Source organism: Colletotrichum chrysophilum (assembly GCF_026319265.1).
Source record: "Colletotrichum chrysophilum strain AFK26 chromosome Unknown scaffold_136, whole genome shotgun sequence".
Classification (NCBI taxonomy): Eukaryota; Fungi; Ascomycota; class Sordariomycetes; order Glomerellales; family Glomerellaceae; genus Colletotrichum; species Colletotrichum chrysophilum.
The window spans coordinates 6849-76838 of record NW_026517423.1 but is presented as its reverse complement, the minus strand read 5'-3'; the positions used below and the strand labels follow the sequence as shown (position 1 = coordinate 76838).

The window sequence follows — 69990 nt, the reverse complement described above, 5'->3', positions numbered from 1 at the left end:
CTGTGGCTGCTCGTGACAATCTAGACACCAACATACGATTCAACGAGATCTACCTATCCTATCGAGTTCAGCACCACGTTAACTTGGAAGACAAAAAACAGTTCCTCGGCCTGGCGCATCTTCAGACTTCGAGGGAGTTCGCCCCACTCTACCAGCAACTGTTGGACAGAACGGACATTAGGAGCAAGAGGGTCAATGCTATCAACCCTGAAGACGTGGTTGATTTGAAGTACGAAACTCGTTATCGAGACTTCTGAGGGGTGTCGATGGGCGGTTTGTATGCGGAAACTCATTCACTTGAGTTAGAAGCTCGTTCACTGGCTTTCTGTTTGATTATCTAGGGGTGGAACGTCGTGTTGCGCTAGTTACCTGATGGGTAAACTTGACATTAAGGTGTATCTACAAACAGGGGCTGTTTGGTGGTACCTCTGGATGGTTGTGTAGACGTCCATGAGTAGACATCTAACAAGCTAGAAAGTTGGCAATTTTCGTGTCGCGCGTGTATTTCAAGAACGATACTTCCTGGGCTTCCGCAAAGACTTCGATCTGCGATTTCTATCCAAATTTGAGACCAACTTTGAAATGGAATATGATGTCGACTGAAAACGAATGCGATAGAAGACAGCGGAAGAATACAACGAACTCAAGACAGTGGAGGGAGACAACGGACCATTTCGTCCAGAACCTGCGGGGTTGATCACTGACCCCTGCTCCTCACTCAGAGGCAGTTGAGCGCGGATGTGGGGGTTGAGATTGAGAAGAGCTCCGTGTCATGTGGAACCTAGAGCGACAAAACCTGCATCTGTTCGTTTGAAAGACAGCTGAGGCGCACATGCTGAGGATCGGAGTATTATGAGTAATCGCCAGAAAACCGCCAAAAGAAACATCACAGTCTGCGAGGGCAAAACTCCACGGCTTCCACGGCCACGCGGCATTGGTTTGCCAAGCAAAGGAGACGGTTCAGCCCACTGACGTGGCGGGGAATAGGCGGCCGGTTTAGGGCTGACCTACAGGGATCTTGCATGCAGATAACACGTTGGACCGAGCTAGAATCCTCCATGGGCCGATACTACATTGCCTCGATATTGACGGGAACATCGAATCATTCTGTTTCTACAGCTTTAACATGAACAGGAAACAGAATGATTCGATGTTGCCGTCAATATCGAGGAATCAATGTAGCCAAGGTTGCTGCTGAATGCAGTTGCTGTTGGCCTGTTGCAGTCTTTCCCCGATTCGACAGCTCGCTGGCATGATGCTATGTCGAGCTTTTGCGCGTCCCATTGTCTGCTCACTTTGATAAAGAGGCTTGTCGATAAACATCGACTTTGATGCGAATCTTTCAGACATTTGAAGTCCGTCTAAGGTTGCGTTCAACGTCGATATCCCCAACTCAAGTTGCCAAATCTTCCGAACGGCTCCCTGTGCGACCATTCCGGCGACCATCTCATCTGCCTCATCCCTTGAACGAGATGAGATGAAGGCCCGTGCCCTCAAGGCATGAATCGGCCAAGTCGGTGGTGGTTGATTGACTCGCCAGCTATTTTAGTTCCTAATAATCTCCATCCGGTCTTAACGAAAACGAGTAAAAAGTCCACAAAACGTCGCGCTAGCGCAAACTCTGTCGGCAATGTCTTGCCAGTAGAAGGGCGGCGATATCCGCTAATTACATCATCAGGTAAGACAAAACAACACCGGGCCTCGGGCCTGAAAAACTCAACCTCATCTCATCAAGATGCCCGGCATGCGACGACGCTCGACTCTCCGATCCGTCGGAGAAGAGGTGAACTCGAGTTCATCCCAATCTGTGGCGACCGATGCTCCCGAAAATATGAGTACCGATGAACAGCAGCCCGATGCCGACCGGGAAACCCCCTCGCCGGAGCCTCGTCCTGCGGCTCCGGCGCGGGCGCCGACTAACGCGACGAGCGCCAGTGCGGCAAGGAAGCCGCCTCCGAAGCCCAATCTGATGACCAGACTCGGTCTCGATGTGCCAACAGTCATGATGATGTTCAAGGGCTCATTACCACCGATCATTGGTATCAGCATCTACCAATCGACACCAGTTGCGCAATACTTCACCACCCTGGGCTACCTCGTGCCCATTATCTCAGTCCTCGCTCTCGCTATTCTCCCGCGAGGCAAGTATCTTCAGAATCTGGTCCTGAATGTGTCGGGAATCTGCATCGGTGCCGCAATTTCCATGCTGGCTCTGTGGACTGGTGTCCGAGCGCGACACAACACCGCAACAGCCGAAGAGTTGGCCACCGGCTTGCCCATCTACAACTCGAGTCAATCAGCTGTTTGTGGCATCTGGCTCTTTTTTAACATTTGGATCTCCAACACGCTGCGTGCAAAGTACCCGGCTATGAACCTACCTGTCATGATTTACTCCATCTTCATGAACGTGGCGTGCACCTTTGGGCCGCTTATGGTGACAGACGCGTCCGCAGAGTCATTTGTGAGACGGCTTCTGGTGGCTATGCTCTCTGCCATGGGCATCGCTACCGGCGTCGCTCTCGTCATCTTCCCGGTATCCAGCCGAAAGGTTGTCAGTGCTGAATTCAAGGGCGCGATCGGGTTGGTCAGGAAGTCAATTAGACTTCAATTGAACTACCTGCAGGTTCTGTCCAGCGATGACATGTTGGAACGCGAGCCAACGAGAGCAAGCAGCGCTTTCAGGAAGAAGCCGAAGGGCCCCGAGATGACGAAGGAGGCCAGGGCTGCGGGAGAATTGAAGGGTACTGCTTTAGCTATCTCGGCTCTGTTCGGAAAGATGCATGGAGACATGGTCTTTGCCAAGAGAGATATTGCGTACGGAAAGTTGGATGCCAAGGACATGAGCGAGATCTTCAACCGCCTGCGGAGCATTATGATCCCACTGAATGGAATCAGCACTATTGTCGACATTTTCAGGCGGGCGGCTGAGAAGCATGGATGGGGTACGAGCGACGAGGGCGGCGACACTGACATCGAAAAGTCCTTGGAGCAAAAGGTGTGGAACGATATCATGCTGCAACTCTACGAGCCATTCGAAATTCTCACCGAGGCTATGGACCAAGGGTTGGAACACGTGGGCATCGTGCTCGAACTTACACCGAAACCCAAGAAGTCAAAGACCGCCGATGTCGAAATGGAGGCTGGGGCGAAGGCCTTGCCCAAGCCGGGAGAGTCTGGGTTTGCACAGGTTCTCGCGGACAAGGTCCAGGACTTTAACGACAAGAAGGGAGAGATGCTTAAGGCTTGGTTGAAAGAGAGACGCGAGGCCACTGAGCTGGAGCGACAGGAATTGCACCTCAAGCGATTGGAGACGAGGATGAAGGAGCGCGACCAGACACAGCTCTATGTCATGCTTTACATGGAGAAACTCATGCTTGCGCTTGGTGAGGCGGTTCAGGACTTGGTCATGTTTGCTGACTCCAAGGTGGCCGACGGAACCATGGGCAAGAAGCGCTTGATCATCCCCTCGCAAAGGCGCATCATGAAGTGGCTGAGAGGAGCATGCAGCACCCAGGACGGAACACCAGAGCAGAACCCGGACATGGCGGACATGGGCGCCAATGTTGTCTACGCTGGTGATGGATACAACAAGAAAAAGGACCCTGAGCATCTCCCCGCACATGGCGCATGGCAACATTTCGGCAACAGGCTTCGAAAGATCTCAGCATTCGTCGGTTCAGGAGAATCAATGTTTGGCTTCCGTGTGGCAGTGGCGACGATGACTGTCGGCATTCTGGCTTTCCTCAAGGATACCCAGACCTTCTTCAACGAGCAGCGTCTCGTCTGGGCCATGATTATGATTGCCATCGGAATGACGATCACTGCAGGCCAGTCCATCTTTGGCTTCGTGTGCCGTGTTGGCGGAACACTCGTCGCCATGATCTTCTCGTACATCATCTGGTACATTGTCGTTGAGAGAACTGCTGGAGTCATTGTCTTTCTCTGGTTGTTCACATTCATCGAACAATACTTTGTCCTCAAATACCCCAGGTTCATGCCCGTATGGCTCATCATGATCATCACCCAAGTTCTTATCATCGGTTATGAGCTTCAAGTTCAGAAGATTGGCGAAGTCGCCGCTGCAGCCACGGGACAGCCGTACTACCCGACCTATCTGCTCGCTCCTTATCGTCTTGCCTGCGTCGCTGCTGGATGTGCCATCGCGTTCATCTGGACCGTCTTTCCGTCTCCGATTACGGATCGCAGATGGCTTCGCATGGACCTCAGCGCTTCGCTCTACCTACTCGCCAACTACTTCAGCGTCATCACGGAGACCATCAAGGCCACCATGAACGACACCCACGGCGACATCAAGATGCCGGGAACGCCCGCTCAGAAAATGGAGAAGGAGAGACGTCGCATCTTGGGCAAGCTGTTGCTGCTGCTCCCTAGCCTGGACAGCCATGCGCAGTGGCAGAAGTGGGAGCCCGATATTGGCGGCAAGTTCCCCAGGGCCACCTACGAAGACATCATCAGACGGTCTACGAGCATTATGCGCTATCTGACATTGATCGCGTACACAATTACCTGGAAGCCTCGCGATAGACCATCTACCGCCTCATCGGCGAGCGACCGCCAGTGGCTCCGTGCCTTAAACCAAGTCCTCGCTGGCATCGAACCGACACAGCACACAATCCTCTCCACGCTCACCCTCCTCTCGAATTCTTTGCTCTCGGGCCAGTCGCTGCCTCCGTTCATGCAACTCCCACGACCCAATGAACTCACTCGAAAGCTTCTTCACCTCCGAGCTCCTGAGCCCGAGCCGCAGCCAGGCATCCAGAGAAGGGGAAGCGAGTTGGAGCACAGGCTGGTCACTGTCCACACGCACACAGGCGAGGAAGTCCGGTCGACGACTCGCAAGCCCAGTGTCACAAGTGACAATTCAACACTGGCAGGCATGGCCGAGCTCGCAGAGACCATAAGCCCGCCAGGCAGCGGAAGCATTCTCGACGTCAAGAATGTGGAGCAGCATGGGTACACAGAGTTTGCGGTGCTGCAGGTGTGCAGCTCGCTTGTATGCGACGACCTGGAGGGACTGGTGCGTGCGGTCAGCAGTCTGGTCGGCGTAGTGGACTTCAGCTTCAGGGTTAACGGCAGTGAGGCGACCTTGAGTAGCAGTGAGGAGGACGATGTGACTGGAAAGGCGAAGAGGCATTAATGAAGAAGTAGACTGTCACGAGCGCGCAGCTTGATACTCCTTGATACCTAATTGAATCATTCTCATGAGACGCCTGCTGCCCACTCAAATCATCAGCACTTTTGGTTTCCCGTACCTCCTGCGAACCCTCATGTCTTTTGGCCAGGCGACATTTGGGCACCTTTTAGAGGTTGTTGCCTAACCTTTCCAGTTGTCCGATGGCTACCTACATAAGTACGACGGCTTTTTGCTCGTTCCGAGAACATCTCGATTCTTTTGAACTTATGATTCCTAAACATATTCATCTAACCTGCACATAACCCTGCGAACGACAACGACAGGGACGAGGACGACGACAGGGACGAGGACACGTAATCCTCGTTCGAATTATTTCAGTCCTACCAACAACGCTACGTCACAAATTCGGTAGCAGGCAATCTCACTTGACTTCCATTGAGGTTCCGCGACACCATCATGAATACTTCTATGTTTCCACTGTTCTACAAGCTTCCCAGAGAGCTCCGGGACATGATCTGGGACACTGCTGTCCGTCCCTTGGAACACGGTGTGCATTACTTCTCTTTACAAGAATCAAGTTATATGGGACCGCCAAACGAGAATGCGCAGGCGGCAGTCGAGCTCTGTAGCACCAAAAGCGACCAGAACCTCTCAACCGACATGCTCACACGCGGTCTTCTAACATCTTGCTAAGAGTCACGAGCTGCAGTTGAACGATCTCGACGCTACGCACAAAACAAGCCGAGAATCATCACCTCCAAACTTGACGGAAGAGTACAAGAGCTATTCTACTGTGACTCGTCGGACATAATCATCCTCCGCATCGGTTGGGGTAGAACAGGACACATTGTGTCAGGTTGCCTGGCGATACCAGAATCCGACAAGGGGCATTTTGGAGCACCTCCCCGTTTCCCCAAGCACATCGGTCTTGAAATCGAGCTGGAAGACTACTTATGGCTGGTGCAATGGGGGCACTCACCATCAAATCGCAGCCAGCAATATCAACAGGTCAGATACTTTGTGGCTTCTATTATGGATTGGGTGAAACACGGAGCCACGTTGTACTTTTTCTTCCCAGGATACGAACGCGATTGGATGAAGCGTGGGAGTCTCGAATCATCTCAAATTGAAGGGCTGGTATTCAACGACGGCAAGTATAGATATCTGCCGGTCTTGCCATCAAGTTGCCTAGAAACAGAGCTAGTTTGGACATTCATTACGGAACTAAAAACACTATTCCGCGATAGTTATCAGCCAGATCCTTGCGCGGAATTGGATTCCTCTCTAGGGTAGGAGCTGGCAGTTATCTTTCGCTTGGAGAGAGTTTGAGACACCTTCAATAGAGCATAAATACGAAAGAGACATCATTTGACATCACATATTGGGTGATTTGAGGCTACCTATACTATATCTGTAAGCCCGGCTACAGTGACCATCCGGATACACTCTGGTTAAGCAGTTATCGGACGGATACTCTGCGGGTTGTGGAAAACATCCTTTGGATCCCAAACCGTCTTGATCTGCTCCAACGCCGGGACATTGCCCTGCCAGTACGACTCCTGCGCATCCCTCAGTGACGTGTCGACAAATCCAGGGTAAGTTCCAGTAGCCTCCGTTGGTACGGTGTTGAGGATCTTCCGGTGGAAGTTTTCGAGGAAGTTCTTAGTAGTCTTGCAGTCTCCAGCGGCGTAGGATTGGTAGAACATGAACTTGTCGCGGTGGGCGAAAGCCGTTGCGCCTGTGGGGACCTCTGAGATGGCACCGCCCACAGCCTGGAACCGAATCGACCAGGAGTTTTCCTCTGCTTGAGACTCTAATAATTCAAAGAGTTCGGCGATTGCAGGCCGAGAAAGTATGTCGTCCGGAGTGAAGCCGAGACCCTTAGAGAAGAACTTGCCAGGGCTAGCAGACAAGTGACGTGACTCCTCAGCTGCGTTCTTCGCAATGGAGCTGTCCCAAGTCTCCTGGCTAAGGGAAGCAGCACCGCCAGCCGGGAGTCTGCCCATAATGTTGGACTGATGAAGCTCCTCCCATGAACCGTACCACGTAGCCGAGATGCGTACGCCTGAAGGGGTCAAGGTAAAGTCGGTGCCGAGTCGGTTGTCCAGGGTTGGGTCGGCGACCAGCGTCTGCCAGCTATGGAATGCTTCAACCTTGTCATCCAGATTACTGAACTTTAAGTCGTTGGTGTAGAAGAAAACCTCCTCTGGGGCGGGATGCGTCTTCATCACGAACTCGGTGACGATGCCGAAGCCAGCGCCAGCACCTCGCAGAGCCTGGAGGAGGGGTCAGCATCATGGTCTCGGAATTTCCGCGAGGGAGATCTTACGAAGAAAAGGTCGGAGTTCTGATGGTTGCTAGCCCTCGTGACTGTGCCGTTGGCAGTGACAACCTCAACTTCCTCTACATGGTCCAGTGTGGTTCCCCACATACGAGACATAGGCCCAATGCCTCCCTTCACAATGTCAGAACACTGGCACACCACAGAATGCAAATGCAGAGACTTACGACGGTGGCGTGACCACCAATCCCGATGCCTCCACAAAGGCCATGGGGGATGACTCGCTGATGAGCATGGAGGTGCTCGTCAATCTGCCCGAGCCGCGTACCACCGCCAACTCGAACGTTCCGAGAAGGAGTCATCATGTCGACGGAGGTGTATTGGAAATGATGCATGTCAACTGAGATAGCACCATCCTCGCCGCCAAGGCCTGGGAGATTACAGTCAGCACATTTCGTACCTTTGGCGAAGGTTTGCTTTAGGCTCACCATGGTTTCTGTCGAAGGTTAGTAAATGTCAATAAGCAAGGGTAGCTTGGTACTTGCCCAAATCCGTGTCCGCCAGCCTTAGCCTGGACCTTGGTGTCGTGCTTGAGAGCACACTTGACGACGCCCGCAATCTCCTGGGCAGTTTTTGGTCTGATGATAGCGGCCGGGACGGAGCTCTGGCCGAGATTGAACGGCTGAGCCCATTCGGCCGTGTTACCGAATCGAACGCAGTCGTCTCGGCCGGAGCACACATCATTGAGGCACGCCTCAAGGCTTGAGGAAGCTGGTGCAACGATAGGGCCAGAACCGAAAAGGTACTGGGCAATGACAGCTCCGCCAGCGAAGGTCAGGGCAGCACGCCACGTCTTCTGCTCGGTGGAAGCCATGTTGAGTTGTAGGAAAATTCAAGGAAGGAGTCTAATAACAGAGTGCAGTCGACTGGGTCCATAATCCCTGGGACAAGCGAATGTCGAGCTCTTATACTGACGAAGATTCGGCCTGCCGTCCCTCCTGCCGGTCGTCGCACGGGTATGCGGCGGCCCGCATCGGCGATCGGCCTTGGCCCGGAACGGCCAAGTCTGTCTGACTTCCGACGGTGTAGCCGGGTTCGTTATGAGACATCCCATTGCACAAATGCCCCTCGACGAAAATGCCGGAATCCGGTCTGGCGGTTCCACGATGTCTGACGACCCCTCACCTCCACGACGATCACTCGGATAAGACTTGCGAGAAACTCAGACAGCATCCTGAGTTGGGTATCCCAACGTGTTCGATGTAGTCCCAAAGTTGACTAGGCCACTTGAAGATCGCCTATGCCAGATAATCACGTCGGACGAGATTGGTCATGTCTCAGTTGCTCAAGAAGAGACATGTCTCAGACTTCGTCGACTACATTCAAGGCGGCTTCCATGGCCCTTGTTGCGTCATTTGCACAACGGCAAAACCTCCTTCCGACGATAATCCCGCGTGCTTGCATTTGTTGTGAGCTTTGGATCCAAAGAATCGCTCACTGTGTTGTTGAAGACGCGTTCCCCTCATAGCAGGAGTTATGGATCGTCAGCACGTGCCAATTTAGGACTCGGTCCCATGCCGTGATCGTGACGTCGTTAGGGATAACGGTACTCATAAGGTTGTAATTGCTAGTGATTGCAAATTCACAGCCGCAGACTCAAACTTCCTGGAGCGTCACACGCAGAATCTGTTGATGTAGATCATCCTGTGCCCGTCACGGAGTCAACTCGACCCACCAGCAAACGGCCCCACTGCCGGCTGTGGAATGACAACGATGACGAGGTTCAAATTGGGATGGAGAAGTAAAGTCAATGTCAACAGAGCGCAAGTTATCATGTACATGACTAATTCTGTACATGCAGGGAAATAGAGCATTCTTTGAACTTGCTTGACCAGAGTAGTGACCCCAGTGGACTTGAAAAGGACGTGAAGTCGTAATTCTATGATCTCGCGCAAATGTGTTACACAGTTCATGACACAACTGCATTTCGCTCCTTCAAAGATGCAGATATTCCCCTCGAGGTAAGTAGATGTCCTTTTTGATACGATTTGACATCAATTGGAAGCCGGTATGCTTCTGCGAGCGCGCTTCCGCGCCCATTTGTTAGGCCTGTTGCGCCTGGCCGATTGTCATTCTGACCAACCCCCAGCTATCACCATAAAAACAAATAATGTCCAGGTTTCTGTGGTCAACAAGATCGCTTGATCCAGTAACATGTATGCCAAAGAGCCGAGGCACTTTGTACTGTGTCGAATACTTGGTTTGGACCAACTTCAACCCTGTCACAGTAGTAACATCTTGTGGCTAACGGGCTTGATCATCTGTGTCCTCGGGGAATCGACCTAAAATAACTCAAGAGATCGATTTAATCTTCCTTTGTATGCATGGCTGTGTCTTCTGTGTTCTTGAATGCTTCAATCCAGGAAGACAATAGATCGTAGAAATAAAGATAAAGGTCACAACGACGAGGGACGACAACATCAGACGATAACAACGGACGCTAAGGATAGACGGTAACGGCGGAAGACGACAGACAATCGTCCACGCAACGATTCAAAGCCTTTCGCACTCCGAGACAAGTTGCATAATCTGTGAAAAAAGCACTTGCTCTCCACAAAACGCAACACGAGTGTCAAGAAAACACCCAACGAGGCATTTTGGGAACTCCCAGCCTCTGATCGCGAAAAACTTCAATCATCATGACCACCAGACAACATACCCAAAAACTTGTTTGGGAGTTTCCCAGGCCATCGAAAGACGATTCAACACGCCGTGACAACTTCGTAGAGACAGTTACTCCACGCGTAACGCAGATAGACCCACCTTCCCTTACGAGTCCTTCGCACCGTCAAACGCCGTGAAACAAAACAAACACCCCATCGTGACGATCCTTGAAACCCTACCGATATCCAGTGTTTCTTTTCGCGATGGAACAGTTGGTAAGGGGGTTGTAGAGGGTAGTCTGCCCCCACGAACGTCTTAAAACCGCTTCCACCCAGAGACTGAATCTCCAGGCTCCTTGTTGCTAAACCAAAACATACCGAAGACCCCCGACATCGCAACTGCCGTCGTAAGGTAACCTACCCTCGCGGATCATTCCGGACTTGACAGACTCTGGCAACCGCTTTGACCGCTGGTACCAGCCTCTGTTCAATATCGCGCAAGGTCGATAGCCTCGGCTACCATCCTCCCATCCCCTCCCCCACTTGCCTTCTATCCATTCCTCCCAAGCTATCCTTGACCATGTATATCTTCGGGTCGTTCTCGGTATTCGAGCATCGTAGGATCGCTTCGTGGGACTCGTGTACTAGCTTCTTGGTCTGTCTGTAGAGTGGGACGAGATGAAGGGGTTTGTTCGGGTGGGATGGACGATGGACGATGGACTCCAAGTCTCGGATGGAACGATCGGTAACGACGATGGATGCTGGACGAGATGACGGAGGAGATCAGGGACGGGTGAGCTATCGAAGAGGTGATGTTCGAAGACGCAGCTGCCGCGGTATGCTTCTTTGTCTAATTAGCCAGTTGACTGTGTCCCGGCGGAAGACGCGCATCGAAACTCGTCACGACAACTATCGCATTTTCCTTTGTTTCCATTTGTTTCGAAGCGGTTGAAAAGACTCAGACAAAATCACATTCCGCTCCAACGATTCAAAGATGACAATAGGTAAATTCTGTAAACTACAATGCTGGGAAACTCGGAGCAGAGCCCATACAAATACCGCTCCCATCCCCCTTATCCTGCTTCCCTCCCCCAAAGTCTACTGTAGATCTCACAAATGACCGTTCTCTAGCGCAACCAGAAACACCTCCCGCTGGGCCAGACGGCGCCGGCGGACGGTTAGCATAAACCAAGCGGCCGTAGACTCGCACATCCCTCCGGTACCGAAACACTCTGAACCAAGGAAAGAAAAACAGACCGCACCAGAGCACGAAGAAAAAGCCCCCGAAATCCAGCACAGAAAATACACCGCACGGCTCTGACAACAAGCTTCTACAGGTTTCAGAGCATCCAGACTTGCTTCTCTAATGGTTGGACTATGCCGGTGCCAGAAGACGCACCCATCCGCGGCATTTGTCTCGCTAGGCATCACCCCCCTCCCCCCTCGCCCCCCTTTGTCGTCGGTGACGGTTTTCCGGTACGCGACGATTGCCGGCATCCCTACCGTAATCTAATAACATTTGGCAGCAATATATTCGAAGAAATATGTTACGTGATCCTGGAAGGCAGAAAAGTCCGTCTGAACTATTCTTGGGCCCATGGTTCAATTTCAGCCTAGCAAATATTGGATGCCATCTGTGGCGGAGCAAAGAGTCTCATCTGCCCAAGGCTAAAGAGACACTCTCCGGGGATTCGTAATCACGTAAAAAGAAAGCACAACTGGTCGTATTCTGAACCTTTTCGTCTGTGCATCCATCAGTGCACAGTGACACCGGCAGTCGAGTCCCCCGCATGTCTGAGTGGTCGAGTGGAAGTGCGATCGATGCCCCGTCGCCCGGCCTGAAGGGAACATCAACGGGGAACCGTTGGTGCTTCCGTGACATATTTGTGCATGCGTCAGCCCGCTGACATCCCGATATGATGGCGTCTTTTGCCACTGATGATGGTTAACCTCGAAAAGTCCGGCGTGATGGACCTACGTTCCGTCCATTGGATGCCCCGATCAAATCACTTGCTGCGCATCAACGGCCGTTGGAACCTCCAATCGTCGCCTCCCGTACACTCGACGGCGCGATCGCCGTTTTGTCTAGTGCAAATGCACGGGAGTCGCATTCCAATCTAGATAGTCTGGTCCACCGCATCGCACGTACGAGGCCGCATCATGTCCGCAAACTCTGCAAATCACACGATCGCCAACAAACCGGCTTCATGCCTGAACAGTCGAGCGCCCAACTCCACCCGGATCCGAAGCTGCTGCGCTCCTCATCACTCGCTTGCAGACCGCCCACCGCTAGCTGCTCTCGACTGAGATTGTTGGTACCTCAGCGTCGCATCGTACACCGGTTCAGAGGGCGATGTAACGGCGGCTTGCCGAACCGTCGTTGGTGGCGGTCTCTGTGAACTGGCGAGGGGAGTGGCCGGAAATCCTGGGCTGGCAAGCCGAAGGTGGCCGCGGGTACGGATGGAATCTGGTTCGTTTGTTACGAAGGGCCAAAATCGTTTCCATCCGTCGCTTCAAACGAAACAATTAAATCTCCGGGCCCAACCCGTCGAAATGAGGAGAAGCCGGCAGGGCGATCGGATGCACTTAGAGTTGCAGTACAAATTGTCCGACCAGAGAAAAATGCTTCGCTAAAGGACCTCAACCTGCAGAAGCGAGGGAGGGCAGCGAGGGACGCGAGGTTGGTGATGGAAAGATGGTGTGGAAGGTGGGGAAACGGTGAGTGAAGACTTACGAGAGTCATACACGAGATGTCTGCGCCGTGAGGGATGCGGTTGACATGGGAAGAGCTTGGTCTTGGGCTTCATCAGGTAATTATGGCTTGGAAAATAACCCAAAACCAAGGAAAGCCGTGGGGAAAAGATCAATATTTGCCATGTCGTCGAGCGCCCGTTGTCGAGGTCCCCCAAGGTGGCCTTGGAAGTGGGCAATGGCAAGATTGCCTAGGCAGGGCACAAGGCGACCGGCTGCAATTTGCGAGCCGCGTCCCGCCCGGTGTTCCGAGTCCAAATCAGGATTCAGGCGAGAAGCGAGGATGGGCCAGCCCCCTTGTAGGGCGTCAACGATGGTGGCACTGCGTTTGACAGAAATGCAAAAACAACGGGAACATATGTGCCCAAGGCCGGTGGGACGTCGATATGATAGACGAGGCATCGGATTGTACCGTCTGAAAGCATTTGCTGCCTGCGGCAGAGGGCTACACCCTGGAGGTCGCAGTGGCGGCCGCAGCCAATATGCTGTCAAGGAGCATGATGCAGCCAGCCAAAGAACGTCTGCACCAGCAAAATGGCACCGCCGTTGAAAGATGCGGGCTGGATGACATGGCTACGAATAGACAGAGATGGCCGTGCTGGAGCTAAAGGCTCAAGCCGATCGTCCAGCGCCTCGTTTGGTTCCGAAGTGGCATGTTCGGAGATGTTGACCAACAGGTGTTATGGCCATCTGTGATACCGTGCTGATGCTGATCACTGGTGAGCCGTTTAGCGCAGGACCGAGCTCTTGTCGCTATTTTGGCACTGGCTTGTCGTTGATCGCCCCCAGAGAGCTCCAACCGATATCAGGATAGTCTGTCGACAGAATATTGGGCAAGATCTTCTGCTCGGTTGCAAACTTTCTTTACAGCATTGACTGCGTGTTCATCGTCGCAACACCGTGTGACCAGCCACGAGCGAAGAACGATTCGACCGCAGCATTCGCGTTGCGGCAATCCTGATCACCGGTGATGAATTGATCTGCGTAGTGCTCCGCACCGTACGCGACTCTCATCTGCACACTGCTGGCGACTTTCATCCGCCAGACATCGTGAAAGATGAGGCCTTGTGAACGCCGTTAGCTTCTCGATGAAATCCATTGGATTTGGATAACTGTTCTTGCGGAAAATCGTGCAGAGGCATCGGGCTGACCTACGCTGCCAGCCCAAAATAGCCAAAACAGGGCAGCAGTCGCAGCGGCGCATGAAACATGGGGCAGTCAATAAAACGTAGGTGACATGGGTTGCTCTGGAGTCTCGAACGACACCTTGCCTGGGGTTCGGAGATTCGAACTTTTGGCGAGAACCCCAAGTCGTGAACCGGCTGGCAGTCTGCCCAACCACCCTTGATCTTGGTCACTGGCTCAATATACAAGTCGTTCAAGTCGCAGACGAGCCCAGCGCGCCACTGTCGCACAGGCCCATCGTTCATTTCGTTATCTCGCCGGCAACGTAGCAGCACACAAGAGCTCACAAACGACAACCAGCGCCAAAGAATCATCCCTGGCCAGTCCATCTGTCGCCTCTCGTCGCTCGGAAGATTTGTCGGAAACGTTGGACCGACGCGGGCAACAGTTTGGCTCTACAGGGATACTTTGGCGACTGACGTGACATTGGGGGTGCACCATTGCCAGACTGACAGGCACCGGGGTGGTGGTGGGACCTGGCAGAGTCCCTGAAGATGCTGGGCAATTGGCCCTTCTTCAGCGGAACTTTGCGATTCGTGAAATGGATCCCCAGTGTCAGCGTCGAATCGCCTAGGCGCTGCTTGTCGAAACGAGATTGAGTTTGCTAGGGACGCCTAGCTTCGTGCGACAGCGACCCGCCACGAACGGGCGATGCGGCAACGAGCAATACCGGCTTCGTCTGCTGCGGCTTGAATGCCAGTGGATGAGACGAGGAACGTAAAGTCGTTCGATTAAGGTTGGGACCTTAACTTTGCAGATGTCTGACAACGCCATATGTCAGTCAACGTCTTTGTTCGTCTCGCGGCCGGCAAATGTCGCACAGAGATTCTGTTTGCCAGTAATATCGTCTGAGCACTGCCTCAGTGTCCCACATGGCACGGAGTCTTCCTTGCATCGTGCGACTTGCCTGGCAGGCGGAAGCGCAGAAGTATCTGATCGCAACTGCTTCGAGCCATGGTTAGGTACACCGTCCTCCGGAGGCGCCGATCGTTCTGTTGCATAACACGTTGCGACCAGCTGGTTGGCTGCTGTGGGCGAGCGCGGGCAAAGTATCAGAAGCACATGCAGCCGTCGCGTTTCTCGCGGTATAATGGCACCGCCTGGATGGAATGGCCGCGGGAGATTAGCAAATCTCTCGAGCATCTGATTCGGCAATTCCTCCGTTGCCGCCTCTCCGTGGTCAATTGACATCACGACGTCGCGGCTGGGCTCAGAAGGCGGCCGACTGAGTGTCCGACATGAGCATGTGAGAACGCAGGGCGGTTAAGCGACACTGAGCATCACCTGGGATGATGTTCAACCATGCGTGGCGAGATAGGCGCTTGCTGTGATGATGCAGGTCATTCAACATCAAAAGCCTAGACTCTCGATACGCGGGGTCTGGGTAATTGACCGTCGGTGACTCACACCATGTTCGTAGATATCCCGTCGTCTCGATGCTGGGCCTTTGCGGGCCAAAGTTTGACAGGATGCACCCGAAGCCGGTTGGGACCCTAATGACGGGGCGCAATCCCGCTTTCAGACAATGCCCAGGTATTGGTGTATCGGCCGAGTCAAATATCCGACGCCATTCGCGAGGGCCTCCCGTAGAAAGCCCAGCCACATCGGGTTGTGGGTGGCTTGAAATGACAAGCGGTGGGTCAGGGGAGACTTTGACGGGGGCGTGACGGGAAGCTTGCCAACTCCCGGTATTGCGTGCAGATGGGCGATTTCACAGTCAGGTCTGGCGGCTTGACTTTGGACCTTGTGGAGCAAAGACACATGTCGAGGACATCGCGGAAGCTCGAAGAAAGGAATGCCGAGTTGATCTGCGGGGTCTGAACTAAATGGTTGCACAATGCGATAGTGCATGAAGGACGGATAACGGTTGATGTCATGCCGTGGTACCGCCCGGGACCTTGGACGGGAGTCTGGAGCACTGCAAAATGTCGGCTGATAGGAGCAACATTCGGAAGCAATTGCCCATGCCATCCGTCGCGTCATATCAGCGGGACAGGCTTGGCCGCCCAAATCAGGCCCACGATAGCTGCCAGACAGCGGATGCTGTTGGATCATGGCGCTGACTGGTGCTCTCGTAAGGTGGCCGGGTCTTGACGTCTGCTGAAGTTGAGAAACGATGTGCTCGGGTGATGTGCAATCATTCCTCATTGGGATGAACTGGGTGTCGGGGCCCATTCCCGTGTCAATGCCGCGCACGGCATAGCCCAGCGGAACGACCTCAGGCCGGAGCCGATTACAGAGGGGCGGGAAGCGTTAGACGGGGTCTAGGCCTGGTGACGTGCATTTTGTCAACCACGGATTGTCAAGTGTCAAGACTGAGCCCTTGCGGTCGTGCGAGCGGTTCTGCTTGGCAACTAACATGGTAAAGACTGACCATCGCTCGGTTGACAAAGTGAGGCGGGTGGTTATGACGGATCGCGACTGATGTAGACCGATTTGGTGAGCTTCCGAGCTTCTCGCTCTCGCTTCTTTCGTAGCCCCTCAACCAGCGTCACCATCTAGGAGGAAAGGGTATCCATTGTGTATTTCAAATCACGAGACCAGACAAAAGCGGCGCTGATCTAAAGAGGCAGATTGGGTCCGAGGTGATACCCGTGAGGGATTTGCAAATGATTGCAATCGTGCCATCATATTGCTGCGTTGCGTTGACGGCAGAGGCTGTGACGCCTTGTCGAGGTGCATGTTGTCTCCCTGCAGTAGACGAATATGGGCCCAACGGCTGCAGGGGCGTTTCGAAATATTTTCAGAAAAATGGTGCAGTATGTACTGTACACAGTAGGTGGCAGATGGCGAGTTGACAGCGGATGCATAAACGGGAGCCGGTGAAGATCTGGGGGATGAGGCGATCCCGTTTTGCTGTGGAGGGCGGCAAACAGGGGGCGAAGGTATGGAATAGAGTTGTGCCGTCATAAGTGCGAGGAGCGGCGCCAGGGATGGTGTTCAAGCGGACGCGAAACATTTGTCCACCCTCTCTGCGCGCCTGTTGGTTCCGTAGCCTTGCTCGGTGGCCAGTGACATGCCGGCCGGTGCAGCACCAGAGCTCCGTGTCGACTCTTGGTGCGGCGCGTCCTTGTCAAGCCTGCTGACCAAGGGAACCATCAGCGGCGAGGCGCCGGGGTTCGGCGGATGGGAGGCGCGGAGGGATCCAGGAGTGATTCGAGATTGCACAGCCTTGCGGCGCCCGTTTGAAGGGGCAGATGTTTGGTGTTGTTGAATTTTCGCGTGCCCACCGTAGAGAGGAGAGTTTCCTTTTTCTCGTCCCGCGGACGACCCGCCCGAAGCCGAAGGGAGCTGACGGGAAGCTCCCCACGAATGATGGAGACGGTACGGGGCTTCTGAGGAGAGAAGGGTCCGTAAGAAGGATGCGAGGCTTTTTGCGACTCGTCAATTGAGAAGCTTCACAGTGATAGGTTGTCGTGCCCATGCCAAGATGAGGTAAATCTCCGCTATGCCGACATCCGCAATTTGACGATCCGGTTGACAGAAGCCGAAAGCGCGAAGCGACAATGTGACGATGCTGGAACGGAGATTGGAGATGGACAGAGGCAGAGGGGTGCAGTTGAAGAGGACCTTGGGCTCGTGGAGTCGTCGGGTCGAGGGCGATGGACTGGAGCCCCCATCCGCCGGTGTTATTAGGTGGTGCTGGACGCTGTATGTCAGAACCTAGGGAGGTGAGGTCCAGTAAGGCGCTGGCCAGGGACGGAGGACGGTCCGATGAGGAAGGATGTCGGACATTGCCGCAGTGAGGTCAGCAAAGTCAGACAGAGTGTCTCGCGACAGTGCCGCTGCAATTGGTCGAGGGCGTGATGGGCAGCAGATGGTTTGATGGCAGTCGGGCCCGAGGCGATGCTGATTGACGGGGCCGTGAGGTAACGTTGGCAAGGGAAGGAGATGACAGCGGCAGCGGGTGGAAGGGGAAGGGTGAAGGGGGGGGCGAGGAGAGGGGGGACGGGGGGCTTGCTTGCTGCTGGGGCGGTAGAAGGACGGAAGCTTCTTTGCTTGTTCGATGCAGATGAGGAAAGTCTGGAAGGGATAGCGAAGGGTACCTATGGAGGTTAGAGGGAGGTGAGGTTGTCAACGGATGGACGAATGGGAGACCTGGGACCGGGGGAGAAAGAGGACGGAGGGGGAGATAGTGTGGCCGGATAATAATGGACGGGACGGGATGAGCACTGGAGTTATGCACGTTGAAAAGAGGAAGGGACGTTGGAGAGTTGATGTCTCTGTGCCTGCGGTTGTCGTTCGTCGTTCGTCGTACCTGACAGTTTGTCGTTCTGCGCACCTCACACTAACCTCTGGGCTGTGTCGTGCCTGCCTTGCCTGGCTGTCTGGAGGGGGAGCAGGAGGGGAGGTGGGCTGCCTTGGGACGGGATTGGCAGGACGGGAAGGAGCGAGAAAGAAGCCGAACGAGGGATGCCAGTCGAGGGCCAATGGCGGAGCATCACTGGCTAGCGCGAGAAGAAAACGGTGGGGCTGACGCCGTTGCGATTCACATTGTTTTGATGATTACGCGCACTGTAACGGCGCCCGGGTTTGTTGCGTCGAAACACCGTGCCAATTGTGGGGTTCGGACGACTTCACAAACCTATGTCCAGGAAGACGCCGGACGACGAGGGAAGTCAAGGCGCTGCACGGATACCCAAGACAGTCAACGTAAGGCAGGAAAGGCCGCCGGATACACTGGTGCGGGCAGGCACGCAGGGACAGGCAAGAGCAGTGGAGGAAGGAGAAAGTGAGAGGAAAGGAAAGAGCACGCTTGGCGCTTCACTCACTGTGAGAGGCAAGAGACACCTTCTCCGTGCCCTGCTCCTGCTCCAGCTCCTGCTGTCCGACTCGACTCCCATCGCATCCTGCCCTGGCTGCGAGGCTTCCTCCTGAGCGTTCCTTGGTCCAGAAACAATCAAACGGAGCGCGACTTAATTGCTGCCGGGATGCCAACAGCACCTGTCCCTGATCCCAACCCAGCCCGCTGACATAAGGCCATCCATCCATCAATCTATCCGTACCCGTAAGGCACGGAGAAAGATGCCCTACGCAGATGCAGATACAGTGGACGTGAACCGGCGGCTGTGTCTGTGGCCCTCCTCTCCTCCTAGGGCGAGAGGTCAAAGCCCAGGCTGGGGTCAATGACAGCTGTCAGATGAGCCACTCTCGGAGCAATGAAGCCTGTGACAGGCCCTGGAGACTTGAGAGGCCCTAGAATAGCCGTACACTAGAGCGAGAACGACACGACATGCCCTGCTCGCTCGCGATGCAAATGACGCCCAACAGGGTTGCGACCGGCGTGGTTGCGCGATGGAAGGCCCCGTCGGACGACGAGAAGCCTTCCTGATCAAGAGAATTGTGTTTGCGAATGATGCCCTGGCCTACCCCGTGTGTCCGTTCACCGAGCCCCGTGTGGAGATGGGGAGGCAATCGGAGGTGGCCGGGCAAGGGAAAGGGGGACCGGACGAAGGAAGGAATCGTCGCCGTTGTCGATTCGATGTACGGATAGGTGAAGATTGAGTGCGAGCGAGCGCGATGGATGGCGAGCGATAGCGATGATAGCCTTGCAACCCGGCAATAGCACCATCGCCAACCACCCCAGAAGGAGATTTGATCCCGAGTCCATCGACAATCGTCAAAGCAAATGTCTCAGAAGCTTCCATTCATGCCTTGATGCCTGCCTTCGACAGCTTCTTCCGCCGCGCACAGACGGCCGAGTGGGGCCTGTGGACTTCCGGACCGGCCACGGTACAGGGATCTATTGGCATCAGGGGACGAAGGGCAGGCCAGGGTTCATGGGTGTTGTCTGCGTCATGGGTCCAGTCAGTCAGTTCAGTGTCTCTCGACTTTGTGAAAGGTACCTGTGTATCCTTACCGTACTTTGCACCTTGTCTCTGCTATATCCAATGTCCAGAAGTCCGCACAGCAGGGGACCTAGGGACGAGCTCCAGAGCCGTGCAGCATCGAGACACTGGATGATGGGCGATGGGCAGGCACACAGGCGTCTCTCGTCTGTCCTGGGCGTCACCGTTCAATCGTTCGTACCTGTCTGTTACATCTGCAGACTGCGCTGCACTGCACTGCACCTCAGTGGGGGACGGACAAGGGGTAAACACCACCATGCCAGCCCATGCCCAGGTGCGCTGTGGCACTAGTGCTGTTAAGGCAGTGAAAGTGGACAGTCGAATTGTGGAATTGTTCTCCTCTGCCAAAGCACCTGCATCAAACGGGTCTGCTAACTCGATTCTGGACCTGGGACGACGATGACGGAGCGTGGCCTCTGCAAATCTTCACCAAGACGAGAAGGCTCCAAGACAGCTCTCGCGGTGCTTGGACGCGATCATCCTTGATATTCCCTCCCCGATGGGGCATTATTCTTCAGCTTCAGGAAGAGGAAAAAAAAAATAGAGATGCATGTGAGGTGGGATGTGGGCGACGGCATGGATTGGATACCCCCCATCGTCCATCGTCGGTCGCATGTGCAACCGCAGCAGTCCCGTCTGCTGCAAGTGCAACGGATGGCATGGCACGACGGGCAGCAGAGCAGGGCGGGCATGGATAAGGTAAGATACCTACCTATCTCCCCGTCTTATGTTGCCTTGCCTTGGGTACGGATATCTCTGCGCAAGAGGGACCCGATGCGCGATGCGATGGCTGTATGCAAACAGACCCTGCTTCCAGGCACAATTGGCCAACTTCACACCTAACCTGACCTTACACGACCCGTTCAACAGACAATTCCATCCTGTTGCATTTCTTCAGTGCGTGGCATAAGATGCAGAGTGCATGCCTGCCCAACGCGCCTGCCGGCCTGCCTGTCTTCAGGGAAAAGCATGTACGGTAATTGGCTGACGGGATCTAAGGAGGCAAGAAGAGATGGAAGTGACGGGAGGTACCTACCTTACCTCCTGCCACGACAATATTCCAGCGCGCTATTGTCCCAGACAGATGGAGAAGCACCATCGGGGTGCACCTACTTCATCTCACTCGCCCAAGGAAGGAAGGGCCAGGAAGAAGGAGAGAAAAAATAAAACAAAACGGTCAGGTACTCCGTACAGGAGGCAGGTACCTTGGTTCCTTCCCTGCTCGCTCTGCGCACGGGTCATGTACCCTCTACTTCCGCGCCTGCATCCACAGCCCAATCTGTCCTTCATCGAGTATTCGTACCTCCCTGATCCAAGACGGGGCAGGTACGTACCCTGTCCACCTCAGGATGGCCCCGGACGCCTCGCTCGCTCACTGGGACCTGAGGTGGTGGTGGACGTGGACTGGGCATGACAACACTGGACACTGGACTGACCGGCCATCTCGCCGCCATGATCCATCCGAACACCCCTTCCCTTGCCCGGGTCTTTTCCCTATCCACGTTCAAGGCAAGGCAAGGCAGGGCAGGGAAAGGCAAGGCAGGACAAGGCAGGCCTGGCCAGGGTCCCGTCATGTCCAGGGCACTGTCCAATGCGTCCCTCTTCCAGTGCAATGTTCAGTCTAATGCCTGCCTCTGCCTGCCTGCCTTCCATCCTCATTACATGCTGGCTGCACTGCACTGCACTGCACTGCATCCACTGCATACCTTACCTACCTCCACAGTCCAGGTATCTCCGTAAGGTAAGGTAGGTGGTAGGTAAGGTAGGTAGGCAAGTACACCTCACATAACGAATGCCGTTGTACCTGCCTCAGGATGGACCTCTGTGCAAGGTTGAATGAACGCACCTGGGAGGGAAGGCAGGTACTTGCCTACCTACCTACCTACCTCACCCTACCTTACCCTGCCTTACCTTTCCTTCTTTCCCTTTACTTGACCTGACCTTGCCTTCCTGACCTAGCCCCAGGCGCTGCTCTGCGCTGTTCTGCTCACCTCGTCCGCACCAATTCGTCTCTGCAGCTTCCATCTCGACTTATTCATCCCTCCTCCCAGTCTGTCTCTTGTCATTTTGCTGCCCAGCCATCGCCAACTCAGCCCGCAACGGCATCAACGCTTCTCCAACACCACATAATATCTCCGGTCGAGGGTCCACGCAAAACACACACTTGCAGCATCCGCCTCGTCTACACTAGTGCGGCCAACTCCAACACCTCCCTCTTCCCGTCTCTGGCCACCAATCCATCAGAGAGATATCCACACCATAGACCACAGACCACAGACCTCGTCAACGACTTCATCATCTTCTTGACGCCGTCCAAGACCACACGCCCCCCCTTCCCAGACATCTTCCTCGACCCCGTCCAGGCTACCTTGTTCAATATCTCCTCTCGGTTGCATTCCTTGCCTTCCATAACCTTAGACTAGATCCACTGTGGTGCTCGACCAGGACGCTTCAACGGCTTTCAAAAGTACCTCTCCAGTGGCCTGTGTCCTCCTCGTCCATCTCCGTGCTTCATGCGCCACCGACTCGGCCGCACGGAGCTTCATTCAACTCGAGTCTCCCATCGGCTCCTTCCATCAACCTCCGTCTTGAACCATCTTTCTGTTCACATCTCGACTGTCCCCGGCGACAACACCAGGCCCGAGTCCTCTCGGTCAACTGTCCAGGCAAGAGACCCCGTTCCAGCTACGACACTTGCTCAACTCTCTCTGAGCTCCCAAACGAGCCTCGTACACACCGTCTCTGGGTACCGACTTGCCTGCATATCGCAAACCTGCTCCAGGGTACTCCAAACTTGGCTTCGTTGACCGCCCCCAAGTCCCGTTGTCGCTTGACAGCTCGCCTACTACCAACGACTGCCACCGACCAGGGGGGAGGCGACAACCACTGCCAAGGGATTTGCTTCGCGGCACAGACCAGAGCAGCGCAAGGATTACTACTCCTCTTTCCCAGCGACAGGGGCCCGGTCTCGTCCAGTATTTGACATTTTGCACCCTGATATAAGGCACTACCTTGCCTTACTCAACCGTCAACTTCTCTGTCTCTCCAATCCTTGCCCACCTAACCCAAACTGCGAACACTTCCGCCTTCTATTCAACAATTTAGTCTTTCGATACCAGCATTTAACAACTTTGATCGACCATTCTTCCTACGGTTGATGGGGTCTTCGCCACCATTTTCTACAAAAGCAATCGTCTTTCGTTCCACGGAACGACAGAACTTGGACCTCTATTTTCTCAAACTCAAAAACACTATCCAAACGCCTTCGCCATGTCGAGCCAGTTCTACGACTACAGCCAGTCTATGCCACCAAGGCCATTCCAAGGTGATCAAACCATGTCTCAACCAACGCTTGGCCACAATGGAAGCGCGCCAAAGCCGAACCTGTGGCTGCGCATGGTGCAACAACCGCGTAATGCGAAAGTTGCTGGCGGCAAGGATAAAGGTACGTTCTATTGCGCTTGATGTTCTTCGCACACACACCGGCCCTCGCCTACTCTCCGCCTCGAACTCTGGCCTCTTGCTCGCCCTCTACCTTGCCTCTTGGCTTGGCCTCTGACCAGCCCTCAGTCTGCCTTCTAGCCTATGACCGATTGGAGGAGTAGGCTGGAGGGACGCGAGAAGGTGGAGGGGGGAGGAAACTGAAGACCAGAAACTCGAAAGAGCTTTGTGGCCGAGATCGCCTGTGTAATCATCCTCAAGCCACGAAATCGGGCACTCAGTAGCCGGATGGGGCTGTTGATTGTTTTGCTCGCCCGTGGAACAATATTTGTTGACTAGCTTCGCAGATACCAAGCCCATCGATCCTCCACCCGTTGTCGAGTTGTGCGTCAACAAGAATAATTGGGACTGGAGCAGATATGGAAATCCCGAGGCCGTCGTCCACAACCCTCACCTCTTTCTCACGTGCGAATTGGTCAGCGTCGATTCTAAAGACAACGACAAGAAGGAAAAGACGGATCTCTCCAAGGCCCTTCAAGGGGTGACAGTATCTTCTTTGCACAAAGTCAAAGACCAGCATGGCAGCGATGCGGCTTATTTCGTTTTCGGCAACCTTTCCGTCAAAGTGCAGGGGACCTTCCAATTACATTTTATCCTCTACGAGATTTTCAACGGGGAGGTTTGTTTTGAATGGGCCGAAGTCCTGTCGGAGCCGTTCGAAGTCCATTCGCCGCGGAGTTTCCCGGGATTGGCGCAGAGCACGACATTGACCAAGACTCTCAGCGACCAAGGGATCAGGGTGCGCATTAGAAAGGATTCGCATAAGGTCCGCACTGCAGCAGATACCGCGAGGTTTGCGCAGGCCGTCACTCAAAAACGAAGATTCCACGAGGACTCCCAACCGACCGTCGTCAAACGACACCGCGGCGAAGCAGCCTCTGTCATGCCGCTTCAGATGCCGCTCCAACAAGCAAACAACTACGTTACTTCGGGGGGCTCGCAGCATAGCCCATTTGATATGGCACAAGTTCAGCAACAGTACGCCATGGCGCCGACATCCTTGGCCAGCTACCCTCTTACGCCAGCAGCCACGGTAACACAAAGCCCGCCACTCTGGTCGAACCCAAACACTCTGACGCCGAACTCGGCCGGTGGTTTGACGCAAAGTCCGCCGCTCATGTCGGATCCATACGAAAGCATGATGAGGATGGGGGACAGGGAAGCGTCCTGGAACGCGCATGCAATGTACAGGCCCACATCGCAGATGGGCTACCGATACCCGCCTCAAAACAACGTCAACTAGCAGAAAGTCGAAGTTTTGTACGGCTAGGCGAATTTCGAGTTTCGAGCAACAAGGAAAATGTCAAGTTTTCAACAACAGCAAGGGGTATGTCGAGTTTTCGAGCAACATGGAGTTTACTTGGATCGAATCGATTTCTGCGGAAGCACCGTCCTGGGATTGCATACTTGGGTAGACAGGCGTTACGGGTTTAGGATGAAGATACCCCTGGGTTCCTTGGGCAGGAGAGGCAGCATCTTGGGGGAAAGATGGCACATCACAACACAGCAGCATAAAACATCATCCTTTGTCGACAATGAAGACCACTTCTCCTCATTCAGGCATGCCACTGCGTTGTTCCTGCTATCCATTGCCGCGCCGTGAAGCCACCGGACAACGACGAATTATCCGGGTACTTGTCCCTTGGACAGCGTTTCAAGTAGTAATGTGGGCGAGTCCAGGAGCTATGGAGGAGTGAGGTGAGTGGTTTTACCCCTGTCATTGTCCCCACAGCGATGCTACTTGAAACAAGAGTGTGGGAGACAGATTCGGAGGATAGCAAGGGGGTTCGGGGAGGACCCTGATTGCAGCTCCAGCCAGCCAGTATCGAGTCAACTCGAGATGGCCCTGACAAAGAAATATTGACGCACGAAGGGGCCAGACCAGACTGGCGGTGCGAGTAAGCATGTTGTTGTCTGGGTTCATCTGTGGGACACCAAGGGCAGAATCCTTAATTCGAACAAGAAAGGCTAATGTTTGGGCTGGGTACAATCACTCGCAGGGCGTTCTGACTGCACAGTCTACGTGGCGCATGCGCAAGAAGCAATGCGGAAGTTTAAAAAAAGAAGACCCGGCATATGACACAGTTTGGTTTGGGAACGAACCCGACTGACTGGGGCAGGTTTAGGTTCTGGGTAATTGGTTTGGGTAAACGGCCCGTCAAGCCCAAGGAGTCCAAGGAATCCATGATTCAGGTAAGCTTTTGGGGCGAGTCAGGACGATCTGAGAGGCATCAGACGGAGGGAGAAGAGAGTAAAAGTTTATTGCTTATTGATAATGAATTGGAGCTTTGATCGGAGGAAAGATCACAATGCGGAAAAAAGGGAGGGGGAGAGAGGCTCGAGCGAAGTGGTGCCGTGGAACCAACCCATCACACAGTTTTGCTACTAAGGTACTAAGGCAAGGAAGGTAGTATGTCAGTGTATCCGTCAGAAGGGGATGAAGGTTTGCTGGAAGGGTTCGATGAGCAGCCCTGCAGCGCTCTGATGGCGGATGAGCAGGGCAGGAGGGCCGTGAACACTCGGGGGTTAATTAATCTGAAGCGATGACAGGCAGCGGGTTCCTTGCACGGTGTAGGGCGCCTGCCGATTTGGGGACCGCATCTTCAGCGCATTGCAGGGGGCAAAGATGGGGGGTTTTTTGGTCGAGGCTCAAGAGGGAAGGAGATTTCCGAGAGGCAGTTGCAGTCTGCCGGGTTGACCGAGTAAGGGCGCTCTTTCTGTTTACTCGTCGCGCCTTCTCTTACGGATGAGGCACTCACATGCGAATGAGGCAACAGCCAGCGGTGCCTGCCTGCGACTGCGACTGCGGCGTCGCGAAGGAAGGCACCAGGGCAGTGTGGTGTTTCTATTTCTGCCCCGCTGTTGCAGCAAACCTGAGGTGCCTTCCTTCACTGTACGGATTGTGACCTCAGGCAATTGAAAGTGGGCGGGTACGTACCTAACAGTTGCTTGGTCGCGTTTTCTCTCCCCCTCCTCTCCACCAACTCCTCCAACACACCTCCTGCACCGCACCGACGCGATCCACGACGACCGCAACAACACGACATCGTCACCCGCGCGGGAATGCTCCTCCTTGCCTCAATTCTTCTGCTGCAATGAATCACATCTCCAGCCATCGTCAATTGCACAGCCACGCCGCATACACTCGCTGCGTCTGACGTATTTGTCACCGCTTCGGTCCGGCAGGCGCAGCGGCCATCCCAGCCAGCCATCCGGACGATCAATCGCTCCCCTGCCGCTTGGCCTCTGCTGAAGAACAATGCAACGCATGAATCTGGCCCGTTGTCGATGTCTTCGAGCCATTCAGTCAGAGCTTACCGATCTCCAATCTCGTCCCGGATGTTCGTCCCTCCATCCATGCCGGCCGTGGCTGTCGTCCCATCTCTGACCACCCGTTCATCCACACCACCTCCGAACGGCCGGACCTGGACCTGGACCGGGCCCCGACTATGACGTGGATGATCCCGACATCTGTCGATGCATGGACCACGAAGGCAGAGATCCGGGTGATCATACGGAATCCAGACGCTGATACAACTCTGTTCGCGGGTACTCAATGCGCCAGCGACGGCGGCAGGCGACATGAGCCTGGCAGGGCTGGTTAGACTCGAGCCGCCTCGTCGATCCTGCCGCTCCGCACCGGCCGTCCTGCGTTCCGGCGCCCGAACTCCGATGACTGTCTCAGGGTTCACAGATCGGGCCGCCTGTCGCGCTCTTTTCTCCGATGGACAGCTCCGCGCCGTTGGAGATCGCTGGCGGGATCATGAGGCTCAACCTAGGCGTTGTCTTGCCTGCCGCGGCCCATTCTGAGGCGTTGGACTCTGAACGCCACCCGCTAGGCTCTTTCTCGGGTGCTGTCGTCACACTCAAATGCTTTGGAGGCTGCCACCGCCCGATTGCCTCGGCCGACAAATGCGACTGTTTGCACCAATCTTTTAGCGCAACGTTCGATAAAACAACTGAATCGCCTGTATCTCAGAACATTAACTGGAGACAGCCGCTGCAGTCGAGATCCAGACCCAAGCAAGATCGAACATCAAGCAACACAGCACCCCGGCGATGGTTCCCTACATCATAGACAACTTGCCTTTTCTGGCCGCCCTCCCGGACAAATCGCCGCATTTGTCCACAACCGTTTGATGCACGCTGCCTCGATCGGAACTCTGCGATGCCGCCCTAAACGTCGAGGGTCCCTCGAACCAAGCGCCAGGAATAATGTGTCCCGGATGCCGGCTGGACGCATGCACACCTGCCGACGACAAGGGCAGGCGAGACACCTTACCCTCCATCTTGAGCATGACGTTCGATCTCGTCTGATGTCCGCCATCCCGTCTTGGTCTGTCAACATGGGCTGAATACTAGACGACGGTTCGGCTTCTGCCATGTTCCGATGACAGATGACACGCACAGAGCAGCCGCTCTGGCGGAAGAGTTGCCTGCCAGAAGGCTTCCATCCATGCGCCGTGTCTCGAACTTCCGCTCCGCCGCCGTCAGTCCGTGGGGGAATGCCACCCCGGCCTCCCTCCCCACACCGCCGAAACCCTGGCCGAACTATGCCAGAGGCTGAGTTGCTTCAGGATCTTTTCTGCCAGAGTCTGGCCTCGCCATGGACCTTTACCGCCTGTTGACTCCAACTTCACACGGCCAGTACCCCTCACGAAGGCCGAATTCGAAATATTCTGCCCCTTCTTCCGCAATCACTGCCCGCTCTGTCAGCGACACAGCGCTGTACAACAGACGGCCTGCTCGCTTGTCTCGCTTGGGCCCTCACACCCTGGGCGATGGAGGGGATCTCCGACACAGCTGACTGCACGCCTTAAACTCTGATTTTTTCTTTTTCCAACTTCCGTTTTGCGGCTATTGACGTTATAAGATCTCGGCTGCGTACAGGCCTCTCTGGATGATCGCCATTCGCCTTATTCCGATGCAGTACCGACATGGATTTTGACTCCCCAGCCTGCTGCAAGCCACTCGAGGTGTGCTCATGTACCGGTACAACCACGTTGAAGGCCCGTTGTATTGGGTACATCTGCTGGCGTACCTGAACCGCACATACCCAAGACTACTTCTGCGGTGCAGTGCAGCAATAGCAGACAGCACACCTCCATTGGCCTGCAGATAAGCTTGCATTTACACACCACCGCCCACGCCGTCGACACGCCCTCTTTGCGCCCCCAACGCATGGCGAGAGCTGTTCTGGGTGTGGCGCCAACGTGACAGGAATGCAAAGTTTGAGACAGGCACACGAACTCTGCTGCGTGTGAAATGGACATGACATTGAAATGGGTAATCGACAAGGGCTCAATCCCCGAATCGGCAAATGAAATCCAGAATGGGCCTGGCAACCATCAGCGTCTATGCCACGTCGGAGAGACAAACGAGTGTCGATGCGCTGGAAGTGATGCCATTCGAGCTCGCCATGCAGCTTCTTGGGTCTTACCGATTGGGACCTGCGCGTTCTCGCGCGATGCAGCCAGTCCGCAATGGGACGACCGTCGATTCACCTTTCCTTCTTTGCCATTATACTCACCGCAATTATGCTCGTCTGATATCTGCGAGCTAGCTTTGCTGTGGCCTAGCATGCTGCTCGCTGCGCTTCTGCATCAACGGTGGGTCATGGGCGGCTGTTCTCCTTCCCCTCACCGGTCCCCGCCTGCCCACTTGTCTATTTACCCCGGGCTCGAGTTAGGCTGGCTCGCAACTCTCCATTGTCATGGGTGCGCGGGCGAGGCGGGCGCTGCCGGAATCGCGACTCCGAAAAGTTGAAACATTGTGTGAGGAGGGCCGATTCAATCAGGCCCTTCGGTACGTCGGGGCTTTTTACCCTATGTTGAAATCCCAGGATCTCAGGGAACCCCGGAGTTTGTGCGAAATTGATGGGTTCCGTCGTCTCAAAAAATCGTTCGATTGAAGCTTGAGAAGGGATGCCCCGTTACAATATTGAGCAGTAGCTCATTTCGGTGACATTGATAACGCCGATCCAATCGACGGCCTGGATCGCACAGGACATGTGTCAAACCTCATCAGCACCAGCTTAGTGTGCCTGCCATTGCTCGCAACGAGCCAGGTTCACGTTGGCCGCGTCTCAGCCATGGACTCCCGGACTCCCGTGAAGCTGCCTGCCGCAGAGTCTCCGCACCATTTGTGTCGCGCGTTGCGACGTTCTAGACCCGACAGGTCCGTCATCCCGCCAACACTCTGGAAATACCTGAACCTATTGGCCGCTGCGAACTTCTTCACACTTCCTGGGACCCAAACACGGGACAGTCGGTCGGTGGCATTAGACATGCCGTCCCCACGTTCGCTTGCATGCGGAGATGCTTATGCGTAGTAACTGAGGCTCACCTCGTTCACCGGTTGATTGCCAACTCCAGACGATGTTACGGGGTGTCCTGGAAATGGCGATGTTCCCATGGAAATAACGTCTTCGTATTATCGCCAATCCCTTTAGACACGCTTAAGACAGTCTGATATTGCTGTCAAATTGCCACCGGTAAGCCAAGTGGCTGCCAGCCACTGCCGTCCTCGTCTCGCGAAGCGCTTCAGTCGATCTTTGGCAATATGGGGAAGTAAGACCCCATTCAATGGCACGTGGTCAGTGCCAGATCTTAGCTGAACGTTGCCTCCCGTGAGATCAGCGGTGGCTAATAACGTTTTGTTGGTGTTGGTTGACGCCCATGCGCCGCGACGCACATTGCCACAGCAGAGTGTGTGTGGGCTTCCACCAAGTGTGGCGGCAGGGCGGCTGCTCAAAGTAGTGATCTGCTCCCCGTCGTCCGGATCATCTCGCCGTGAGGTGGTGGGATCAGCAGGTACGGATTTCCAATTTGAACTGAAGCGAGCTGGTTTTTGGGGGCGAGGTTTTATTTGGCTGGGGCAGGGATATGCGTCGGCACCGTGCCGGTTGGGAAAGGCAGGGGTTTTGGAGGGCGTTGTTGGTTCGCGTCGCGGTGGCGTTTCTTGATGTGGCGCGTGGTGAAGGTCGTGATCAGCGCGTGTGGTTTTGATATTCGTGGTTCATTTGGATGATGTTTTGTACTATCTGAGGAAGTGCAGACGTACTGAGGAATTGCAAACGTTGTACAAGTCTAATAATGTTTGGGACTTTGGTATTCATGAGGATTTTGTGACTGAGCCATTGGCGACGCGTTGCCCACGTATGATTGGCTGTGCCAGTTGCGGCTTGCTGAATCTGATTCAACATTATCTATCTATCGTGAATGACACTAGTTACAGCAACAAATGGGGTTGAACATGAATAATCATTGAAGAACAGAATAATGTGCAGAATGCAAAGAATATGAGCGATATTGCTCTGGGGTCTACCGACGCCTGTTTTCTGGTTGACGTCTGCCTTTACCCCGCGATTGCCGTCTTGATAGCGACATAAATACTGAAGAACAACGCACCCTAACCGGCCCTCTAATAATGAATTTCTTGGGAGAAGAGTTCGATATCTAGCCACTAGTGTCCTTTCGTCTAGAGGCTAAGCTGCTAAGATGATGTACTGTCATAGTTAACGTTGTTGAGTAGACAGGGCTCAGACTCTTATTTGCTTTCAGTGCTTCTGCAGCATTGTGACGAATGAGCGGGAGGAGACGTGTAGAGGCAGTAGATTGTGATTAAGGTGATGGGAGTTTGGATACGTGGATTTGCATGTTTGGGGGTTGATGTTTGTCCATAATCCATGCGAAGTACTCAACCACTTCTGGGAAGCATTTCTTTGCCGGGTCCATATTCAACATTACGGAAGAGTCTTGGATATAGTTAACGTCTGGGGGACTTTTGGTCTGAGACAATGGCAGGCGATGGAATGCAGCTCGCTGTATGAGGGTTTAGGTATAAAAATGAGGGTGGGAGCTATGATGTGTGGAGAAACACGACAATTGAGCTTGATTCTCTTCTCTCAGTACTCCGAGCGGCGTCAGTGGCATCTGCGATAGAACCTGAGCGTCAGGTTATTAGTCCCTGGAAGTGGGCAAGGCGCTGGGTTCGGTTTTCTTCCTGCGGCGCTGTCTTGGATTGCTCATGCTCGCGGAATACCTTCAGGCCGACTTAGCTGATTGAAGAGGGTGGGGGGCTGGAATATGCTAGGTATTTCTTATGAGGCAAGAGAATGAGATGTTCAAAAGTTTAACGACTTGCAAAACAATGAGGAATAGCAGCCATCAATTTTTGCCTATGTAGAGTAGTCTACTATTAGAGAGTGGTTTATATGCCATGGCGGAATATCCCGGTCAAGTGAGGTGTTCCCATACAGACGTTGCTAGCCTGCCGGGTTGTATGTGCAAGGTTTGAAAGCCACGCCATGTACGACAGAAGATGGCCCGCCTGCAAAACAATCTGAGCCTTGATCATGGCTGTTCCAGTCACTTTCTACATGTGGACTAAGACTGTATCAAATTATAGCTTTCGTTTGGCACAATCAGACCCTGTGATGAAGGCGCATAAGGGTTGATATTGTTGTTGTGTGGATACTCGCCAGTTGAATGAAGTTTCTATGAAAGAGATGACGGTAAGATGCGTTCCTGCACACCTGCATAATCAAAGGCGGAAGCCTCTCCGTATTTTGGAAAGATTTTGTATCACCGTACGCAAATGTTATTCTTGATTATTTGCTTGAGAGACTAAGATGTGCGATGTCGAAAAGATTCGCCCTGACTCTGTAAACGTGACTCCGTGCGTTCATAGCTTTTGCCTTTTTGTCGCCAGATCAACAAAATGACTAGGTATGGTGTTGTACTCGGAGGGGGCTTCCACTGCACGTAAGGCGACTCATGCAGGTCAGCCCTTGGGCTTTCTCTAGCCCACTGACCCTCAAAAGTTTCTTCGTCAGAGTTATCCAGCGGCCAAAGAGGTATACCTAGAGGCTGTGACCTACTGTGCGGGGACATAAATAAAATGTTGAAGGAGAAAAAGGAGAAGGCGTGTTTAAGATGACCCTGCTTGGTCTGAGAGTAGGAGAACCCGATGAAAAAATACGATGTTGGTGCTATTACAGACTTGATTTGACGGGTTCCATGTATCTAATTAGTTGAGATATTTTCCAGGTGGTCCCGACTCATGATGTCGCTTTATTTTGCAGCTTTCTTACCTTGGCATGATAGTCTCTCGTTGTAGGGCTTTTGGAGACTCGATTTGAATACTTAACGACGAGTAATCATGGGGGCATAGAGAAGATAAAGAGCGTAGCGGTTGTATTGCGTGAACCGCTACTGACGTCGGGGACCTTAGAATAAGCACACATCGCGCGCACCGCTAGACCAGAATCCAAATCGTCAAACACATGTAGAGAAGACAATTTTGGAACGTATTGATATGCCAAAAGTCCCACTGGTGTCCGATGACCTCTTTCAGGTAACTGTCCTACTATGATATCCGTGAAACAGTCAGCGTGTTGCGTTACTCGGGAAGCGAAAGTGATGCATGGCTTGCCGTATGATTTGTATTTCAAACAAAATTTCATTCTTCTAACTTCTCCCCTTCTAACTTTCTTTCTACAATTTGACGCCCGTACCCACTGCTGCATGACCTTGACGGGCAAATTTGCGAGGGCCAGGATGGTTCGTAGAGGAATCTCTATAACCACCTATGGGGTGTAGAAGGCCTTGTAGAGGCAGCTCTCTCTCCACACCACTCCAACCAATTACTTCGAAAAGGAAATACAAATGATAGGGCGAGAGCTTTGCCTGGAAAGATAGCCCCTTCATCCCACAGGCCCCTCTTCTGAGTCTTCTCAGCAGAACTTCAGATCCTCCTGAAGAAGCAACAGTCCAGGTCTCGAGAGGTATTCGCCGATCAGTGGTGCGGGAAAATCAGCACCAATGCGGTGAAGCTGTCGATCTGCAAGCTTCAAACACTTGCTGAAATCAACATCACGCAGGTAAATTTCAAAGGGTACTGTGATGTAGCCGAGGTTGCTGCTGTCCCGGAATACCGTAGTGCGTGAGGTATAGGCCTTGTCAAAGACAGGTGGCTCGGTTCCCTCGGGCCTGCTCACAATCCACACACTGATGCCCAACTCCAACCACGCATTGATGAGGCCAGACAACGCTTCCCATTTGCACTCGACACTAACTGTGTCAAAATTCAAAAGGCTTGGAGCCAATTCGATGGCGATGTTTTTGGGATCGCCATTTCCATCTCGAAAAGGAAAGAAGGGGTCCATATATGGATTATATTCGTCAAAAGAAGAAAACCCATAATTTGAAGGAAGGGTGTTCCAGGCGATTTTAAGGTAGATGAGATCTTGCGAAAGGCGGAGAGGTATTCGGACTCTTTCCGACCCTTGCCACGCGGTCAGTGCCGTAAATCGTGGTTAACTGTGGACGCCTGAGACGGCTGGTGCAGATGCAGTTGTTGTCTGAGCCTGGGAGTTTTCAAGACGCTTGGCCATACGGATGAAAGCGGCCCGAGACTCTTAGCAAGCGAATGCAACGCTTGAAAGGTTGTACGTTGAGTGGTTTCCATTGAACCAGGACCTTGTGTGGGGTGCAGTGTCATTTGCGTCGAAAGATGGTGGTAGCAAGCGTGTTCCTCGTTGGTCATGTAGAGAATCCACTTCAACGCAATTCGAGACGACTCCTTTAGCGCTGCAATGGTGTACGGAGAAGTAGTTGACTCCATTTTGAGGAGGGGTTGCTGCCGTCTCCCAGATCTGATCTCTCACCTATGGAGGGAGGGACGAGAACAGGGGAAACCCGTCCAATGGAGTGTTCACAAGTTGGTCTTCCATCTTCTGAGTGATTTCCACAGATTAAGGGGAACAAAAATCGGAATAGGATATGAATGTAGGTGCTATAAAGCGTAACGGGCAGATGATTACAGAGTTTAAGAGGTAGTAGTTAGGCCACAGATGCCTTTTTTATACTTAACTGAGGATCCTAGACATCCAGGTTAGCTGGATCATTAACGTCATAATAAGTTCTCATTATGTCTAATTAAACTCATTACAGCATTTAAGATTTATTAGTTTCAGCCATAAAGCAATATATTACTAAGCTAGGTAGGCCAGTAGTCTATAAGAAATACAGTTAAAGTTTACGTATTAAAATAAGTAAACTTTTAGGAATTTATATCTAAATTTTTAAAACTCTAATTAGGGGCGCTGTAGATTGAAGTTACTACTACATACCTATGTTGCGATTTTAAATTGCTTGCGTTTAGATGAGGTCTTAGGCCTGGAGGATGTAGGAGGTTACTATTAGATGAGCAAAACGCATCCCTACTTCAAGTTTCTTCTGAAATGTATTAGAGATAGGTGTTTATTTTGTTAACTAATACATCAATAGGTAGGAACTGCTGTTAAGCATTCAAATACTGCGCATAACAAGCAAGGCCATTAAGGGACAGGAGATTCCCAGCGGAGCTTCATCCTATTCGCTGTGAAGCCTTGATAAGGAATGCCATTGGGCTATGTAAGTTCTATCAAACATGCTCGAGATCATCAGATCTCTGTGCAGCACTGTCCCATAAACTTTAGGAGCTCACGCAGACGCCAGGGCAGCGGCGGAACTCTTCCGGTCCGCAAAGCTCGTAATTCATTACCCGATCGGCGTGGCGCCTACTGTGGTGGCAAGCCCCTCCAAGCCTCTGTGTACCCGGCGGACCGCGCATACAGCGGACTGGACCTGGGGCCTCGAAAGCGTTGACGGCCGTGTGTCGAATCTTTCTCCACACTCCCTCGCCCTTCAATTAGTTGCAAGACCTGTCCTCGTATTTTGTTTCATCAGTTCGTGGCACAGTGCCGTTGTCCGAGCCTGTTTGGTGCCGTGCCCATCTTCTCCAGACTCTCGCAAGCGTTGAACAATTGCTGGATGCATGGGCTAGCAAGTAATACTTCTCTGCATGGTGTGGAGGGTGGGATGAACTTACACCTGATAGAGCATCAGTTCGGGATTTCAGGATTATACGGGATGATACGACGTACTTCGATCGGAGTCCGACCCCCGTGTATTCGATAAGATCCATACTTACCTTTCACGTGGGCACCCGCAAGAAAAGTCAACGGTTTGAAATGTCGTAGCGGAAAAGTAAATAGTCTGTTAGCCAGTCAAAACCGGGCAAGGTTCTGTGAGAAACGTTTTGTCTACCTCTAGCCCGACTATCTTCATGACTGCAAAGTCGCATTGGACCCCATAGTGGTGTTAGAATACTGCAACACCCACTTCCCCGTTTCATACACGTCAAAGCTTTCCTCCTTAGACGGGTCTGCGTTCATCTTCTGCGCCTTCACCCGCCAGATGTAGCTTCCAGCCGGGATAAAAGTCTTATTCGCATCAGAACCGTCCCAGTACCAGTTGCTCGCACGACCCCAAATAGCATCCGATGTCGTCTGCCATGACTTGGCGACTTCCTTTCCGGAGTCGGCATCCACGATGTAGATGCTCAAGTTCCGTGTTTGAACGAAGAGCGCGATCCAGACTCCGGGAAACATGTTGTCGGCAAAAGATGCGGGGACATCTTTGCTGGTGTCCAGGGTGCAAGTGAAGACGCGGCCCTCTTCCATGCGCACCGGCGATGAAGATGTCATGTTCCACATCATGAGGTATGATGTATCCCGCTTGATAATGGGGAGTGTTGCAAGCGGAGCGCCGAAGCCAGTGTAGGGGAGGGTCAGGTTGTTCACGTCGGCTGAGCCCTCTGCCTCGATGGCCACATAGCCGCCAAAGAAGGACACACGTGTCGCAGCTTCAGGAAGATTCGGCTCCTTGGTGAGTGCAACGGAGACAGTCGATGATTTACCAGGCTCAACCTTGATGGTCGCTGGGGTGACGCTGACGTCGGCGTAAACTGCAGTGGCTTCGCCCTTAGTGAAGTTGTAGCCATTGGCTTGCTTGAGAATGTAGCCGGATGCTGCACCGACATGGCTCAAGTGGTACGTAATGGCCTTGGTTCCCGTGTTCTTAATGCTGAAGCTGAGTTCTTTGGGGCGGTTGGCCGTGTCGTTAAAGGAGAGCGCACCGGTGCTGAGCACTGTTGTGGAATGTACTGCGTTCCATGCGTCCAAAAAACCACCTCCTTGTTGGAACACGGGAGCCAGGAAGTCTGAGACCGCACCCTTGCCGTCGTTCCACTTGACCGGGCGAGCGGTGGTGGCAATCACAGCCTGGATCTCTTCGGGAGTGTAATCGGGGTGGTTCTGCCTCACGAGTCCGGCAACGCCGGCCTCGAATGGAACTGACTGACTGGTTCCTATTGCGGATTGTCAGTATTCAACCGCCAATCTTGAGAGCTGTTCAACTTACCACTCACGACGCCGTAGCCTCCGTACTTGCTAGGAAATGTACTGATGAGGTTGCCGCCAGGGGCAAGGACGAGGGGCATAGCGCCTCCAGTAAGGGTCGGGCCCCAGCTGGAGAAACTCGACGCAAAGTCACCCGTGAGGTTGTTGACTTTGTTCTCAAGTTTAATGTTGGCAATTGAGGCCTCGTTGGCGAGATAAACCTTCGAGGCAGGGTCTTTATGGAACGCGTTCAGTAGCTTAACACCAACGTCGTACTCTACTGTGGCGATGCCCTTGAGATTGGGATCCGAGCTGTCTTCGTAGAATCCGGGACCGTCTGCAACGGTCCAGTTTTTCGTGGCGTAGTAGATGATGTAGGGAATTCCCAAGGCCTTCGTAATGGAAGCGTCCGCACCACTGGCATCTGTCCAGCATTGCGAGAGCGAGGCGAGAATGACAGTATTTGAAAGATCAGTTGGCAGGTCTGTCGGACTCGGAAGTGGCTGACAGTCAGTAGGGGCATCAACTTCCTTGTTCGGGGACCAGATGGTTAACTGGTTGTTTGCAGGAAGATCATATGGCAGACCAGGAACGAATCGGATCTCTCCACCATCGGTACCAGAGGTCCAGTTTCCTTGCCAGGTGAGATATGGGGTGACGGTGTTGTCCGTGGAGCCGACGGATGTGATAGCATCGGCCATGCCGGGACTGACGCCTGAAAAGACTCCAGGGCCTCCGTTGCCGCTTGGAAGAGAGACATATGTGCCATTCTTAAAGAGTCGCGTGGCTACAGCAGACCAGGGATCTTGTAGTTGTTAGCACTGACAAGTCAACTAGAGCCTTCATGAACAACTTTACCTTCAGGAAAGGCTTGACCACCACCAAAAGAGCAAGAGATAGCGTCAACACCTCGATCAGCAGCCTCCAGAAAAGAGTTGATCAACATATCGTTAGTGCTGCCTCCGATGCAAGGCTGAATGCGATAAAGCTCGTAGGTTGCATCAGGTGCCACGCCGAGAACACCGTAGCGAGCTTCGTCCCCCTTGGCAGCAATGACACCCAGAACGTGAGTGCCGTGAGAAGAGCAGTTGTCACGGACATCATTATCGTTGTCCGTCAGGTCATGCGCGTAACCAATGTCAACCTTGCTGAGGCCCGGGACGTCTACGTCGAAGCCACTGTCAATAACAGCGATGCGCACGCCTTTGCCGGTAAAGTTGGCTGCGTGAAGCTTGGCGACGCCAGTGTCAACGTGTGTGGATAGAGTGTCGACTGCTTCATCCCTGGCATGGAGCTGTGGCAGGTCACGCTTGACGTATGTTCCAAAATCACGGCCAATGCGTCTGTCGTTGTAGAGAGTTGGCTGAATGTTGATAACCGGCCAAGCCTTCTTAACTCCGTCGATACCCTGAACAGTCGCAAGAACAGACTTTTGGGCGACTTTGTCGTTATTGCATTCTAGGTTGAAGGAGGCCCCCTGAAACACGGCGTGAGTGAAGTAGTATCGCTTTGATGCGGTGCAATCTATGCCAGAACTAGCGAGTGAAGTCTGGACTTGGTTGTTCAAGTTGTCGGCGGTCTACTGCAGAGTTAGACCTATCCCAAGTTTTATGAAAATAATTCCAAGTGTTTATCCTACCAACTGAGCTGATCCGTCAAATTCAACCACGAACGCATCCTTGTAAGCGGTAGCCGCCAGAAGAGGAAGGTAAGCCGCGATGGCGGCTTGCGTAAAGAGGGACTTCATCCGGGGCTGAGAACGAGTGTGAGAGTCAGAGAAATGACAGCTGAGGCTGATGGCCAGGATCTTCGACAGCCAAGCACAGGACAACAGGTGATTTTGTACAAGATGCTGAGACTGACTCGTGCAACTATCACGAACCCCCTAGCGCAGGGGCCAATACGATCGCTCTCGCATATTTCTCTAGTTTTCCCATTGGTCGAACTCTAACATATTGGTTACAATTACCGGACCATCCGTGATAGGTCTCTATCGGATTTAGTGGATACAAAGCAGTTAATATGGGATGAACTGCGCCCGAGAATTCGGGTCAGTCTGATTATGCTTATGGTCAAGTGCTGAGTGGCATAAAGACGGACAAATGCCCTCCTATTGTCCGCGCACATCGTGCCATTTCCTCGGGTACTTCAAATAGCTTATGAACCAATACCTTATGACAAGAACGACGCCTCAAAGACTGAGATCGCAAGCGTATCTCTCCAACGACTCCTCAGAGCAAACGTACCCCGGCCACGGCGCGTCCCACGGCCGCTCAGCAGTCTCATAGTTGTGATACTCCAGGGTTGAGGTCCAGCGAAACAGGTCTTCCATCGCCGACGCGACGCGAATCAATCGCGCCTCAGAATATTGCCGCCCGTAGATGCAGAAACCAAAAGCGGTGCCGTAACCGCTCTGACCGATTGGCACCGACGCAACGGGATATCCAGCATACGAAGGGATCGAGGCACAAGCGTTATCGTGGCCACCAGATGGATCGTTCGGCACCAGCAAGCCGTCAAGTTCAATCACAGTGCCGTTATCGAGGATGTACGCATGTCCGCCGTCAATGACCTCGCGAGCGGTCCTCCGGCCCCAACCGAAGGCTTTCCAGAACTCGTCGCCCATGGTTCCATTCGTTGCGATGGCGTTGTCATAGAAATCTTGTCCTGAAACCGTGTTGTACCACCAGGTACTGTTGCCAAGGGCGCCAGTAGTGTCGTTGTGTGCATCATTCCATGCTGCCATTTCTGCTAGACTGCTCATTCCATGTCGCTCGTCAGATTCGGGGAATGTCCAGTTTTGGAGAAATTCGCCATATGCCACGGCAAGAAGGGTGTTATAGGCAACGAGTTGGCCATATTCTTCAGGCACATCAGCTGGCTGACCAAAGCCGTACTTGTTGGCCACGTTCTCAATGTTAGGAATATCCTAGGTATCGCATTAGCTGGGGCGATGACGCAGACTGAGAGAGGGCCTACAGTGATGTTATAAATCTCGGCTCCAGCAGCTCTCAACTCATGAACGCGGCTCTCATATGCCTCGCGCTGGCCCGGCGAGTTTATGGCCTAGGATCACATAAGTAAGCGTTGTCACGACTGTGACTGTAGGAACATACGCCAATCGTGGACCAATATGGATTCCACGGGAGACCGAGTTTCATCCCTATAAGAGAACTCTGATCGGTGACTTCAGCGGCATATCCGTTTTTAGGAAAATTTCCAAGAGCGTCGAATGTTAGATTGTCGAAACGATCGGGTCCGGCCATGATGTCGAGAAGAACTGCAACATCACGCATCGAGCGAGCCATGGGTCCAGGCGTGTCGTGGTAGAAGCTTCCAGGGACAACACCATGGCGGGAAACCAGCCCAGGAGTAGTCTTGATAGTGTAAAGCCCCAGTAGCGCAGCAGGGTGAACCAAGGAGCTTAGTTGCAGGTGTCAGTATGCGAATGTTCGATTGCTGCCCGATAGAATCTTGGAAACTCACCCGTGAGTTTCAGTTCCTAGGGCAATAGCCACCTGGTTGCTTCTCACCGAGACTGCAGAGCCACCACTACTCCCGGACGTAGGCTGAGTGAGGTTAAATGGGTTTCTTGTCTGCCCCACGCGAGTTGAATAGCCATCGGAGAAGTTTGTGAGTGCCCGGTGGTCAGCGGCCTCTGAGAGAGCCGTGTGCCCGAGTAGAACGCCACCTGCTTGTCGAATCTTGGACACAATAGTAGCTTCAGATGAGTATCTTCCACCCAGCAACACAAGACCGCCTTCGCTCGTGTTGTGTTTATCGTCGGTGTAGATGTTATCTTTGACCATGAATGGAATACCATGTAACGGGCCCCTGATCCCCTTGGTGTTTCGCTCATCGTCCAAGCTAGCGGCGATGGCCGGGGCGTCTGGGTTCACCTCACTAACAGAACGAAGGACTACATTTGTTTGCTCAATACGAGCTACATAGCAGCTTACTTGGTCCTGACTTGTGAGATTTCCCAGAGTCATCCAGCGCTGAAGAGTGCCGATCGTCGCGTCTTCGATGTCGATTCCCTTGCAAAGGGGCACTATTTCAGTCCGGTTAGAGCAAAATCAACAAGTTTACGAGACACTTACTGGGGAACGGCGAGTCTTCGCCACGCGACTCATGGATCAGCGAACATAGAGCCCCCGTGGCCAAGCTAGACGCTAGCACGGCGACTTTCACGAGCGATCCCATGCTGACAAAAGCCATTCCTCCAGTCTAACCTTGAATCAGACATCAAAAACACAAAATGGCATCTATCCTATCGGGCATAACGATATTCTCTCAGATTTATAAGTAATCCGCCAAGTCTTCTTCAAATTTGCCGCAGGCCTTATCAATGGTCATCACCTAGATAAGTTGCCGTCGCCGATAATATCGGCCCTGGTCCGGTTCTCTCGGTGAGAGAACTGATAAGGCTGCCGGCGCGGCATTCAGGTGGGGCCGGCCATCGGAGAGTCAACAAGCTTAACCTAACTTGTGTCTAGCCGGCGGCTACAGCTGCCGTTTCCGCGTTGGTCAGGGATCTTCATCCCTCCGGTATCTGTGGAGCCCCAGAAGTCGGACATAATCCCGATTTATTGTCATTGAAATGCGGAGCTTATCTGCAGTGGAGTTCTCTGGCAGGTGACACGCTTGACGCGAGAATCATGATGGCCAAAAGCCTTTCCGCGCCGTCACAAATCTCGGTCTCCCATACCAAAATTTCACGGCCTCGCGTGAGCACCTCCAAATACCAAGAATAGTCCATGGATTGGCCAAATGCCTTCCGGGATCAAATTCAGTCTCTCCCAACAGCCCACTTCGTTGCGTCCTTCAGCCATGTAAACACCATTTCTGTTCCATTCAAGACATTCCTTGCCATGAGACCCTTCTTCGGGTCTCTTTCGGGACCGGGGTCATTAAAAGTCTGCACCAAGCGCGTATTATTCTTGCCAACCTCTAGGATGGAACCGCCTGGGACTCCATCATCCTCGGCGCACCGAAGCATTGCCTCGGCGACCTCTTCAGGAGTTACCCAACCGTCCTGGCTCTCGTCCAAGTTGATGAGCTTCTCTGGATGCTCCGTCCATAGAGGCGTACGGACAACGCCAGGCGCGACGGCATTGATGCGGACTCCATCCGTTTCCTCCAGCCGAGCTAAACTCCGGACAAAGCCGGTGATGGCGAACTTGGACGCGGAGTAAAGTGGGGCGTTGATGTTCGGCACCTGACCCGCGACGGAAGAAATGTGGACAATTCGCTTGGGGTTGCCTGGTGAGGCCTTCACAGCAGGAGGGAGCTTGGTGTCCGTGACTTCTCTTGGGTGAAGCCAGTAAGATATCGCCAGCTGCGTGGCTCGAATCGGGTGCGTGATGTTGATATCCAGTAGCTTGTAGTGTCCTCCGTCGGCGCTGTCCTTGCTCTCTGATGACCCTGGAGGATGCCAAAAGTTCGACCAATGCGGCTCATATACGCCTGCTCCAGGACAGAGAATGTCGAAATTTCCAAACTCGGCGAGAGTCGCGTCAAACATTTTGGACAGCGCTGGCCATGAGGTGACATCAGTCTTGACGAAAATTGCTCGGGGATTGCTATTGTGCTTCGAAACCAGCTCTTCCGCTTCAGGTCTCAGAGCCAGGTCGGCAATTACGACATTGCAGCCGCGCTTGAGAAGCAGCTCAGCAAAGGAAAAGTTGATACCTGTGTGCAGCGTCAGTGTCAACGCGTTCTTGATGTCGATTTGTGATGGGACCGACCGGAGCCTGCTCCCGTGACGATCGCCGTCTTTCCAGACACGCTGAAAGGCGTGCTTTGCTTTGGTGCGTTGGCAGCCATAACGTATGTTGGTTCTTTTTAATACGATAAGATCACGGATTCTTGAATGTTGAAAGAATAATCTGAAAGTTTTGAGATGACTGAAACTCTAAGTTGGAATGTCTCAACATAAAAAGGACCCCGGGCTGGGTTCCCCTCTCGCTCGGTTTTCTTGCCGTCCAATATCCGGGAAACTTGCCCTTTCAGATGACCAAGGGCGGGGTTCGATTTGCGTCTGTTTGAGGCTCTTATTGGACGGCTCTAAAAAGACGCCTTTCGGATCCCATTTCACCGAGTCGACAGGGCAGCTGAGACATGTGTACGGCGAGTATCGCTCCAACGCCCCCGCGATGCAGCTTGACGGGTGAGGGGAAGCTACCCCGCAACCCCGCAGCGAGACTGTTTGACCAGGATAGCCAGCGGGAAACTGTAACCCTCAAGCCTCGGAATAAGCGGGCATCATCAAAATAGGAAGCGAGGAAGAAAAAAGAGTTGGTATATTCGAATAAACCTCCGGATCTAAACACCTTGCGAACTCCGCTGGGTATCTGGTGTCATCAGCCGTTGAACGATGTCAACCACGGAGCTAAGCTTTCCCAGAGAAACAACGGATGATGTCGTCGAAACTCGCGCAAACAGACCCAATGTTGACACCAATTGTTTGAAAATCGCTGCCTGATCAGGATGCAACTGAGCAAAGACTGCTGTAATGCAAAATGAGCTTACAGCAACTTGAACAAAGTGGCTAGGAAATATGATCTTTAGTTGCCATCGAGTAGACGCAGGTGGCGCATTTCAAACTTACCGGTTCATGCTGGTTGTGCTGGGATCCATATTGATAATGACGTTAAGAACCTCAGATGCGAATTGCGCAACAATATGCTCCGACTTGCCAAGAGAGATGTCTGTCCCCGCTTTTTGAAAAAGTCGTCCGTACGCGAAGAGAGCCATTTCGAAAAGAAACAACTTAGATGGGTAGCTGGAAACGGGAACCGACAACTTTGACGTGTCTGAGTGTGTACTGTTGGGAGTCCAAGGAAATATATGGTCTTCCCACCTCCTCGTCTCGAGCACTTCTGAGTTGAATCTTTGAAGAACCACAATCCATTTCTCGGCACGATCGCTCACTTTTGCACCTGAGTTCGGATCACGAACGTCCCCTGCCACGTGGAGATCTTCAGACATGCGAGAGCAGAGCTGGGATAGCCGGCAATGAGCGTGGAAATCTCGAAAAGTTGCAGTCACACCGGTTTTGTCGCATTCGGTTAGCGGGTTATGGTCGATGAAGGCGTCGCTCAATGACTGCATGCTCGTGTTGTTAGAAAGTAGATATGCATTTTTTTTCACAATCTCCAGAAGACTCGACGGCAAATACTGACAGAAAATTGTCCCGAACGCATTCTGAATGCCTTTTCGATGCAGTATAGAAGCCAGAAGCCTTGTCGAAGTTGATCGATCTCGCTGTCAGTCTGACATAATTGACGGATCGCAGTCATGCTGTTGAGTCTCAAGGCCTGAGCGCAGGAGACGCAAAGACCCAACACGCATGAAGTTTGCTCTACTCTATATTGCAGTGTGGCGATAAGCTTCAAAATTGGAACATTAGCTCATACTGTTTCAGATGGTGCTCGAAAGAAACTCACCGTTGTGAGTAAAGCCTGTGAGACAATTAGACCCGGGACAGCATCGGAGTTCGAGGTTACAATTAGGTACCTTGAAGACCAAGATTGATGGCCTGGCAACAAACATCTTCTCCATTGCCAACAAGGCCTCCTGGTAATGTGAAATCCCGCCAGTATCGTTGCTAGTTGTCGGGCTGGAGCGACTGCTCTTTGAATAGTTGAGATTGCCGATAGCCATGGACGCAAAAACAAGAGCTCTCTTAGCCGGATCTGTGACACCCTCAAGGATAACCTCCTGGTAAAGACGAGATACTTCAATTTTCGAAACATAAATGGCTCCCCTAAGTCGAATTAGAAGTGAGCACTTCAAATCTGAAGACGAGACGTACAGGTATGGCTGAGAAAGAAACGCTGCGCGATGTCTGGTCAGTACAATGCTGAGGAAGAGAAGATCTTGAATCGTTACCTTGGATGAACTGAAAGTGGGTATCGACATGGGGCGAAGGTATGCCCATATCGTCGAACAGGTCGAGATATTCCTGAGTCGTAAAACACTCCTCAACAACTTCAAGCAGACGTGCGATGAGTTCACTGGACGTTCCATCGAGGTTTCTCCGTCTGTTTAGGAACAGTTTTACCATATCGAGTGTGAGACTGGGAAGATGGCGTGGGGCTTAAAGACGATTCAGCGAATGTTCTCCCTGAGGATATGGCCCAGACCTACAGTTTGAAGACGCTGGCAAGGTGACAGCGTGATTAGCCTCGAAGGCATCAAGTTGCTGTGACGACATGTCGAAGTCCACCCAGTTTACAGGCGACAGTTCACAGAAAGATGCCGATGGATTTGCTGCTTGATCCTGTACATAAGAACCGGATGTCCAACCATTTTCTAGCGTTTCGGTTCCAGGGCTCGTAGTCATATCAATGTTGCTCAAAATTCCAATGTTCTCTGCAGAGCTGAACGACCTATTTCCTAGGGAAACCCAGATATCATCCTGGGGCGCAAAAGAATGAGAAACCGTGGTATTTTCAAGAAGCTGGTCGATTCCAGAGAGCGATGAAGGAGTAGAAGAACTCGCTGCATAGATGACGTGATCCGCTGCCGTCGAAGTTACTATTGGGTGCGACGCATGAGCGTTCAAGTCGTCAAATGATTGTCTTGCTCTAATGGATGAGCTTTGGCCTAAATGTCGGTTATTATCGGTAGTCAACGTTGAAGAAGATGGCTGCTTAATACTGCTTTGGCTCGATCGGCCCCTTTTCTTCGGGGTCAAATAGACACAGTAAGATGCGGAGGACTATAATCAGTCAGAAAGGTTGACTGCATTCGCAAAAGCTACACAGGTAATGCTTACGAGGCACTTTTCGCAGCTTGGTCTGCCTCCATCGCCTGGAATTTGTAAGAAGACATCCAAGGTATCCATCGAAGATTCTGAGCAGCTTGACGTACACTTTCGCTTTCGGATTTTGCATGTCTCGCATGCGCCTGGCCGGCGCTTATACACTCGCCCTCCCGCTTCAACTGAGTTTGTTGTGGTTGGTGAGGACATGGCATGAGAGCCTGGTTAAAGACGCGTCGGCTCAATTCCTCTTCGCAAAGATCATTAAATCCGAGGACTGCGACGTTGAAATTGAGGGGCTCCAAATGAACTCTTTTGAACCATCCAACGGTCGTATGATGCGGCTGGTGACCTCCGGGCCGTAATACCCGAGTAGGGTCGCTGAGTGCCACTTGCGAATGACATTCTGGGTCAATCCTATGAAGGAATCCTTGCGTGGCGAATGAAACAAAAGCTCATGGGTCTCGCTCTCGCCTTGCACGCAACATCACAAGTGCCTTTGGAGGGTGCTGTAAAACCTAGTATTGAATACGTCTTTAGTGCTAGGTTTATGGATGAAGCAGCCAGTCGGAACTGAGGCCCGTTGTTCTTTGGGAATTCTGCCCTTACCTTGAATAACCTTGAAAGCTTTATGCATCGATGATTCTAAACCCACTAGATCTAGTCAGCGGATGGCTTCTGGACGACACTTGGGACCAAGGAAATGGCGCCCGCATCCCGTCTCGGGGCTGGCCCCACAACCCGCAGTCATTGCGCATATTATTGATGAACAAAATCGATGGTCTGATCATATCAAAGGTTGTCGATCGTTGTGGTTGCTCACCCTCGATACTGTTTCAGCCGAGGGCGCTGTTCACCTGATGCGCCCTCTGCGATCCGCCTCGTCGACGTTGACGAGCATTTAGCTGATCATTTGTAATTTCATCTGCCCAGAGGCCAATGCGGATAATTTTAGACATGAACCAGTTCGGGGATTAACTTCGGCTCCAGCCTCAACCCCATAATTCGGCCGTGAGAGGAGCCGTAATGAACTTTGCTTATTGACAGATCTTATCCAGCTTCACACCGTTCCTCGACTCCCTTAGGTACGCGCAGTTGTTGTGCGTCGCTAAGTGGATTTGACTGCGCAATTGTTTGGGTACAAGTTCAAAGTTGCCTGGACCCTGAATGGACTCTGGGCAGCTCGGAAGTCCGAGGTTCACGAGATCGGGATGAGTGGCTCTCATGTCAACGCTAGTTAACTCAATGGCTGGTGACAATGTTCAAGCTATTGGCTGAGAGGCAGTGGGTCGACTGACTTGCCGTGTTTTCTATCCGAAAGACCTCAAAACAGAATTAAGCCTCCCGCTGGGATCTGAACCTGGATTCACAATGTCAAAGGTTAAGCTGACTCGGTCGTGGGGTTGGCAACTTTGCACCTTAAAAGGTCAGTGCAGGAACTAGCATCCTTGTCATGCAACTACCCCTCACCAACAGCTTTTCGTAGAGGACTGATATTTAAACTTTGACGATTGCTTTGCTTTTGGAAATAAGGTGCCATCGTGGCGTGATCTCATCCTAGGTGATTATCGCTGTGAACGCCTTTGCTGTGCCAAGATCATCAGCGTTGCTGTCAGAAAAGACGTTGACCATATCAACATCAGCCCTACCTGAGCACCCAACGTCTTTAGGTCCCTGATTCAGGAGCTTAGTCTTATCCTGCTCTTCTAAGAAGTTGGACTGAAAGGCCGCGTAAACCCAGTTCCCCCGTCCCTCATTGTAGCCCGCGAGGGGAAGCATTCCGCGGAACATCAGTTCGGTTTGTCCCTTTACTTTGGGAACTACCCTGCCGGCAGGCAAGCGACCCCACATCAATCTTATATATCCTGTGAAAGTCGATATTCGACCTCTCGCCAAGACCACACGACTGCTAGCCTTGGAAAAGTGGCCGGTTCACCATGAGGCTATGCCTATCAACGTTCGAGAACACTAGGTGTCTTTCCATTTTGGGGTCAAGTCCGGTCTTGGACCAGGGCTGGTCGTCGCTGGAATTTCCGGTGGCATCGGAAATGTGGTCTTACTTCTTACACTAGCGTTACTAGTGAATTGACGGGCGTCTATTCGTTGGCATTGCGGCCCGGAATTCCCGTATCAATAGGTTCTTTAGCTGATACGACTCATGTAACCAGATGCCTCTCCCACTCGGATGAATCGCGGCCCATCTTAGCCACGGATGACGATCGGTGTCTGGTGCATTGTCATGATCACATGTTCTTTGTAATCAACCGTGATGGTTGATGATTTCGGCGAAAATTTCTTGTATCGTTGTACTACTTGTCTCTGGTGGAAACAGCAATGCGGAAAGAGAACGGAAAAGCAGCAAACGACGACCGAAAGGAATTGGAAGACTGGTCCGTATAATACTTGGGTGGTAATCAACGAAGAGCACCAAGCCCGACCTGTGCATTCTCTATGTCGCAAACAGCTTTACGGAGTCCCCATCAGCCTCCCGTAGCCGTTGTCTATTGAGCCTTCTGAACAGAAACCAGGCAAAGTGCGCGGATAACATGCACATAACGCAGAATCCAATACTACTGCCGAGTCCGACCAAGAAACGTGGGCTGTCAGAATCAGGCCATAGGTAAGCCGTATAGATGTTTGCTGCGACTGCAGAAAAGTTGACCATAGCCATCGTAACAGCTTTCTTTTCGTGGGAATCAACGACATTAGCAGCAGCCCAGCCGAGAATAATGCTGCCTGTAGAGTATGAGCCAGCAGCGAACAAGAAGCAGGCGACATATCGGGGCGCCACACTTGTTGTTGCACAAGCTACAGCAAAGCCGACCACAGCAAGGGCGTTGCCACCATAAATGTGCCAGGCGCGCTCGTCGAACCGTCCAGAGGACCAGGATAGAGCCAGTGCAAACATTGCGGCAAAGACGTATGGGGGTGATGTCAAGACCAGTGTGATGGTACGATCGTATCCACTGCTGGTTATCAGATAGGTGGATATGATTAGAATGGTGACTTGACACTTACAGGGTCTTGACAATCGTTGGGAAAAATTGATTGAAGGACATGGCTGAAAAATGCATGTTTTGCCTGAACATGAACAACCAAACCTTGTAGTCTTTCAAGGCGCTCATCAAGCCTTGGATCGGGGTCTCGTGCTTCAACTCGTTCATGTTCTCCTCTTCGAATCGCATCACGCTGCAGGCATTCTCCTCAGCCGTAAGCCAACGGGTCTTGCCAGGTGTATCTGGAAGCAGGAAAATGCCTCCAATCGCCGCTAGGAAGGTTGCTGATCCCTCGATTATGAAGAGCCTGAATATTGGTCAGCATTGAACCACAATCGTATATTGTTGAGTGCTCGCCATTGCCAGCCGTGCAGGCCTTTCGTTCCATCAAGACCTGCAAAAATGCCCGCGGTGATCAGCCCTGAGAAGGCACTTGAGCTGAGCTGCCCGCAGTACAGTATGGCCAGGCGCGTCGCAAGCTGAAGTGGTCAGAGTTTGGTCGCTAGAAGGCATAGACAATCTCTCACCTCGGACTTCGTATAAAATCGGCTCAACAGGTAGATGGCGCCCGGGTAAAAAGGAGCTTCGAACCACCCGAGCAAGAACCTCAGAACAAGAAGATGGACGTAGTTGTCTGCCATAGCCGTGAACGCGGAAACTATGGCCCAGCCACACATGCAAACACCCATGTATACAGACGGCCGAACTCGCGTCAAGATCATGTTCGATGGGATGCCGGCGGTGAGATAGCCAACATACAGGATAGATATGCAGGTGTTGTACTGTGTACCTTGGAGGCCCAGATGGTCCGAAATCCCATTGAGTTTGGCTTGAGGCAGTCCATTCCGATCCCCTAGGAAGGTTAGTCCAGATCTCCAAAACATCAAGATCACAGGATTCGCTTACAGTGGTTGAGGAAGTACAAGATGAAAAATACTGGCATCATGCGATAGTCCAATTTTCGCAACAAAGACCTCTGAGCGACAGGGTCTATGTTCGAAACCTGGGCGTTCCCCGGTTTCTCTTTGTCTTCGTGTTCAACCTCAGTGGTTGAGGGTTTCGTCAGTTCAGCCATGATGTCCAAAATTGCAACGATTTTGGAGACACTGGCAACAGAATTGAGTGAGACCTTGGAGTAAACGACATATATGTAGGTGCGCAGAGCCGCGAGCAAATAATTCTGAGATTGACCTTCGGAATGCCAAGATGGGGTTGGCCCATCCGTATCACGCCCCATCCCCTTGCTCCGTACCCCGTACCCCATACCCCACGTCCAATACCCTGCGATTGCTACGTCCGCACCACGGCGAGAAGGATCGGTCAATTCCCGCAGACCGCTTGTATCTCTAGCGTTGGTGGCGTGGTTGTTTATCAGATGCGGGTGCTCGCCGAAGGAGGAATTGCTGAAGGTGCTGGCTGTCACTAATTGCATTATCTCATGATTTCCTCCCTTGTTACGTACCTAATAAGTAACAGGAGAGGTTTCAATGTTATATGTGGGTAATGAAAACTTGATGCGGATCTAAATTGACCGGTTTGTCGTGAATAACCCAGGCACTGCCCAGCTGTTGATGGCTACTTGGCAGTGCCTACGTTCCTCCCCCAAGAGCAAGGATGGCATCAGTTTTCATGCTCATAGTCTTTTTGACAATGACATCTCTCTCTTCGAGTCATCCTGTTCTTGAGATGGGGAAAAGAGCATCTGTCAACGTTTCTTTCGATGAGTTACCTCTTGAACCTTCTGACCCAAAGTATTCGGCCTGGGGACTTTGGGGCAAAAATGACCAGTTGGGTAGAACAAACCTCATCACTGCAGAGGTTACCCGTCAAGCTGCTGTGTCAAATATCCGGACTGGGGAGGTGGTTCCTCTGAAGTGGGTTCCCGGTTCGCGAAGTCTGGAAGGCAAGGCTCATACCATGACAGCTTGCCACTGGATCAACCCCTGCGTCCCATGAATCCGGCGCGGGCGAAATTGAAGCACAATATAATTGTCAAGGAGGTTTCCAACGACGATGAGGTCAGCTGCATATACACCGGGCGTCACTAGAACATCTCTCGCTGACCTTTTAGATGTCCACCAACACCCAGGCTTCTACTCACTGGGATGGCCCACGGCATATGCCATACTTGGAGGGCAGAAAATTCTACAATCATATCACCCAAAACGATATATCGGGACCTTACAACAACACGCGCATTGGCATTCAGAGTATGTATAATGACGGCAATCGCTTGTGATTCTTGAGCTAAGTCTCACAGACCTGGCTGAACACCCCATTGCTTCCAGGGGTGTCCTTCTCGACTGGGCGGACTATGCCGCCGAAAAGAATATTTCTTACAACGCATTCGACAGTTTCGAAATTCCATATACAGATCTGCAGATAATTGCTGATTCACATGAAATCAAGTTTCAGGAAGGCGACATTTTACTCATTCGCAGCGGCTACCAGCTTCAGTATGAGGCGCTCAACGAGACGGAGAAAGACCAAATGGGTCTCCGAGAGGGTGCTGATCGCAAATACATGGGGGTGGCCGGAAGTGTTGATAGTGCTCGTTGGCACTGGGAGGCTGGATTCGCCGCTGTGGCCGGAGATACTAACGCGTATGAGTCGTGGCCTCCCGTCACTGAGGGTGGTAGACTGAAACTGCACGAGGTATTTTCTGTCAGGCTGGGGCATGCCCATCGGTGAGCAATTCAGCCTTGAGGCGCTCTCCAAGAGATGCAAGGAATTGGACCGATGGACATTCTTTGTAACCAGCCAACCGCTCAACTTGCCCGGTGGAGTCGCGAGCCCCGCGAACATCATGGCCATTTTCTAGTGCGTGCATGTAATGCCCCCGGGGCACCCACGCTGCAGAATGCGGATGGCGCTTCTAGCTAGTCTAACAATGAAAATGAACTAGCAGTGCCGCGTAACCGTGCCAAGAATTCACCTGTGACCGTTCATCGCTGACAGCAACCCTACGTGCTCTCCACTGCTTGCACCTAAATGCTAGCCTGTTCACCGGGTTCTACTCATTCACACCAGAAACACTGCTTTCGAATCATTGACACTGTTCATGTCACTGGAGTTGTCTTAATGGAATAACCACAGCGCCAAGTTTTGCGTCCAACATGCGCAAGATGCCGAATGCGCAAAGTGAGGGTCAGTAACTTTTTATCCCACCGGCTGCTGAAGCTCACTTTTTTCCCCTATCCTTTAGTGTGACGGACAAATGCCGAGGTGCGGTCCCTGTGAGCAAGCCAACGTGGACTGTTTGGTAGCCGGTGTGTCGAGTTCGAGCCCCTACAATCGAAGGTACGATACAGCCCCCTCAGTTGCAAATGTGGATCTGATCTTGTGCAAGTTATGTTGAGTCCCTTCAAGAAAGGGTTCGCGAGCTCCAGAAACAAGAGCAAGAGGTCAAAGCCCTCCTAGATAGTAAGCGCAAGGAAGGTGGGCGCCCGACGGCTGCTGAAGATCTCAGTCCCGGCAATCATGATATGAGAAGCCACTGGCCTGATGCATCACCAAATGAGATCGGTGCTCCCACAAATGAACACGGTATGGGGTAATTCATCCCGTACCCATAAGAATCCTCAGAGACGTTAAGAACAGTTCAGATTCATTGACCTCATATTCGCGAAAATCAAGACCGAGGTAGCAAAGTCGAGTGGGACACTTAGCTGGCCTCCCAGTTACCATCGGAACACGACAGCTTGTACAATATCGAATTCATTGTCAAGTCTGTCACCGACTATGATAGACTCATTGTTTGAGACCTACACGAGAAGGTCACTCTCCCGGTACCCGTACATCGAAGGACATGTGGTGGAGGGTCTGAGAATCAAAGCTCTTCAAACCATTGCTTCTCCAGAGACGAGCATTTCTCCAGAGGAATCATTTCGCGCGTATGCCATCATGGCCACTGGAGCGGTTTATCGGAATCAGGAACTATGCGTTCAAAACATCGAAAACGACGAACAGGGCCTTGTAAGCCCTAATGACCTTTTCGCTGTCGCAATGCGAGACATAAGCCAAGTCAACCTTCTTCACGGCATCACTGGTATACAAAATCTTCTTCTCATCACCCGGTATCGCCTGTTCCAAGCAATTGGTGCTAGCCTTTGGGATCTGACTTTCCTCTGTCTCAGAGCATGCGTCGCCTGCAATTTTCATCTTCGACCGATGCAACGCGTGCCCGCATTCGAGGAACAGATGCAACGCCGCGTATTTTGGCAGTGCTACGGTGTTGACAGATACGTGAGCACGACTCTCGGCAGACCATTCGGGATTGCAGATGACGATATAACGGTTGCGCTTCCAGCAAACCTGGACGATGCAGACTTGAAGGACGCTCAAGTCTTACTACCATATGCGTCACTGGACGAGCTCGTTCAAAACAGAAACCCGTCGAATACTTTGAAAAAGATGTCATTAGCAATCTCGCATTTTCAGCTCCGACAAATAAGTTCCCGGGCTTTCCGCGATTTCGGAAGGCTAAGGCATGTCGTCACCAAACACAATCACCCTAGCGCCGATGATTCAGGTCGCAAGAGCGTGACAATCAAGACGGAGGTCTGGAAGCTATACTATAATCATCTCAAAGAACTCTTAGGCTGGAAGTCTCGAAGCAGACAGTATCAACAAAAACGTATCGGATCAACGTCAAACGACAGCAGTTTCTTGAATGATGGAAGATGGATTGACCTTCATTTTCACCAAGAACAGCTCTTTCTTATCTGTCTATCTATGAAATCCACGCCGGCCACCTCTGAGTTCATTGAGCCGATCGATCTCATCGATGAGCTATATGACGCGGGTAGCAACGTCATAACTCTCTATTCAGAATTGGCCGGAGACGCCAAAGTCGAACCCACCGCGGGAAGGCTTTATCGAGTTCTCACAGCCGGGTTCTCGATCCTTTACACCATAATTATGGAATTCCAGACTCGATCAGACGGGTCAGCACGAAAAGATAGGACACCAAGTTTATACAAGGAACCGTCGCCTCGTGGAAGACTTGTCGAGTGCAAGGCAATGTTGAGACTGTGCACCAGAACAATGAGCCGCATGGCCGAACAAGTCACTTCTCAACAACTGATCCCAAAGTACGTGGGCTACTTCGACCTGCTTTGCCGCGAAGTTCTCAGAGTCGTCTCCAGAGAGGGCGAAGTATACAGCGGTCGACAGCTCACAGCTACATCGGCAAACGGATCGAATGCAGCTCAGCTCAATTCAAATGAGATGTATCCTATAGAGGTCTCACCGGGATGCTTCTCAGACGACTTAATCACAGCACAACTTGCTTGCCATCTGCCCACCGAACACCTGCAACCCTGCTACTGCGCCGTCTATGAGGACCCTCAGGCCCAACCAGCCGGTTCAGTCCCTGCCACCTGGCTCAATGCAACGCATAATGGAGTGGGCTTTGATGGAAGCGATTTTGATTTAGGTTCATTTGTGGCAGAGTGGAACGACTCTACTGTTTGGGAAGCCTTGTTTGGAGACTGTCAGAGTCAAGCAGACACCAACTTCATTCTGATGTAGCCAACAAGACATGAAACAGGCGAATCTCTTGATCTGATTCCATTCTGATGCATGACACCAATCGTGACATTCCGCGATGCAGGCCCGGCTGGGAGGCTCGACTATCGTGATATCGGTTCTGTATCGAATGAGCTGCCTGCAACGCTATCTTCTCGTCTTCAAATATCGGTAAAGGGACGCGGGTAGTCTGCCGTTCCATATTACCTGTGCTGTAGTGGTTTCCGTTCTTCGTTATGGCGTACAAATGCAAGACTGCATCAAATCTTGACTTGTGTAATGCCAAGCCCTTGAAGTCTATGCATACTCGTGACAGGTATTGTGAGCACTTATCCAGCGTCTCCGAGAGAGGGGCACTCAGCTCCTCATTTTGGGACATCCTGTCTAGTACTCTCGTGCTTTTCAGACACAACATGCCAGCCCTGTAGACCATCATGCCTTTGATCCAAGAGACCAAGGGCTCCTCCTCATGTAAAAGCCGCCGGAGTAACATGATGGACACAAATAGGCAATACTTTTCAAGAGTGGTAGATGCGACTGCTGTGTTTCTCAACATTAGAGAGACCATATCGCAGAGGTATTCTTGGTCGAGCAACCGCTGCACCTCTGTTGAACAGTTCGCGGGCTGAGAGCTCCTAAGATGACTGATCGAGTGGGCTAAAGGCATAATAGAGCTTTCGCACAGAGGCTCCGTGAAACTGTCCGCCAAGTGCTGACTATGAGCAACCCAGTACTTCCAGACATCACCTTCAACTTCTCCTGAAGCCACAGTGAAGGTTTGAGAAGACTGCTAGTATTAGCTGTGACCCGCAGACTTGCAGCTGATTCTGCGTTCTCACCTGATGTGGAAATTCACTGCTAGTTAGGCTGGAAACTCTGGATAAGGCGCGGCAAACCATCTGTTCCAGCATGTATGTACAAAGAACGGCTCGTTTAGTGCTGATTGGGGGTTCTGGGACGTCTGATGAAGGGCACGAATTATGTTCGCATCCCATGCTGATTCTGACAGCAAGTCCAATCAGATGCCATGTGCAACCTACTGAAGGCCGGCTCATGCTATATATAGCCAAAAGTAGTATTGTCCGGACTTGATCCCAGCTTTGTGAATGTTTGAAGATCTCCTCTAGATGACTGAGGGCCAGAAGGCAGAGGTTGCCTTCAATCTGGGTGGCAAATGAAATCCGGTGACCTTCGATGACAATACTAATGGCAAGAACGCAGAATATCTGAAAGCGCTCTGCGGGGCTAGCGTTTACCAGGTGTTGTATGTTGCGGTCGGATTCACATTGCGTCAGCTTAGCTGTCAAGACTTCTATGTTAAGAAAAGGATAACGCAGATGGTATGCTTTCTTGTAGGTCGCAAGAAATGTTACGCCCTCCATGATAATAAACGTTTCAATCATGGCTGGCACGGCAAACTGATCGGAGTTGATACTTTGGGGATGGAAACATGATCGCAAATGAAACGAGCTAATTGGGTCACTCCCATCTGCGGACAGAATCGCGTAAATCACCGACATCGTACTGAACAAGCCGCTTTCGCTTCGTTCGTTCATTCTGCTGAGCGAGACTACTGTGTTCGCACTCACTGGGCAGCTTGGGTGGTCCTGTAATTCGCCTGAAGCACTGGGGAGATCATTCGCAGTCTTGACGTGTGGCGCTAAACCTGAATCCATTGACATGGTTGCTGCTGGCGTGTTGGCTGGGCCTGTACCCATCGGCTGTGAATATTCGGCCTGTGTGGAGAGTGACTCAAGCTCGGCTCGTTGCTTCTGGATGGATTGCTCCAAGACCTTGACCTTTGATTCGAGAATCTCAACAAATCTGTGTCGAAGTCAGTCATGTCCGCGGGTCTGGTGTGGATGGTGAGCGGATAGTACCTTTTCGGAACCCGCTGGCGCTTCTGCCTGGAACAAGACTGCAAATCCAGCACATCCGGCACACTGCACTTTCGGCCTGTCTTCGCACAATATCCGCAACAGGGTAACATGCGGTCACACTTCGGATTGACGTCAGCTATTGGCCCTACTAGAATGGTCGCTCAGGAGTCAGGGGCTTCGATACCTTTCTCTTGCCCTTCCTACATGGGTCACACGCCACCGGCATTCTAGCCTGCGGGAACCCGCTCCCTTCACTCATTGTGCCGTGGAAGAGTTTTGCGGTATGTCCTCTGAAATCGATGGATGATACATGTAGGAGGGAAAGATGCTCAGCAACGAAGATAGCTGGACATCTGCGTCCGCACCTGTTACTAGCAATGAGGTTTGCGGAGCCGGTGGGATGTGCGGGGTTATCGGGCTAGGTGGGCCTAGTTGCTCAACCACTGCTTGTTCTTCCGTCACCTCAATGCGGGACATAGCCGAGATGTATCTAATAACTTGACGGATGTATTTGCGGACATTTGCCGAGCGCAAGTCACTTTGCGGATTACAACCGAAGCCTGCCAGCTCCGTCTTATGCGACTCTGTTGGTCAACTTGCATTCCACGATGCTACGTTCACTCTCGACCATGTTCCAGTGTCCGTCAACCTAGGTTTTATTATCCCCACATCCTCATACCCTGATGTGTGAAGATCGCTCTTACGGAAAATCTCTTCATGTCTCATGTGGTTGGTTGTTAATTACTGCGGAAAATTTTCCTCGCATCAGTTATTCGGCATGGTCAGATTCTCAAAGCAAGCGGACGAAATCCGCATTCTCACGGCTAATGCCATGTTGGGGTGAGACATCACCTGTCTGTTCATAGCAATGACACTAACACCGAAGATCAAAGATACGGATACAAGTCCGATCACTTCTGCTTCGGAATTCATGAGTACCGCCCTGATGCTATTGTTATCGACTCTGGCAGCACGGATGGCGGGCCATTCAAACTGGGCATGGGCAGAAAGACAGTTGCCGATGAATCATACATCCGCGACCTAACGCCATACATCACAGCCTGTGCCCACTATGGCATGAAGCTCCTCATTAGCAGTGCCGGTGGTGACGGCAGCGACAAGCACGTTGCTGAAATTCTCGCCATTGTCAACAAGATTATTGAGGACAACGGCTTCAAGTTCAAAGTTGCCACAATTGGTGCCGCGGTTCCGAAGGGCCTTATTCGGCAGAAGCTCAAAGACGGAAAAATCAGCCCCTGTGGGCCTGTTCCCCCTCTTACCCCCGAGGATATTGACTTGGCCGTTGATATCGTCGCCCAGATGGGACCTGAGCCGTAAGTCAAGTCAGAACCAGTCTGAGCAGAGCTCTCACTCACCTTACCTTCAGGTTCATCAAAGCTCTCGAAGAGGAGAAGCCAGACATCATTGTGGCAGGCCGCGCATACGACCCTTCGCCATTCGCGGCGTTCTGCATGAACCTCGGCGTTGAGCGAGTCCCTGCGTTCCATCTGGGGAAGATTCTCGAGTGCGACGGCCAGTGTGCTGTTCCTAAAGGTCGCTCGATGATTGCTACGATTCGGAAAGATTCTTTTGACCTTACGCCCTTGAACCCTATTGAGAGATGCACCCCACTCTCAGTAGCAGCACACTCACTCTATGAAAAGACAAGGCCAGACCAGCTTCCTGGCCCGGAAGGAGTGCTTCATCTTGATTGAGCACAGTACAAAGTGCTAAAAGATGGTCGAACGACCCGCTGCTGGAGATCCCGCTTTGTTCCAACTCCGACTTATCAAATCAAGCTTGAGGGTGTGTCCCTTGCAGGGCATCGGGCGATTTTTATTGGTGGCTTCCGGGACCCAATACTCATCTCCCAGCTAGACGACTTCCTCGAGAACCGGGTGCGAAACTACACCCGAGGACTGTTCCCAGAGCTCGATAAATCCGATGATTGTCGTCTCATCTTCCACGTTTATGGTCGTAATGCCATCATAGGACCTTTGGAGCCGAACTCTGAGCCTGCTCACGAAGTCGGCGTGCTCGGGGAAGTCGTTGCCCCTACAGCAGCGAAGGCCATGGCTATTTGCAACAGTGCCCGAGTCTCCTGCCTCCATCTCTACTACCCTGGCATTCTTGCGACTACGGGAAACTTCGCAAGCCCGCTGAGTCCACACGAGCAAGACGCAGGTGCCGTTTTCAAATTCAGTCTGTATCACTTGATGGAGATCGACGATCCGACTGACCCAACCATCTTTCCGATCAAGTCATCTACGGCCGGCGCAGGCACGTTTGTGAAGGACAAAAACTTTGGCAAGCAGTTCTTCAACCTCGACAACTTTCTGAACATCTCCCCGGAAGAGATCAAGACCAAATCCGTTCCGACCGGTCCTGCCACAATGAGAGACGTGGCAAGCGTTGTGCGGTCCAAGAACAGCGGGCCTTTTGAGTTGTCGTTTGACATTATGTTTAATGATGGAAAAGCACTATCAGCGTGTCAAGAGGGCCAATGTTCTCACTAACGAGACCATCAAGAAGTTATATCAAATACGGGATGAAGACATTGTTGTCAACATGTATTTTGATCCGGCGCTGGCATGGAAGTGTACTATCAGACGGCCATGGGCACAAGGAAGTGTAGGGGAGCGTGATACTTTGGGAACTGCACAGCACGCACCATTGTTGTCCGTTGCTGTGCCTGCTGTTGGGGCCTAGCTGCTCCCGATAAATTCACATGTGTCAAAAAGAAATTCCAATGAGAAGACCCTAAAACCTTGCCGCAATTCTCCACCCAACTGCTAGGACTCGTACGGAGGCGTAGCAGATGAAAGCCAGGATGTAGGAAGCCCCAGAGAACATGATTAAGCCGTTCCAATTCTGGCCGTCCTTCCCCGACTGCAAGATGGCGCCTCCGATGGGAAGGCTGCTCAGCGTCCCGAAACTTGCCATCATCATCGCCGTTGACAGATACCGTCCGTAATCTCGCGCATCACATAGTTGCCCAAGGCATACCGGGACAAGGCCCAAGTTACTGCCACTTGCGAAACCGAACAGAGCAACGAAGGCGAGGAGCATGGGTTGAGACCCTTTAGACGGCAGCCACAGGCCAAAGACAGTGATGAAACACATGGCAATGGTGATGAGAATGACGTTGAAACGGCCGTACTTGTCGGCAGCAAGGCCTGGTAGGAAACGTCCAATCGCGGAGCCAGCGTTCAGAATCGAGAGGATTGTGTAGGAGTGGACAGTACTCTTCTGTGTGCTCGCTGCGTATGAGATGATGTAGGTGATGGGTACGAATAGACCCCATTCCATGAAGAAAATGCCGACTGCTGAGAGGGTGAACTTCACATTCCAAAAAACGCTGAAGTCTGGCCAGATGGAAGTTGGTCCGTCCTTCTTCGGAAGCCGAGACCGGATGAACAATGTCGCAGGGATCGTGAGACCAAGAAGGATAAATCCCAAGATTCTTGCTGTCGGGGCGAAGCCAAGTGTGGGAAAGAGGTTCTGGAGCAAGATGGGATATACGATTCCGCCAATCGAGCCGGCAGTCGCGGCAACACCAGTCGCAAAACCACGGCGGTTGTCAAAGAAGTGGGCAATAGCGCCGTATGATGGGGAGTTGAGCAGAGCGCCGCCCAACCCACCAAGAATTGAGTAAGCAAGTAGGATTTGATAGTACTCTAAAGTCCCGGTGTCAGTCAGCCGCCACATGAGTATTTTCAGTTGGTGGCACGTACCTTTACACAGGCTTAACAGTAGAAGACTCGCTGAGATACACAAGCCACCGGCAACGACGAGTCCACGGGGGCCATAGGCGTCAAACAATGGCCCAACTTGGATGCCGACGAAAAAGACGATAAAAAGGTACAGACTGAAAATCCATCCAATCTCCGAGGGCGAGTGATCTGCCAACTGATGTTCTGAGAAATACGACTCGAAGACCGCAGCAGAGTTGATGAGACCGAAGACAGAAAGCATAGCGCAGAACGATCCGAACACCACTAGCCACGCACTGAGACCGCCTTCCGGGAAGGTCAGCTCTGTGACACTGGATGCATCCTGGCCTCCATAGTGACTTCTGTCCCTTTCCCTCGATCTTAATCTTTCTTCGTCGTATGACGTTGTCTCTTCGTACCTGATGGCCGATGTCGCCGATGGGCCCGGGTTATTGATGTTTCTCAGTAGTATGGAGGAGGTCTCCACCGCTGTTTTTGACATCTTGTGTCTGACGCAGTGCAAGTTGGGCTTAATGGGCCAGGCGAGAGCGGGATTGGTGAAGTGCGTATCGAAAGAAGCGGTAAAGACAGTTGTCCGAGTATCACGGATATTTGCTCAGCTAATGCAGACAGCCCTTTTCGAAATAGTCCGAGATGGGGGTTGCTGAAGATGTCGCTTTGCAGGTGAACTTTTACAAGCAGGGTGAACAACAAAAGCTTGTAAGTGTAAGAAAATGGAGTTCATAAAACTCCGATTTTGAAGTTAGCCAAATAGTTCATCGGGTCCACCTGCACGTGCTGTTGGTCAATCCAAGAGACGCGGGAGGAATCCATCGGTCTCCGGCTGTCGCTTTATTTTTGCCATTCCCGGCGAACTCGTTACGGCTAGCTTCTCCGCAAGACAACCCCGGAGCGGAGCTCCCAAAGCATGCTGATTGGTGAGAGCGGCGCTCAAGTTGTGTGTCCAGGCTGCAAAGCCGGCTTTATGATGATGAATTCGAAGTCAGGTTAAACGTTTATTGAGAAAGTGTACAACTTCATTCATCATCTTCAAGAAATCCATCTCACAATTACCGGTATGATTCTGCGGTGGAGTGAATTTGCAGAACGACAGCAGCAAGATGGAAGCCCCACATGGTCAAATTTATCAGCTCATCAGCTTCGAGACCTTTGTCCGTCTAAATCCGTACATAACCGATGTGAGCGCAGAGCCCGGGATATCATCGCCAGCTGAGAACATGTTTGTTGAGCAAAATGTAAGATGCAACTACGATGTTAGCAAACTTCGCGTAATTGCTCTCGCATACGAGTCTGGCTCAACTACTGGGATGTATAATGAGTACAGACTTCGACAACGGCAACGGCGACAATGCAATACTTCAACAATTGGATATCAAGAATATGAAAAAGAAGAACGCAGCAAGAAAGGAACATTAAGCATGTTCAGAGGAGGTACTCGGCAAACCCATTCCAAATAGCCAAGCTTTCGAGTGTATTATGCGCTGAAATCACCAACCGACTTCCGAGAAATGCAACTGTTCCATGTCGCATCGGCGGTTCAGGACCGAGGCCGCAATTTTTTCAACACTTAGAGTGTCATTGCAATGGGTATGTATCCAGTCTTTGTAACCAAATATAGCTTCTCAGGCTTCAGAGGTGAGCGTGTTGAAGATACAAAGTTACTTAACACACCTATCAGCACAAATAGCATGGCGAGTTGGCAACAGGCATTGTTTCAGGAAAGGTTAGATAAAAAATGGAAACCCATTTGGGTAGCGCAGAGAAGAGAAGGGAAAAAGCTAAATATGCAATGTCATGTTGAAATGGTGCACATGAAAGCCACAGGCCCCGAGAACAGCAAACATGGGGAAGCAAGACATAAAAGCACTGGCATCACGAGCAGAGAGCACCCGATTATTGAAGAAGATTCTCAAATTCTGGGTAAACTAGAAAAGAAGTATGTCCGTGAAGAGTCAAAAGTGTACTAAAACCAGAGTAAAAGTTTCCCACCCAAAAACTCCAAGCCGATTTAAACCCCCCTTTCATAACAAAAAACAAAGAAAAAAAGAAGGCATAAGGTATCTATTTCTTGACCTTGAGGTCGAAGCGGTCCAGGTTCATGACCTTGTCCCACGCCGCGACGAAGTCCTTAACGAACTTCTCCTTGGCGTCAGACATGGCGTACACCTCGGCAATGGCGCGCAGCTCGGCGTGCGATCCGAACACGAGGTCGGCGCGGGTAGCGGTCCAGCGCTGCTCCTTGGTCTTGCGGTCGGTGCCAACCCAGGCCTCGCCGTCCTCGGCGCTCTTGGCCCAGACGGTGGAGATGTCGAGCAGGCTGACGAAGAAGTTGTTGTTGAGCTGGCCCTTGGTCGAGGTCAGGACGCCGGTGTTGGAGCCGTCGAAGACGGCGCCGAGGGAGCGCAGACCGCCGACGAGGACGGTCAGCTCGGGGACGGAGAGGGTCAGCTGCGCGGCCTTGTCGACGAGGATCTCCTCGGTGCGCGCGCGGGCGGTGCCGCGGCCGTAGTTGCGGAAGCCGTCGGCCTGGGGCTCGAGGTAGCCGAAGGCGCGGACGTCGGTCTGCTCCTGGGTAGCGTCGACACGGCCGGCGGAGAAGGGGACGGTGACGTCGACGCCGGCGTCCTTGGCGCCCTTCTCGACGGCGACGACACCGCCGAGGACGATCAGGTCAGCGAGGGAGACCTTCTTGGCGCCGGTGTTGAAGCTGGTCTGGATGGCCTTGAGGGCGTCGAGGACCTCCTTGAGCTGGGTCGGGTTGTTGGAGACCCAGTTGACCTGGGGCTCGAGGGCGATGCGAGCGCCGTTGGCGCCGCCGCGCTTGTCGGAGTGGCGGTAGGTGGAGGCGGAGGCCCAGGCGACGGAGGCGTACTTGGAGACGTCGAAGCCCGGCGCGGCGAGGATGTCAGCCTTCAACTGCGAGATGTCGGCATCGTCGATGAGGTCGCCCTCGCGGGCGGGGAGGGGGTCCTGCCAGGGGAAGGTCTCCTTGGGGATCTCAGGGCCGAGGTAGCGGGAGACGGGGCCGAGGTCGCGGTGGAGTAGCTTGAACCAGGCCTTGGCGAAGGCGTCAGCAAGCTCGTTGGGGTGGTCGAGCCAGCGCTTGGTGATGTTGAGGTAGCTCGGGTCGTTGATGAGGGCCAGGTCGGAGGTGAGCATGGTCGCCTTGCGGAACTTGGTCGAGTCGAAGGGGTCGGGGTAGTCGAGGGTGCCGTTGGCAGCCTCCCATTGGTGAGCACCGGCGGGAGACTCGACGAGGACCCATTTGTTGTGCAGAAGAGACTCCAAGTAACCGTTGGACCACCTGCAGGTACATGGGTTAGCATTTGTGTGTGTGTGTGTGGTTGTATGCATGTGTGTGTATCACTGCATAATCACCCGACGGGGGCCAAAAATAGTTTTTCACGCCGCCTCTTTTGCCTCCCTGCAAGTCTCTCTCAACGTCTCTTCAAGACCTTCTCAAAATGACCGGTCCGGCATATGAGAAAAGGCCTCAAATATTGAGCCAAGAAGAGGGGGAAAGGCAACTCCGACATGGGGGATATGCAGAGGTCATTTCATTTTTCATCACTTACTTGGTGGGGGTCTTGGTCCAGACGACCTCAAGACCGCTGGTCATCTGGTTAGGACCGTTGCCATCGCCGATCTTGTTGTGCCAGCCAAGGCCCATCTCGCCAATGTCAGCAGCTTCGGGCTCAGGGCCAATGTTGTCTATGGGATTTCAATCATCAGCAGATGCTCACGGCACAAAGGAGCGGTGAAGCGGTGGGAACAGCCTTTCACTAGCTCCGGAACGAGCACGGGAAGAGAGAGCAAACTCACCACTCTTGACGGCACCGTGCGTCTTGCCGAAGGCGTGTCCACCGGCAATGAGAGCGACCGTCTCCTCATCGTTCATACCCATGCGGTCGAACGCGACGCGGATGTCCTTGGCCGAGGCGGCGGGGTCGGAAGAGCCATCGGGGCCCTCGGGGTTGACGTAGATGAGGCCCATGTGGGTGGCTCCCAGAGGCTTCTCGAGCTTGTCGGCGCGCTCGTTGATGTCGGTGCTGCCGTTGTAGCGGACGTCGTTGCCCTTGGGGACGAAGGTCGTCTCGCCGCCCCAGTAGACGGACTCATCGGACTGCCAGGTGTCGGGGCGACCGCCGGCGAAGCCAATGGGCGCGAAACCCATGGACTCGAGGGCGACGTTGCCCGTCAGGAGGTACAGGTCCGCCCATGAGATCTTGTTGCCGTACTTTTGCTTGATGGGCCCTATCAGAGGAGATGAAATTGTCAGTCTCGGTAGAGCAAACAAATGCACTCATCACAGAGTAGCATCGGGGGCCAGAGTTTCTCCACCAGCGAGACATCCCGTTGTGCCTCCACATCCGCATCCCAGCCACCCGTGCGGCGGCGTGCGCCGTGATGTGGCGAGTGAGTCGATGATGTGCACGAACAGGGATTCCCGCCTCGGGGGTGGCTCCGGCCAGCGAGTGAGGGACCAGGGATTTGCGACTTACACAGCAGGCGGCGCGCCTTGTCGAGGTTCTGGTTGTCGGGCCAGGAGTTGAGTGGAGCGAAGCGTTGCTGGCCCTGCAAGAGAGAGAAATCCAATATTAGTAAACGGCGATGGACGAGACGAATAAAAGTGATGCGACCGTGTGATAAGATGCAAGGCAGAGGCAGAGGCAGGGTCCGCTTGTGTGCAGTGCGTGTGGAGCAGAGGACTCAAGGAGATGCCTTAGCAGCTCTTGGCTCTCGTCCGGGATAGGACGAAATCTTCCGGGTAGCCAATTGATCTCCCGCCCGAGGCAAAGAAAAAGGAAGGAAACACAGAAGGTGAAAATTTGTGAAATGAGCCAACAAAGTCCGATGTAAACAACGGACAGGGGCACACAAGAGGGGAATTTGGAATCAGGAAAGATGGGGCGCCCATCCGGGGCTCATCGGAGGGCGGGGCGGGGGCAGAGCGAGGAGGTGACGAAGGAGAGAAGACCGAAAACAAACGGCTTACCATTCCACCGCCACCGCGGCCGTCGACGGCGCGATAGGTGCCGGCGCTATGCCAGGCCATGCGGATGAAGAGACCGCCGTAGTGGCCAAAGTCGGCAGGCCACCACTCCTGGGAGTCGGTCATGAGGTCGGTGAGATCCTTCTTGAGAGCCGCGTCTGTGGTCCTTGTTAGTGTCGTGTTCTTTGCCCAAGAGTCATGATGAAGCTTCAACATACAATCAAGAGAGTTGAAAGCTGCTGTGTAGTCAAAGTCGCCGCCGTACGGGTTCGTCGCGGGCTGGAACTGACGAAGAACGTCGAGTCTCAGTTGGCAGGGCCACCAGTCGTGACTGCGAGTGCCGCCGCCAGCCTGGTTGCTGATGGTCGAGCATCTTCCAAAGCCCTCGGCGGTGGCTCTCTTGGGCAGAGAGCTGTCGACGCCGCCGTCGCGTTTGGCGAAGGGGCATCCCTCACCGGCGACGGCCGGCAGGATGGTTGAGGCTGTTAACAGCCAGTTTGACAGTTTGGCGTGCATGGTGAAGAATGTCTCTTGCTTCTGGGACCTAAGGCAAGCTCCAAAAAGAAAAGAGCAAGTGAACCGCCGAGATCAAGTAGTCGGATCGAGACTTGGTGTGAGACTCAGAAGACGACGACTGTTGAGTTGGTCCGGGAGATTGCTCAGAAACACGAACTCTGGAGATGGGACGAACCCAGGCATATGTATGAAACCCGGATGCAGTCGCCACAACTCTCGTTCAAAGGCAACAAGGGACCAAGAAGGGAGTGGGTTTCCTCTGTTCCTCTTCGTGGTCGGTGACCCTTTGTCACTCACGTGGGAATATTTTGGTTCCAGTGAGATCCACGATTAGTAACAATGCAAAGTACCAAGGCCGAGTCTGAGCCGCGATGTCTTGTCCTTCCCCAAGGCCTAGCTGCGCAGTACGTGAGTACCCAGTCTGACGGGGGCTTGGTAATAAGCTTCCTACAACGGCAGTCATGTCGGTATTGCCCTCTCCCAAGGCTGCAACCTCAATCACAAAAAAGGACCAAGACCTGGCGAAACCACAAAAAGTTGTTTAGCGGATATCCTTTCAGCAGGTGCCAGACGGGTCTTTGCCAAGTAGTCGAAAGGAACCCCTGTGTAATCCCTAGGAAAGGCGCTGCATGGTATATACAAGTGACATGGGCGTGGCAGGGACATGCAGGGTTTTGATCCAAAATAAGCGCTTGACCAGTGTACCGCATTGTACAATCTCCTTTGATTGGGATGGGCAACACTCGCCAGCGAATACTATGTGTTACACAGGAACGCCCCGGTTTTGGAGCCCCCGCTTTACACACTTTTTGGGAGGGGATTGTCGCTAGCCGAAGGGCCATCTGGATGAAACCTACGCCGATTGCCTATGGAGTTGGACGAGTGTGCGCCGGGGTGGCCATGGCAGGGCCGGGAATGAGCTGGGATGAGGCCGTCCACCCGTCCGTAACAGGCATAACGTCACAAATCCGGGGAGCTATCGTGACCTGTGCGATGCGGGCCGGTGCCAAGTCACTGGAAGAGTAAGGTGGTAGCTGGGCCAATGGCGACCAATTATGACATGACAGTTTCCAAGCGGGCACTCTTCGTCCACTCTCTTCTTGGCTGAGTGACTGAGCGACTCTTAAGCGACTCCAGTCCAAGAGTCCACTCCTGAATATAATAAAGTTTGGGGCCCCTATACCGACTCGTGCCATTGGGCCATTAGGCCGTTTGGTCCTTGGGAATTCACATCATTGCCTTGTAAAGACGAATAGAAGGCCCCCGTTGTCGGATCATTACCCAGCTGTGCGGAGGAACCCGCGCGCAGCGGCGTAATTGAAACCTCCGTCATCCTCGACTACAGATGTATCTTGGCAAATAAGCTGTAAGGCCCCCCTACCGCGAAGAGGAGTTGAAGAGGAGAACCCTGCTGGCCACGCTGATTTGCAAGTAGGTACAAACAAGTACCTGCCAGCCTGCCCGGGCTTCTGGCGTCCCAAGAGCTCAATCACGCACGCATGCTACTGTTTGCTGTACACTAGCAGCAGTAAGGTTAGGTTTCTCCCCTGATCGAGGATCGAAAGAGGAAGGGAGGGCAGCTGGCCGCGGCCGCGGCCGACACACACACACATTGCGCATACACGCAACCGTAGCACACACACACACTCAAGATAGACACATGGGACGAAGGAAGCTTTTTCATCAATCGTGCATTGACTCAGCCCTATATCCATCACCTGTAGTTGGAGAAGGTTGGAGGCCCTGTGGCTTGGAGGAGCACCCCCGCGCGCGGGCGAGCCGCCGCCGACCGTCCATCCGCAGCCGGACTTGGACGGTTTTGACAGGTTTGCGAAACGGCGTGGGATGCGCGTAGGTTTCCCTCCCTCTTGGGTTTCTGCCCGCAGGCCACCCCAAACCATCCCCCAAATGGAAGTTACCTTGTTTCCATGCAGCTAGACCTGTCGGCCGAAAATCCTGCGACCTCGGGTATGCCCGGTTAAGGATGGTAGATGGGCGACAGACGGGCGACCAGACCCTGAGCGCAGCACTGCATGTTGTGAGCGGGCTGATTGCGCTGTCGCCGACCAGGACGTTGCAGTAAGCAGGAAAAAACAGACAAGATAATAACTACAAAATTACTACATTACAAAGCAAAGGAGCGCAAGATACAGAGTACATATCCCGCGAGTAATAGTCCGTACAGCCACGACAGCTATAGCCCGCCAAGAGCCTTGGCACGGTGGCTGCTCATCACATGCAGACTTGTGACTTGCGCTGTCCCCTGCTGGTGGACGCAAATAAGGTCAGCTCAGAAACGCTGCGCGACTGCAAATCTGACGTTGGTGACTGGCTGGCGACGGGATGTGATGACTTGCGAAGCGCATGTGTGTGCTACTCTGCTTGCGTGTTGCCGCCTGGCTTTGCTCTGCGTCGCGCAGCACTATTTCTCTGGGCAAGTTGAATTTTTGGAATATGCAACGTGCATCCCTGCGACCGTCATCTTGGGCCAACGTGGGTGATGTGGTCTCGGCCGACACCAGACCAACCCACTTGCCGATGTTCCTATTGGCATCGGACCATCTTGGTCTCGGCATCTAAACATTCACCAAGTCGCAACGCCAACGACGGGAAATATGTCCGAATTTGTTCGTTGAAGCCGCCCGTCGTTGCCCTGGGCATGCCCGTCAAGATATGGTTGACAGACAAACGCCCCCCAAGTCTCAACTTCTCTGGCGGCGTGGGTGCGCGTGGGTGGTCCGGTGTTGATGGCAGACTTTCTGCTGTGTTGCAAAGCATGGGATTCTGGTGCAATGCGCGTGAGGGGAGAAATTTCAATCCAGCGTTTGGGCCAATTTCGTCATTTCATCTCACACCCTCACATGCCCAAAGTTACCCAATGATGAATCATACAGGACCGCCCCTCTTTCACTATCGTTAACGCAAACTTTCAGACGACACCCGATTATAAACCATAACAATCCTACTGGCCGCTTCCAGCTGTTGCATGCCGTGCTCTCCGACGGAAATGAATCAAGCCACCACTCTGGCAATTGACTTTGAAAGGGCAGGCACAGAATCGCGGTTCTGACTTGCAGGCAACCGAGGCGGGCTGAGCTTGATCCGGTTAAGGTGGTTGCCTCCATGTGATGGGTTTGGTAGGTAGTATAGCGTTATTCGTTCTCGTGTACTTTATTTCGGCTCCGAAACTCTGTGCTGATAGTCTGGAACCGAGGGGGTAGCGCGATGGTACTCTGGAAGTACAATGCCTCCGGGGATGATATTTGCTCTTTCATGCGGTCGCGCGAGATACAGTTTGGATCGGAAGGGGCAAGCCGTTCGTTGACATGAACCGGTCGCGTCCGCATCCGTCTCGGACCCCGACGGGGATGTTGGGCGGGTTCCGAGGAGCGTCTGGTCCGTGATGTGAGGACCGTGACTTTGGGGGCACACATTCCATCAAGACGGCCATGAAACGACGACCGCAGCGTTGTGAAGTGAGACGGTAAGCATGCACCGTTGGACTCTGAACATGAGTTCGTGTACGAGTTCGTGATACTTGCGGTGAGTCGCAGCCCAAAGGCTATGATAAGAGGTGTACGGTTTCAGCTGCACTGCATCGAGATTCTCATGGCTTTACGACACGTGATATTATTCTTATCAACACAACCGCTACACTAGTCAGTTGAACCATTCAGTTTGCATTGTTGTGACGCCTCAGATCAAGTTTGTTGAACTTCTATCGCCCTCATTCATTGTTGAGAGAGTCTTCACTCTCCAGTCCGAGACTGTCGCGAACTAAAACGACCCAGCGAGTCAGAGGATTGGGCATTCAAAACGGTTTTGGATTGGTCTTAGTGTTCATTCATCCCTATTTCCCCAAACGGATGTTTGTGGTCTCATGAGAAATTTCCCATTGGCTACCGTTGTAAGCCTCGTTCAGGAGGCGCCTCTAGCCGGTGGGCGGCCGCGCCGTTGGAATGCCGTTGGCGCAGCCAATTACCGGCATTGGGGCGCAGAAACCGGTTAGTCGTTAGCGTTAGAATCAAGGTAGCCTACGAAACTGGAGACTTGTTGCATCTGCTCATATCAACATGTCAGTTTGTCAGTTCGGAAAGGAATGGATGCAGGTCTCACGCACATGTAAGATTCCGCCGAGGCTTGAAGCCACACTATTCCGCTTGGAAGAAAGGGCATGTGTTCTGCTCTTTTCAAGAGACCAATCGCAGCGTATGCATTTGTCATAGTAAATGTTTTGGAATCAGCTTGGAAGCGTGACCTCCTTGGTGTAAGCTAAAGTGGCAATGCAGATGCAGACACGTATTTGCCAGATTGTTATTTTCAAATATTCTTGGTAAGACGGGACTAGGTGTCAACAAATCGACTATTCCGTCCTCATTCTTTCCTTCATGCTTGCTACTGCAGTGCTTTTTTGCTGTTATCTTGAACATGTCCGAATTATCAGCGTTGTGTCTATTTTCCAACTCTCAATGTCATCCTCAAAGCCACCCACGTGGATGCAAAAGCAAGGCTCTCTCCGAACTCCCTACAACTTCGCTCATCCTTCTTCAACTAGCGCAATTCAACCCACCTTTCTTTACTCTTCCATGCAAGCCGCAGATAGTCTACCTAGGCAGTTAGTAAATGGATTGCGGGGTTCGGCTGCGTCCCGCGCGCTTCTCTCACTCAGCTTGCCAAGCGAGCCTAGCGCGACAGCTTAAAGCTGAGCTCAGCTTTACGAAATCACCGCAGCACCAACTGCCGGTGCCGTCTCTTCCGTACCAGAATCACCGACTGCCTAGAGCATGTTGAGAATCCATAGCTCCGACTGCCCACCGCAATACCCCATGCCCCACATCGCCCCGGAGCCGATAAAACACACCAAAGGAGAGTCCGTCCGTCCGTCCGTCGTCCACCGGCCCGGGGCGCTGGGCAGGCCGACGCTAGATCCCACCTGTCCCGAGTCATGTGGCTGGTGGAAACCAA

General features: G+C 52.8%; 10 protein-coding genes across 10 annotated transcripts in view; 4 read left to right on the top strand and 6 right to left on the bottom strand.

The window, feature by feature from the left end:
• COL26b_011317 (uncharacterized protein) overlaps positions 1–257 on the top strand; it is a gene marked incomplete at both ends in the record, with an annotated part of 900 nt that extends 643 nt beyond the window's left edge. Inside the window, one exon of the mRNA XM_053183988.1 lies at positions 25–257. Coding sequence (XP_053032068.1) covers positions 25–257 — 233 coding nt within the window. The remainder of the gene's footprint in view (positions 1–24) is intronic.
• A 1478-nt stretch (positions 258–1735) lies between these two features.
• Positions 1736–5158, top strand: COL26b_011316 (uncharacterized protein; the record flags this gene model as incomplete). Its single annotated transcript, XM_053183987.1, has 1 exon — positions 1736–5158. One exon carries the CDS (start codon positions 1736–1738, stop codon positions 5156–5158), a length of 3423 nt encoding a protein of 1140 aa, XP_053032067.1.
• Positions 5159–6606: 1448 nt separating this feature from the next.
• On the bottom strand, positions 6607–8310 carry COL26b_011315 (uncharacterized protein; the record flags this gene model as incomplete). The annotated part of the gene is made up of 2 exons (XM_053183986.1): positions 6607–7431; positions 7978–8310. 2 exons carry the CDS (start codon positions 8308–8310, stop codon positions 6607–6609), a joined length of 1158 nt encoding a protein of 385 aa, XP_053032066.1.
• Positions 8311–23154: 14844 nt separating this feature from the next.
• On the top strand, positions 23155–24628 carry COL26b_011314 (uncharacterized protein; the record flags this gene model as incomplete). Its single annotated transcript, XM_053183985.1, has 2 exons — positions 23155–23329; positions 23673–24628. 2 exons carry the CDS (start codon positions 23155–23157, stop codon positions 24626–24628), a joined length of 1131 nt encoding a protein of 376 aa, XP_053032065.1.
• A 10866-nt stretch (positions 24629–35494) lies between these two features.
• On the bottom strand, positions 35495–38357 carry COL26b_011313 (uncharacterized protein; the record flags this gene model as incomplete). The annotated part of the gene is made up of 4 exons (XM_053183984.1): positions 35495–36579; positions 36633–37415; positions 37469–38189; positions 38250–38357. The coding sequence occupies 4 exons, from the start codon at positions 38355–38357 to the stop codon at positions 35495–35497; spliced, it is 2697 nt and encodes an 898-aa protein (XP_053032064.1).
• Positions 38358–38801: 444 nt separating this feature from the next.
• On the bottom strand, positions 38802–39876 carry COL26b_011312 (uncharacterized protein; the record flags this gene model as incomplete). The annotated part of the gene is made up of 3 exons (XM_053183983.1): positions 38802–39539; positions 39590–39676; positions 39727–39876. The coding sequence occupies 3 exons, from the start codon at positions 39874–39876 to the stop codon at positions 38802–38804; spliced, it is 975 nt and encodes a 324-aa protein (XP_053032063.1).
• Positions 39877–41399: 1523 nt separating this feature from the next.
• COL26b_011311 (uncharacterized protein) lies at positions 41400–42436 on the bottom strand (the record flags this gene model as incomplete). The annotated part of the gene is made up of 2 exons (XM_053183982.1): positions 41400–42301; positions 42358–42436. The coding sequence occupies 2 exons, from the start codon at positions 42434–42436 to the stop codon at positions 41400–41402; spliced, it is 981 nt and encodes a 326-aa protein (XP_053032062.1).
• A 14124-nt stretch (positions 42437–56560) lies between these two features.
• COL26b_011310 (uncharacterized protein) lies at positions 56561–58298 on the top strand (the record flags this gene model as incomplete). Its single annotated transcript, XM_053183981.1, has 4 exons — positions 56561–56622; positions 56676–57116; positions 57170–57326; positions 57657–58298. 4 exons carry the CDS (start codon positions 56561–56563, stop codon positions 58296–58298), a joined length of 1302 nt encoding a protein of 433 aa, XP_053032061.1.
• A 244-nt stretch (positions 58299–58542) lies between these two features.
• On the bottom strand, positions 58543–59997 carry COL26b_011309 (uncharacterized protein; the record flags this gene model as incomplete). The annotated part of the gene is made up of 3 exons (XM_053183980.1): positions 58543–58671; positions 58789–59459; positions 59517–59997. The coding sequence occupies 3 exons, from the start codon at positions 59995–59997 to the stop codon at positions 58543–58545; spliced, it is 1281 nt and encodes a 426-aa protein (XP_053032060.1).
• A 1580-nt stretch (positions 59998–61577) lies between these two features.
• Positions 61578–65025, bottom strand: KATG2 (Catalase-peroxidase 2; the record flags this gene model as incomplete). Its single annotated transcript, XM_053183979.1, has 6 exons — positions 61578–62820; positions 63092–63227; positions 63339–63770; positions 64019–64091; positions 64513–64667; positions 64728–65025. The coding sequence occupies 6 exons, from the start codon at positions 65023–65025 to the stop codon at positions 61578–61580; spliced, it is 2337 nt and encodes a 778-aa protein (XP_053032059.1).
• Positions 65026–69990: the final 4965 nt, after the last annotated feature.